General features: G+C 36.0%; 4 protein-coding genes across 8 annotated transcripts; 2 read left to right on the top strand and 2 right to left on the bottom strand.

Annotated features, from left to right (window-relative positions):
• Positions 1–9,303: 9,303 nt before the first annotated feature.
• LOC109063778 (prokineticin-1-like) lies at positions 9,304–11,994 on the top strand. Its single transcript, XM_019080799.2, has 3 exons — positions 9,304–9,532; positions 10,591–10,716; positions 11,553–11,994. Exons 1-3 carry the CDS (start codon positions 9,461–9,463, stop codon positions 11,670–11,672), a joined length of 318 nt encoding a protein of 105 aa, XP_018936344.1. The 5' UTR covers positions 9,304–9,460; the 3' UTR covers positions 11,673–11,994.
• A 5,696-nt stretch (positions 11,995–17,690) lies between these two features.
• Positions 17,691–37,470, bottom strand: LOC109063831 (zinc finger protein 335-like). 5 transcript variants are annotated; one of them, XM_042762242.1, is made up of 28 exons: positions 37,208–37,470; positions 29,942–30,140; positions 29,585–29,855; positions 29,358–29,435; positions 27,707–28,624; positions 27,342–27,485; positions 27,101–27,259; positions 26,701–26,959; positions 26,385–26,562; positions 26,094–26,206; positions 25,913–25,931; positions 25,634–25,771; positions 25,373–25,449; positions 25,124–25,284; positions 24,819–25,036; positions 24,548–24,647; positions 24,341–24,414; positions 23,492–23,775; positions 23,266–23,404; positions 22,968–23,174; positions 22,718–22,860; positions 22,419–22,558; positions 22,193–22,293; positions 21,918–22,004; positions 21,070–21,153; positions 20,915–20,980; positions 18,482–18,587; positions 17,691–18,348 (listed from the first exon to the last, which is right to left on the bottom strand). In XM_042762242.1, the coding sequence occupies exons 2-28, from the start codon at positions 30,131–30,133 to the stop codon at positions 18,227–18,229; spliced, it is 4,578 nt and encodes a 1,525-aa protein (XP_042618176.1). In that variant the 5' UTR covers positions 30,134–30,140; positions 37,208–37,470; the 3' UTR covers positions 17,691–18,226. The 5 variants fall into 5 exon arrangements, with proteins under 5 accessions (XP_042618176.1, XP_042618174.1, XP_042618172.1 ...); XM_042762240.1 differs by having other exon boundaries at positions 23,266–23,407; positions 29,942–30,154; positions 37,208–37,469; XM_042762238.1 differs by having other exon boundaries at positions 23,266–23,407; positions 37,208–37,469.
• A 913-nt stretch (positions 37,471–38,383) lies between these two features.
• On the bottom strand, positions 38,384–42,927 carry LOC109103880 (matrix metalloproteinase-9-like). Its single transcript, XM_019117227.2, has 13 exons — positions 42,668–42,927; positions 42,291–42,529; positions 42,040–42,188; positions 41,827–41,955; positions 41,112–41,285; positions 40,807–40,980; positions 40,534–40,707; positions 40,300–40,455; positions 39,944–40,148; positions 39,698–39,831; positions 39,437–39,587; positions 39,223–39,326; positions 38,384–39,123 (listed from the first exon to the last, which is right to left on the bottom strand). The coding sequence occupies exons 1-13, from the start codon at positions 42,800–42,802 to the stop codon at positions 39,023–39,025; spliced, it is 2,025 nt and encodes a 674-aa protein (XP_018972772.1). The 5' UTR covers positions 42,803–42,927; the 3' UTR covers positions 38,384–39,022.
• An 11,656-nt stretch (positions 42,928–54,583) lies between these two features.
• On the top strand, positions 54,584–57,465 carry LOC109104492 (arrestin domain-containing protein 3-like). Its single transcript, XM_019117789.2, has 6 exons — positions 54,584–55,054; positions 55,756–55,816; positions 56,064–56,211; positions 56,458–56,554; positions 56,685–56,941; positions 57,250–57,465. Exons 1-6 carry the CDS (start codon positions 54,799–54,801, stop codon positions 57,382–57,384), a joined length of 954 nt encoding a protein of 317 aa, XP_018973334.1. The 5' UTR covers positions 54,584–54,798; the 3' UTR covers positions 57,385–57,465.
• Positions 57,466–63,539: the final 6,074 nt, after the last annotated feature.

Genomic DNA, 63,539 nt, shown 5'->3' with positions numbered 1-63,539 from the left:
TTAATTCACATTTTTTAAAGTTTAGAGTCAGGCCTGATGCCTTTGAGAAAACAGAAATTTTTTCAATAACTAATGGAAGTACCTCTTTATTTTTAAGAAATAAAAGAGTGTCATCTGCAAATTGGCTTATAGTAAAGGTTCTACCAAGAATGTCTATGCCTATATTATCTTCAAAGTTTTTAATGAATAAAGACATAAGTTCAACTGCAAGATTAAAAAGTAATGGTGAGACAGGGCATCCCTGACGAATTCCTCGTTTAATTTGGATTTTGGGTGATGAACCAACATTAAGAGAAACACTACTAAAAATATCATTATAAAACATGGAAATTACTTTACAAAACATAGGGCCAAAACCAAAGTTTCTAAGGATCTAAACAAAAAGGAGTGTTCAAGGGTATCAAATGCCTTGAATAAATCTAGAAATAGAAGTAAAGCTTGTCTGGGGAATTAAAAAATTATAATCAAGCATATCAAGAACTAGTCTAATATGACTGTGAATACTTCTCCCTTTAATAATAAAAGCCGATTGTGTTTCACTGATAATTTCACCAATACCCTTTTTTAGTCTATTGCAAAAACATGAGAGAGCAGTTTGAAATCATTACATAAAAGAGTTATTGGTCTCCAATTGTCTAAAAATAATTTATCTTTGTTCGACTTTGGAGCTAGAATAATTAAACCGTGCTTCATTGATGGAGATAATTCAGCTTTATCTATACATTCCTTTAATGCTTCAAAAACTAAAATTCTTATTTCGTGCCAAAAATGTTTATATAGTTCTACCTGTGATGCCATCAATACCTGGCGACTTTCCATTAGACATTTGCTTTATAGCAGTGTCTAATTCTGAAATCTCAATGTCAGCATCCAATCATATTTCTAAAATCAGAGTCTATAATAGGAACTCTATCTTTTAAAAAGGAAAAGAAGAGATCACAATCGCTTTCCTGAAAATTTAGATTTATATAAATCGTTATAGAAGGAATATATGTAGTCATCAATTTGTGTTTTTTCTTGGCTTATACAATTATCAATGCTAAGTCTATTAATAGTTTTCAAAGCTTGTTTTTGTTTTTCTAGATTAAAGAAATATGAAGAATTTTTTTCCCCTTCCTCAATCCACCTGGCTCTAGATCGTATGAATGCTCCTTTAGCCTTTTCTGTATAAAAATCATCTAACTCTGATTGAAGAGTATAAAGTTCTTTTTTCCTCACTCTTACTAAGTATGTCTTTATTACTGAAAAAATTTAGTCTTGATAAAATTGTTGTCTGCCGAAATTTTCTAGCATTTGCAATTTGTTTGCCTTCTTTTAATCGCTATTTTTTTAACATTAAATTTGACCCATTCCCATTTGCCAATTGAGGTTAATTCAGACATTGTTTTAACATTATTAATCATTAACAAAATAGAATTACAAAAAGATTCACATTTTAGTAAATTATTATTAAACTTCCAGTGAGTTCTGGTAGACGCAGAGCTGTCATTACTCCTAAGAGAAAGTGATATGGCACTATGATCAGTTAAAACTGAATCCTCTAATCCAGCAAACAGCAGCTGCACCCTGAATCTAATCCCCCCTCACCAAAAAATCCATCCTGGAACGCTGAATGCGCCCTGAAAAGGAACCCCATGTAAATTGTTTCTTATGTGGGTTCTGTACACGCCAAACATCAATTAAATCAAGAAATTGAGATATATTATAAATCAGGGGGTTATAGGAAAAAGTGGTTAAAGGGGTGGGGTATCTATCCTGCCATTCATCTGGAACAGCGTTAAAATCCCCTCCAATAATAATTTTATCTGTAAAATATGTGTTCTTCCAGACATCAATTTTTGTAGCCATATTCTGAAAAAACAACTTATTAGCGGCCTTGTTAGTGTAACCATAAACATTTATCAAAATTAAATTACATTCATTTGATTCAAGAACAACCATAATCCAGTGACCCTCATTATCGCTTGAACTTGCAACAATTTTGCTGTCCATCCGTTTAAACAAAAAAGCGACCCCTGCTGAGTGAGAAGTTCCATGAGAGAATAAAGCCTCTCCACCCCATTGTGATTTCCAAAATCTCACATCTACATCAGTTGAATGAGTCTCTTGAAGAAAGAAACAATTTACTTTTACTTGCCCCTTGCAAAAAAGAAAAAGTGCCTTACGTTTAACATTACACCTAATACCTCGAACATTTAGAGATAACAGAGAAAAAGACATAAACTTGAATTAAGAAGAAAAAAACTAATTACAGATTTTTCAGATGATCAAATATCGTTCCTCTTACACAGGCATATAATAACACATTTAAGGCCGATAAAACCGAACTCAAAATAATCCTTAAGGAATGACGTTCAAGTAATATATTCGATATTATCTTTGAATAGAATTCTAAATGAAATACCTAGATCCCTACAATCGCATGATCTTGAATACGACATAACTGTGCCTTAATAGTCAATTGAACCTATTCTCCTCACAGATTTAAAGTAACTCAGAAGCTAGCACATCACTTCATTTACCACTAACTAAGCTGTCACTCTCTGACCGTTAATCACTGCATATCCGTCGCGAAGGTATGCTTTCAAGTTTTTTCTTTCTTGCCTCCTCAACTTTAGGCCATAGACGAGCATGAGCCTCCCGGTCGTCCTTGCAGAAATCCTCTCTAAAACGAATTTTTTTTCTCCATGCAGACCGGGGCATTCTTTGACATTCTCCAAACCATGTCACGTACAAATCTCATGCCAAACTGAATGATGATTTGCCGCGGTCTTGCACCCTTCACTTTTTTGCCAAGGCGATGAACTGTGTCCACAGTATTCTGCAGTTGTTCTGGAGAGTGAAGGACAATCTGAGACAAGATATCAATCACGACACTTCTGACATCCTCATCTTCTCTTTCTGGAACTCCATTTAGCCTCAAACACCACCTGCGTTTGTATCGGTCATGCTCCACACATTTCTGTTTCAACACTTCGTTTTCCTTCTGTAAGTGAGTTACCTGTGATTTCAAATTAACCACATCCTCCTTAACACCTTTCAACGCCGTCGTATTGGCATCCAGAGACTCGGAAATTTTTGACAATTGCATCAGTGTTCACTTTCAGTTGGAATTCAAAGGCACGAATGTATTCCGAATTTTCATCGAACTTACGACTGAGGCTTTGGATGGCGGCGTACAGAACGCTAGTGGAAATATCATCATTTTCCTTTTCCTGTACTGCTTTCACTCTTTTGGGTCCGGGACTTTTGAGAGGGGTGTGAGGCATTGTCTTCTGTCTAACATCTTTAGCAGACGACACTTCAATCTCCATCGTATCGATAGATTCATCTCCTTCTTCCCCTGAAGCTATTCTAGCATAGACATGTTCTCCAGTTTTCCCCGCCATAACGCTTCAGCGAGTGCAGCACAAAAAGGCAAGCGAATAGACTCGTATAAACAAAAAATCTCACGAATGTAGTAACAGAAAACAGAGTAAATAAAAATAATCTTAAATAAAGAAAAACCGTAGACTAAGAATAGACGGCCTTTTACACAATTACATCAGAGCCTGTAAAAAGTTCGACTTATCTCTCCGCCATCTTGACACGCCCCCCTTCTTAAAATACATATAGAAAAGGTGGAATCAAAATGTAAAAAAGTTATAAACTTAATGAGAGCATTAGCTGGGAAAGACTGGGGAGCAGATAAACAATCACTGATGTACATTTATAGGGCTTTAATGAGGTCAACGATAGATTACGGATGCTTTGTGTACGGAGCAGCAGCTAAAACACATTTAATGAAAATGGATAGAGTTATTAATAAAGCTTTGAGGATTTGTTCTGGTGCCATGAGATCAACACAAACTAAAGCAATTCAAGTAGAATTAGGAGAAGTGCCCTTAGAACTGAGAAGAGATAAACTCATGCTTACATACTGGTGTCGATTACGTGGATGTGGAAATGAAAATCCTACCAATAGTGATATTCAGGAATGTTGGGAGAATAACTCTTTTAAATGTAATGGCTTTGGATGGGTAACAAAGACTAAATCAGAGGAATATAGATTAAACAATATCTTTTTTTAACACTCCTACACCTATTAGTAATATTCGGCTGTTTCCAAAAACTGAGGTAGATTTGAATATAATGGTACTAAATGGGAAGAGAGTGAGAAAGGACATATGGCAAGTCAATACATAAAAAGCAAATTTTACAGTTATTTAGATATTTATACAGATGGATCCAAAGATGAAGAAAACAGGGTAGGCATAGGAATATACATACCAATACTGAATGTAAGTATTGGGAAAATATTACCTGACCAGTTGTCAGTTTATACGGCAGAGATGATGGCAATTATTGTAGGGTTACAGTGGGTGGAAGAAGTAAAACCAGATAGAGTGGTATGTTGTGTTGACTCTGTAGTACAGTATTCAGAATATGAGATCTAGTAGAGAAGATTTAATGCTAGAAATCCACCAAAGTTTATTTAGATTGTGGAGGCTTCAGATAGATGTGAGATTCTGCTGGGTACCTGCTGATATAAATATAAAAGGGAATGAGAAAGCAGACAAAATAGCAAAGAAATCAACCAGGATAAATGATACTATAAATATTCCATTTGGCAAAGGAGAAGCTAAAGCAATAATTAAAAAAGAAATAATGAAGAAATGGCAGGACATATGGGACATGGATAATAGTGGAAGAAAATATTATAGTATACAGAAATGTATTAATGCACAGGGTATTAATGGAAGGAAAGAAGGGAGGAGTCTGTTTTAACCAGACTGAGGTTTGACCATACAGGGTTAAATAAAACATTGTTTTTGTTAGGTAAATGTAAATCAGATGAATGTATAGAATGTAAAATCACAGAAAATGCAGAACATATACTGTTACATTGTAGGAAATATAGGGAAGAGAGGAATAGATTAAAGCAAAAGATAATTCAGATTGGAAGGAAATGGAACCTTGAAGGTGTTTTGGGAACAACAGGAGAAGGGGTTAAAAAACGCAGGATGCTGTTGCGGAATATTTGAAGGATACAGGGGTGTATTATAGGATTTAGATAGAATTATTATTATTATTTTTTTTAATGTAAAGTAGATTCATATCCATGCTGCATACTCCGATACAGTAGGTGGCGGTATGCACCTGATAAGCCATGGTTGCAATCCGCCATAAAACTAAGAAGAAGAAGAAGAAGAAGTCTAGTCTTGTCAGTAAATAAGAAAATACTGTAAGCAGCTTAACCCTCTACGTGTAGCCAGAAATGGGCATAAAGAGCCTACAAACATTAATTAAAAAAAAATGTTTAAAAGGGTTATATGATGCAATTTCAAATTTTCCATTCTCTTTGGAGTGTTACAAGCTCTTGGTGTATAAAGAAGATCTGTACAGTTGCAAAGACTAAAGTCTCAAATCCAAAGAGATATTCTTTATAAAAGTTAAGAGTCAACTATACACCCCTAAAATGGCTAGTTCTAACATGCCCCCACATGTTATGTCACAATGTGGGAAGATTTGCATAACGCAGCCCAAATGTTCACACAAAGAAAGAAGGCATAACTTTTATTCTCGCTGTTGCTGCCGGCGCCATGTTGTGGAGAAGCTGTGTGTTACCTTGTGAAATCGAAACTTCTTTGTTTGGCCTTCCAAAAGAGGACACAACTAGAAATCAGTGGTTAACTTGTATCTACAACATTGTTCCAATACAGTTCTACCCAAATATTCAGATGCATGCAGCGCATTTTGCGGACGACAAGGACTGTTTCCTGTGAGAGTAGTCATTATAATCAGTAATTATGTCCCCACTGGATGCAACAAATGCCTCATTTGTAATGAGTTTTATTGGTTTTGTCTCATTGCGCCAGGGCACATGGCAACACAGTGTTAAGGGGCTTAACATTTCTGTCACACACTTGAGGTATTCAGCCAATCACAACACACTGGATAGCATACTGGCCAATCAGCATACACCTCGCTTTTCAGAACGATAAGCATTGTAAAAATTGAAGCGTTTCAGAAAGCCGGGGTATAGAGGAGAAACAATAATGTACATTATGTGGAAAATAATGTGTTTTTTGAACCTTAAACCGCATAAACATATTGCATTACACCAAATACACAACATAATGTTCTTTTTAGCAACCCCTTTAACAGACATATGACAGGAGAACTAACGAGCTTAGAAATGAACATCTCTGAACCAAAAACAACATCTAAAACAACAAACAAACCACAACAAAGCCACTAAAGCACAAAGAAAAAATTAAGATGGATGTTCCTGCAGGGCTATGGAGTACTTCAGCCATGACGTCAAAACCCAGAAATATAAATGGACATCCAAATATTGTCAATTTATATTTACCACAAACCTTGTTTTACACATAAATTGAAAAAACCCATAATAAAAATCCACATGGAACCCATGGCGAATTAGTCTGAGTTTTGACGTAACGGCTGCAGCAATGTATTGTTATTTAGTGGATGATCACATATGATTCAGTGGGTAGATCAATTTTTCTTTTTCTTCCTCTACTTCATTTTTTATAAATAATACATTCCTAAAGAATTCTTTAAAAAAATCTTTAAAGGGCGAAAGCATCCTGTTAACATTTAGCTGTCATTGTCAATGAGAACTCCCAGGGGAATGTTCACTGTTGATATCTCGCTAGACGACCCCATGCTCTGACCAAAAGCAGAATAAAAGACCAGTCCTGCTCCTCACCATCAATTGTTTTTGAGCAGAAGTTCTTTATCAGAAACCAATGCAGCCTTCTCCATTTTGAACTCATGATAGTGAGGCACTCTCTTTCTGTGTTTTGTGAGCCTGTTTTAAGAATCAGTTCTCACAAAACTATTTTTATCTCATATATATTTTATGCTTGTATAACTGTAGCATATATGTAGACTAGCCTATATACTATATACTGTGTACAGCCTACCACTATACAATTTATGCAAGGTTTAATGTATAAAATCAGTTTTTTTGACTCAATATATGCATGCAAATAGAATAAGACAGAGCAACATCGGCCATTTCTGTCTTTCTAGAGCCCATCTGAACAGGTTAATGTTTCCAGAGTGTATGCAACCTTTAATTTATGGATATCACATTTTTGATATGAGGTCCATTTGATATAGATACTACTGCTATTGCTAAAGACAGACATGTGTTAAAGGCTTATTTTGGTTAATGGGCTTATTGTGCCAAAATTACACTTTATTAATATTAATGTGTGCTGGATAATTTAAATAATTAAAAAATAATTAATTCATGTTAAATTAATAATATGAAGTGAATATAAAAAAATTATATATAATTTATTTATTTATTAATAATTTAGTTTAATTTAAAATGAAATTTAATTTAAGCAATTCTTTTCTCTCTATTTTTCGCTCAGTTTTCAAACTGCATTTGTTATGAAGTTATGATTAACAGCTTTAAGGTTCTTTTAGCTAACTTGGATTCTCCCCTGCCAGCAACACTTGATGATTTCTGCCCACCCTTGTATAGTTACAGGCAAGTTGGTCTGCTGACGGGGCAAAAAGTTGCAATGTAATTACGTGGCCCGGGCGTCAGTGACATCCATCACTTTCACTGCAGTCAAGTAATGCACTGCTGACTAACCAATGGCATTTTCATGCTCTCACTAAACGTTAATCAAATCCCAACAGATAGGACTGACATTTTCCAGCCTGCTATCCTTCACTCCAATTGCCTTCAAGTTGGATATTTTATTTAGCTATAATTTCAAGAAAGCTCATTGATTCTGTATAGCTGCGTTTCATCACGTATCTCAAGGGCTTTGATAATCAGCAGATCATACAGGCTATATCCACATTTTCATTTGTTTCTGACACTGATAAAAAGAGCGTGTCAGACTTTATAAGGTGCAAGGCCATGGATAACTGTATTTCTTTAAAGTATTGTTTGCTGAAAGCACAGTTAAAATACTTATAAACAGACATGCAAGTAGCTTTTATGAATGGCAGGTGTTCCAATTCTGCATAAATCTGCAGAGCTTTGTGTGTAGTTCTGTGGGCATGATGCTGTCTAGGCCTTCCGATGACCTTACTTTGGCAAAAGCAGAAGGATGAGACCAGATTGAATTTGAAACAAGAAATTGAAGAGTACTTATTTTTAAAGATTCCCTTCATGAGAAATGTACTGTTTATAGTGAGTAGGGCATATGTGTCCATGATGAGATGTAATTACTCTTGCTACTGCTGGGTCAAAGAAGTTTTCAGGCTTGAGAGGACATGATGTCGAATGTGTTTAACCATCCGTGCCTGACTGGCACATTTAAAACTTGTAAATAGGAAATTGTCAGTGAATGACAATGCATGTTATGTCATGGAGTGACTGTAGGCTTAAACGTCTCAAATGAATTGACAGGTGCTTAATTTGTTGTGATTTACCTGCGAGCTTCATCATACTGTCAGGAAGCAAAAATAAACATTTATTTTGTCAACCCTTTGTGCTGATGACTCATTTCCTGTGAACTTACTTGACTTGTATTGGTACTCTGTAATTTGGCTGCAAGTCTGACATACTTTGGCACTCTAAAGTGTTATTAATCCTGTTCAAATGAGAAGGTGATAATTATGGCTCGTGGACTTCTGTAAAATGAACAAGTGTGTAGTGGAAAAGTGAATGAGGGAATGGGAAAAAAACTTAAATGACTTTAACAAGCTGAGCATGAAACCAGATGCATAGAGGATATTGATAATGGAGTAAACCGTTTTGAAAATATATTTTCAAATGATTGTTGGAGAATTTCAGACTCCTCACAGCTCTTACATTATTACAAATCCTCATATTTCAAAATATAAAAATAAACCTCAAATATTATTTTAAAAGTTGCATAGTTTAATAAATTAGGGGATCATACTACATACTAAAAAAAAGAAAAAAAAAAAAAAATCAAATATATATTTTCACTATAAGATGAATCAACAATATGAACACATTTCAGGATTCAATGAAGGAGTACTTGAGCCTTATTGATGGGGCTTTGGAGGCATGTAAGACAAAAAAACGTTGGCAAATGATGCTGTTCTAAATTTAACTCAGCTGATTAACAACCACACAAATCCAGTGAAAAACTGTAACTGGTGTCATTAGGAAAGATTTGCTTGAAGTGAAATGTCCATCATCTGGTCCAGCGTCATACAGATAGAGATGAAGAAGTCCCTATAGAGATGTGGGTGGGGGGAAGAGATGGACGAGGGGAGATAAAGAGAAATAGTGGTGGAGAAAGTAAGAGAGAGACAGAGACAGACCTAAGTTACCAAAGACTCCACACTCTGAGAAAGGACGAACAGCAGAGAAGTGAAATCACCTCAGGGCCATACAAAGTCCTCTGGGAGCTCCACAGGATAGAACAGAGATTAACAGGGAGAATTAGAAAGATACAAAAAAGAACGATCAAGCTCTTACTGTTTATTGAATTTGTGTCCCGTCGCTGCTATGAGCAGGGTGTTGATTCTGTCCGTGCTTCTGCTGTCCCTGAGCTGGTGCAGATGTGCCGTCATCACAGGGGTAAGTCTGACAAATCATCTCGTAGGATTTACTTTTATTAATTTTTATTTCATTTAATTGTATTATTTAAATATGTTTTAATTCAATTGACCATTTATGTAATTATGCATAATAATAAATCATATTTAGTTGGGCTTGATAGTTGATTTTAATAAGTAATGGTCAAAAATGTAAGTGGGAGGTTTCCTTATCTCCAAAATGATTCAGTTCATTTATGATTTGCCTTCATTTTGCTTGTTTAGGCTAATTGATTAAAAAGCATGTTTGCTTGTAATATGTTGTCAAATTAAATGTAATTTTATTACAATTTTTTGTCATAATCAGATTTTTCCACATTTTCCTACATAAAGCCCAATCATTTTTGCATTTCTACCACATATTTTTCCGATATTTCATCCACTAAATAACAATTTTTTTCCCCAAACTTTTTTTTTTTTTTTTTTTTTTTGCTCTCACAACCCCGTCATTAACATCCACAATTAACATCCTCCATTTAACTCATATTTAACTGGATATCATTTATCATTTTCATTGTATGTAGAATATCAAATAGTATTATAACTATATGTATATATATATATATATATATATATATATATATATATATATATATATATATATATATCTATATATATATATATATATATATATATATATATACAGTTTTTTTTTTTTTTTTTTTTTTTTTTTTTACATGGGTTAGCGACTAACTAACAAAGTAGATTATCTGAGCTTGTTTGACTGTCACCGGTTTTGATAGTTCTGGGGTAAATTATATATAAAAAAAAAAACAGAGAGCATAATTTAAATTTATTTATAAATCAAATCCAGATAGGGTGTTTAATAAAAGTCATTTTCACTCTTGTCATGGGATAATGATAATGTGGATACATTAATTTAGCAAATACTATACCATTTGTACAAATTAACCTCTCTCTTTGTACAAATTAACTTACTAATTAACAAAGACTTTTAACAAAGCCAGAGTAAGATATATATGGACTGGGAATGAATGGCATCCAGTATGCGACTGATGTTGTGTTGTGTTTGTGTATCAGGCATGTGACAGAGATGTGCAGTGTGGTGTGGGTCTGTGCTGTGCTGTGAGTCTGTGGCTCAGAGGCCTGCGTATGTGCACACCACAGGGACTGGAAGGAGACGAATGCCACCCTTACAGCCACAAGGTATATACAGTAGATACACACAAACACTCACACACAGCCATGAGAAACCCCTCTTGAAAATGAAATCAGTGATTTGATTGCATGAACTAAGAAAACACATAAACAAACTAAAAATCCAAACGAAAAAAAACAAAGAAAACAAACAACATTAATATACACAAAAATATTAAAAATACCAAAATAGAATGGCAAGGGGAACCAACAACTGTTTGGTTCCCCACATTCTTCAAAATATCTTCATTGATGTTTTTTTTTAAAAATGCTCTTATGAGTAAATTTTCATTTTTGGGTGAACAATCACTTTAAGTAAAAAGAAACACATTTGGAAACAATCTCTTTTTAAACAGCTGATCGGATCGTGGAGTAAACACAGGTGATTGCCAGAGAGGACTTAGAAAGGCTTTAAAAGGATCTGCTGATATGTGTAAATGATATCGATCGAATGTCTCACAGATCAGGGCTGTTTATCACTCTGTCAGACAGTCTCAGACTGATTCAGAGATACAGAAGCTTTGCCATTCAGCTGAGGTTACGAGGTGAAGAGAAACGGATTTGGAGGGTTTTTGTGACTCACTGATGACTAATAACACTGACAATATCCTTAAACAGAAACTGAAGCCTATAGAGTTTTGTAGTGTATCTTGATCAGCTAACCTAACACTGAAAAGATTTAATTAAAATGATACCATTACAGCAGTCAGACTTAAAAAATATACACAAAATGTTGTCTTTGAATGTAGCAATTTATGTTTTTTATAATCAATGCAGTGCTGATAAAAAAATGGTAATTATATGAAATAATAATATCATGAAGTTGTCTGTTGGACTTGCTGCAGGTTCCTTTCCCTGGCAAGAGACAACATCACACTTGCCCCTGCCTGCCACATCTGGTGTGCACCAGGTACAGTGACAACAGATATCGCTGTACCAGCGACTTCAAAAACATAGACTTTTAACACTGGGAAGAGTGGGAGAAAAAGAAGAGTGAAGCTGGGAAATACTTGAAAAGGAAAGTAGGACAGCACAACTAGATTAATAACAAGTGCCACAGCACCATTCTGGTCATTTTCGTTTTTTAACTCTCATGCACTTTGCACTACAAAAATGCTGTTATTCAGCTTCCCCAGAAATGCAGACATACATTATCCACCGTGGCACAAGGTCTACCTCAGAATCACTGGTTTACCTTGGCATCCTTGATAGTAAAAACAAAATAAATGTCATCACCTTTCTGTGAGTATGCATGCAACAGATATTTAGAAAGGAATGTGCTTAGGAGGGAATCATTTCTGGATGAATTCATTTTCAATATGTTATGAATTTGATGAAGGCTTGGTTATGGTAAATAAATTATTATCAGTCTTAATGGGAATCAGTGCTTTCTCACACAGTGTGAGGAGGTGCTGTCTGGCTCAGTGGTAGCATTGTTGTTCAAAAGGATGTAGGTTTGATCCCAGGGAACACATGGTAAAAAAACCTGAATTAATGCTTCTGTAAAAACAAGTATGTGTGTGAGCAGTACATTTAAAGACTTACACATAAAAACATATGCAAAAAAAAACATCGTTAAACATATTTTTGTCTAATTTTTACATAATGACATGAAACAGTTTTAAAAAATGTCAAAGCGGGACCCTGACTCTCTTTGAAATTCACATCTAATGAAGGTAGACTGAGATCAAAAGGGATCATATAATTTAGATTATAAGCAAACTATATAAGTGTTAATTAGATGAATATCTGTGCTTAATACAAAAAAGGCATTTGTCTAAATTATTTACCAGTAAAGACAGCAAAATAATTGTAGAAATTGATAAAATGCCATAATAAGATTGTAATATTCCCAAATCTATTTGGAAAATTTCTATAAAAAACATCATATAATACAACAATAAAATAACAACTAAAATACATGATCATTGTTTACCATGCATTTGTCATACATGCCCCTAAAGACATCGTTAAACATATTTATAACTAAAAATTACATTCATTACAATATACAAAAATAAAACATCACACAAAAAACATAAAATATAAGTACAAAAATGCAAAAAAAAGAAGAAAACTCATGGTCAATATTAAATTAGCACACAACACTCATTTTCTGTTTAACGATGTATGACAAATCCCCCCTTTTTAAGTTTCACTTCTGTTTAATAGTCTATAACTGTTCTGTATGACCAGTTCAATCTTTTTTCAATCTAGTTTCAGTTCATAGAATTAAAAAAAAAATGACAAGAAAGATTGTTCCTCTGAAGTCTGTAGTAAATGCAATGGATTCTCTTCACCTCTGAGACCTGCTGGCAGATCAACATGGACAGGTCAACAATCTGCCTACCTAGGACCTGGATGAAGACAAAGTAAGGGTGCCATAAAATCTCATTGCTGAATTTATTTGATATGGTTAATGTAAACTGGTAGTCTTGATTCATTTGAGCGTCCTTGATTATCCCAGTATCCCTTAAATCCTATTCGATTCGAACATAATACAGTACATCACATACAGCATCTGTCACCACATATGTTTATGTTGCCTCGCTCAAAGAGAATTTGTAGATTCTGATGGGCCTACATTTTGCTGCCTAAAGAAGCACTGGATTGCAAAAACTGGTTTTCACCTATTTCGACATCTAAATAGAGATTCATGATTGAAAGTTTCTCTGTACATCCAAAATAAAATTATAATTATTGCATCACAAATTGTCATCCTGTGTATGTCTTTCTAAGTCAAACACCCACATGAGTCAAAATACATAAATTGTTTAAGAGTTAAAAGTAACTTATTTTTAGATAATACACATTTTACTATATAGAAATTTCCAGGCATTAATCATCATAATGACATTTTCAAGAATAAAATAATTACTACAGTATCAGTACAATGTTGCATTAAAAATATAGTTAAAAAAATCTTGTAAGAAACAAATCCCTCAAGCAAACAAAAGCAACAACAACAAAAACAAATCATAGCAATGAATACATTGAACACAAACATTGCAAATGTTTATGCTGATGCTCTCGTAATAGTGGAATATTCTGCGGTTTCCTTTACTGTGACTGTACAGCTTGAAGAAGCATTAGCATCTTTTGGGCTGTATAGCTGCAAATTGGCATAAAGTTCATATGGATCCTGGCAGGGCTTAAACTCCACCATAGAGTAGATAATGCCGTCCTGCTCCTGTGGAGAAATGTTGAGCAGACAGGGTTTGATGACATTTCAGAAACCATCCATCTATATCAAGCTATGTTCGCTATATCTAATTTCCCTTTTATGGATGATGAAGCTGATCACAGATCAGTATACTATGAACAAGCTGTAAACAAGCTGTTATTGAACTAATGATTCTCCAAATTATGATTTTACCCCAGAGTATTATTCATTAAGAATATAATTCATAAAGAGTCTACACTTAAATGTCTTATATCTGCTGTATGTTTATCTGTTTTGTAATGTCTTTGCTAAGATACTGAATTCATGTGGTTATGAGTCAGTGGAGAAGATACAGTTTGTACAAACTGCTTACCAGTGTGGTGTTAGGAGAACCACAGACTTCACTTTTATCTGTGGGCAAAAAAAAAAAAAAAAAGTGTTCAGCTAAAAAATTCCTTAGATGATTAAAAATAATCATTGTCCATCCACCTACCTGTGGATTTTTTCTTCCTGGTTTTTAGACAATACACGAGCAGTGTCATTGAGATGACAGCAAACACCAGAAGACTAAAAACAGCAGCTAGACTGAAGGATGTTCTCCAGCTGCCACTCTTAATGTATTGTGATACACAGATTAATAACTGTTAAAAGTTGGATTTGTTAGGGGTTCATATTTGTGACAAAATTTACCTGAGTGTCTCTGCATCATTCTCAGAAGCAATGGGTGCAGAGGGAGAAGAAGACGGCCTGACTGTTGGTATAATGACGGATTTTGGCAAGAGAAGACAAAATTTCAACCCAAAAATAACAAATAAAATAAAATATACATATATATATATATATTACAATTACTTTACATTTTTTATTAATTTGATGATTATTATTGTTCTTATTCTTATTATTAATTGGTTACTGTTACAAACTAATAATTACATAAATACAACCTCCAAATGGGTATGACCAACATATAGTTCATATAAGACTGATTATTTATGATTACAAAAATATTTCTTAATCCATAATTAATAAATAGTTCTATTAAACTGAACATTTAGTAACAGAAATCTTACCAGAAACGGTAACTTCCACATACTCATAGGTCTGAGGGAACCCACTGAAACCACATCCATACCTCCCAGCATCCATTACACTCAGATTTGTAATTATTACTTCAAATTCTCCATTGTTATTTGTGACGAATATTCTTCCTCGATACATGGAGGCAAATTGTCTTCTATTATTCACAAAGAGGAAGCAGCCTGACTGACTGAACTTACAGCAAGATTTTTCATGACTTTGAAGGGATGGGTTAAAGAAATATTTTAAAATAATTCTCTCTGATGAATAAAACACATCGAGTCCTTCTGTTGAATTCATTCCTGTAAAACATTTACCGAACATTAATGTTTTCTTAGTTTAAAGATGACTGAGATGATAGACAATCCCATCTTTTATCGCTGCTTAAAATATTGAGTTTAATTTGTAGTGTTATTATGATAATTATATAATTATCTTATTATCAAAATCATACAAATACATTTAAGTACCAATAAAATAATTAAGGTTAACCCACAAAATTTTTGCAATTCAGTTAAAATAGGTCAAATGTCTGCTATTAAATTTAAACAGAGAATTACATATAATCATGGATTCAGTCAAATGTCAGATTTAGCTCATAATCTTAAGAACAGAAAAAACATTCTCACCGCTTTTCAAGAGGACAAGAAGAAAGAAAATCAGCTTCATTTTCCTCTCTTGTTCAAATATTTTCTAAATATCTGGACTGACTTTGGTGAACTTTACGACCTTTTCCTGTCAAATTGAGGAACAACCTATCAAACATAAGACCATGACGCACAACCGAGAGAAAAAGGAAGTGTGCCCTTTTGGAAAAAATATTCTGACTGCTCTCTCATTAGTATATAAAAAAACTGCAACACTTAAACATGATGCGTTATCTTACCACATCTGTGCAAAGTTATATGCAATATTTACATTCCCAAATGCTACCCTTAAATTGCCTGTTGGGCTTGAATAGAGCTTGAAGAGCTGTGAAAGATGTTTGCTCATCATAGTGAATCTCTAAAGTCCAATTGAAGTTCTCCATCGTACCCTCAGTCCAGTTACTCCACCAAACTACAAAGCATAAGGCTTGCATAATGCTTAATGGATAATTAGTTAATATATATTCAAAGAGTTAGAAACATGAGATAATGTGCTTGTTAATGTTTTCTAATAAATGTATTAAACATTACATAATGTTTAACAAAGTATTATTCCATGTAAGTTAAAATGCTTACAAATGCAACAGGTCAATATGTTTATATTATATTGTTTTTATAAATGAATAACTATTTTCTCTTGTTTTCCCCTCTTTATTCATGATTCAAGTAATATCCTGTTTAATGATGTACTGAAGAGTAGCCTAGTATACTAATGTGAGTGCTAATCTGAGATAACATCTGGCTGGATGTACATTATCCCGCTTATTACACGGTTAAAAAGGTTTGTTTTTAACATATATGTTGAAATTAATGATGAAGTCTTCCATTGTAACACGCTGTGGTTAAGTGTTTTCAGTCACAAGATGGAGCCAGACAGTAAATGATAGCGGAGTGACTCATTAAGCATATAAGTAGTACCCGTCAAGATAACTCCTAGTACCCGGATGAGCGGTGTGTTATTCAATTTTTGCGGTTGTTATCCGGGAATAATTTACCGCTGGATGGCACGATTGACCAATCAGAAGTATTCCACAGAGCCGTGTAATAATGATTTACAAATGAAAGTTATTATAAAGTGTTCCCAGAATTTATTTTGTTTTATTGATGAATCTGTAATTTACTACACACTATTATAAAGCTACACATGCTAACCTGAATGTGGTTTCCTTGAGATTCCATCACAAGTTGCTGTGGGATTAAATGGTGAACTGCATTCTGAGAGCTGACATACTGGACCTGGGCAATGAAAGACAGAAGAAAAGATGAAGACTGTCAAACTGTAATTTGACCATGAACCCATCTGACAAGAGTCTCAAACTTATTTATTTGATCCTGTTTATAGTGATTCTTGTAAAACTGTAGCACAAGTTGTACCTCAGTGATTTCATTGTGTCTGGTACTCCACCATCTGTCCATCTGCAGGGTTGTTCTGCAGAATATATGTCACTACAGGTGAAATAAAGTGAATCATATTCATAGGACACGAGATTTAAGATGTCAGCCATGTGTTCATGAGTCAGATGCACTAACTGCCTACAATAACGTTTTGAGAGAACAACATGATATTCAGAAAATTTCAGAATTTTGGGGTGAAATGTCTCTTTAAGAGTTAGAATTTTAAGGCCTTATATCAGCTATGTGACAAAATTCACCTGAATTTCTCTGCATTGGCTGTGGAGCGAGAAGAGGGCCAGACTGCTGGTTTGATGGAGGATTTCGGTAGTAGTAGAGTTGTGTTTATGCAACTGAGATTCAAGACTTATAGTGAATAATATAATAATTATTTTACAATTTATTATTTAATAATTATAAGAATATCATCTCCAAATAAGCATGACAAACATATAGCATATAAGACTGATGGTAACAATATTCGTACTTCTGACGCATCAGAAATATTTATCATGAGTTCATCTGAACTTCTTTTAACCTCACACGGCTTGGCATTCATTTGTAAGAGGTTGAAAAAGGCAGCAAGACGTCTTCTTAATATCTATATATTATCTATATATTGTATTATGTTCTGTTCCCTTGTGTTATGTGCAACAGCTTTGTAAAACCGGTAGTAAGACTAATATAAGAAAACCAACAATCAGTTCAGATAAAGAGGTTGTGATTTATTTGATATGCATTTTAAGTTCCTTTCTGTAGCCATCTGAAAGAAAAAAGCAAACCTCTAAACCTTAAGAAGCTAATGATGAAACGGCACATTTCATGTAAAACAAATAATCAACCCTCTTTTATATAAGCACTTTAGCTATGGCTAGGAACTGTTTCAGGACCTCATTCCTCCAGTCTACTGTTTACACACTGTCACTGAAGTAAGCATCCATTGTAGTACATCACAGCAACATGTAGAATTAAATACATGGATTCTCTATACAGGCTGCTCTTGGCTTTTGTGTTTCTTTTTCTTTACAAGGCAAAACACTGTAGGCACAAAAAGATAAACTGCTTTAAATATTTACAAAGGCATAAGTCATATAATTTTCAGAGAGGATCTAACTGTACATTCACCCTCTTACTGAACAAATTAAGTCTGTGAAACAGTTTTGTTACTTAGTATCCACTGCAGCCATCTGAAGCTGAGACGAGCCTCAGGTGAATCTGTCTGTGTGTTTGCATCTTGTTTCTACTCCTCAGTAAAAGTGATGACGTCATACTGGATGCCCTGCTGCTGCAGCTGCTCCAGTTGTTCAGGTGTGGCCTCTGTGTAAACCGTCTGAGCCTGAGCCATGGCTGCATCTGCAACAGCTACACACACAAACACACAGCACTTCCATCACCTCTGATTCTCTTAAACATTACCAGAAGGTTGTAGTATTAGAACTTTCTGTTTTTGGTGCTACGAGTGAATAAAACTAAGTGTGAAGGTGTAAGGTCATACCAGTGACAGCGGAATGGGCGGCTGCCTCCAGGTCCTCAGAGCCAACAATCTGCTGCTCGGCAGTGATGGGGACGTACTGGATCTGTCCATCCTGAGACAGGGCAATCTGACACACAACACAGAAGAGATTTACACTTGAACCAGATTAAGAAACTGATTATGCAGCTCATTCTTTTTCACTTTTATATTACTAAAAAAGTGACAGTTCAGACTATAACACTGTTAAACAAAGATTACTATTTCAATAAATTCCATTCTTTTCAACTTTCTATTCATCTAAGAATACTTAAAAAATTTGCATGTTTTCCACAAAAATATTAAGCACTCAATACTGATAATAAGACATGTTTCTTGAGCAGCAAAACAGCATATTAGATGGATTTCTGAAAGATCATGTGCCACTGAAGACTAGAGCAATTAGTGCTAAAATTCAGCTTTACCATTACAGGAATAAATTACATTTCAAAATATATTACAATAGAATATAACAGTTATTTTACATTTTAATAATATTTCATAATACTACCATTTTTCACTATTTTTGATTAAATAAACAGATCCAGAGCATAAAAAATGACAACTTCTTACTCATTTTGAACTTTTGATTGGTATTATGTTTCTCATTGATATCACTTCATTAAAATAGCATTTAGAGGTTTCATATGCTGTCATTAACAACAAAACTCCATATGGAGCTATTTAGCATTATGTTCAAATCACTTCTTTCTAGCATTAAGATGTGACTAGCTCTAAGTAGAATCTTTAAGCTATCGTGCTGTAATTACTGTACTTCAAACACAACTTGATTGCAGCATAATATAAGCTGTAATATACACTGCTCAAAAAAATTAAAGGAACACTTTGAAAACACATCAGATCTCAATGGGGAAAAATATCATGCAGGATATCTATACTGATATTGTTAGGAATGAAAAGATGCCACATTGTTTAATGGAAATGAAAATTATCAACCTACAGAGGGCTGAATTCAAGACACTCAAAATTAAAGTGAAAAAAGGATGCAGACGGCTAGTCCATTAAGCTGAAATTTCATTGCAGCAACTCAGAATGGTACTCAGTAGTTTGTATGGCCCCCACGTGCATGTATGCATGCCTGACAACATCAGGGCATGCTTCTTAAGAGACGAAGGATGGTGCCTTGTGGTATTCCCTCCCAGATCTGGACCAGGGCATCACTGAGCTCCTGGACAGTCTGAGGAGTAACCTGGCGACGTCAGATGGACCGAAACATAATGTCCCAGAGGTGTTCTATTGGATTTAGGTCAGGCGAGCGTGGGGGACATTCAATGATATCAATTCCTTCATCCTCCTGGAACTGACTGCATACTCTCGCCACACGAGGCCGGGCACTGTCGTGCACCAGGACGAACAAGGACCCATTGCATCAGCGTAGGGTCTGACAACGGGTCCAAGGATTCCATCCCGATACCTAATGGCAGTAAGTGTGCCATTGTCTAGCCTGTAGAGGTCTCTGTGTTCCTCCATGGATATGCCTTCCCTGACCATCACTGACCCACCACCAAACCGGTCATGCTGAACAATGTTACAGGCAGCATAACATCCTCCACTGCTTTTCCAGACCCTTTTACATCTGTCACATGTGCTCAGGGTGAACCTGCTCTCATCTGTGAAAAGCACAGAGCGCCAGAGGCGGACCTGCCAATTCTGGTGTTCAATGGCAAATGCCAATCAAGCTAAACGGTGCCAGGCAGTGAGCACAGAGCCCACTAGAGGATGTCAGGCCCTCAGGCCACCCTCATGAAGTCTGTTTCTGATTGTTTTCTCAGAGGCATTCACACCAGTGGCCTGCTGGAGGTCATTTTGTTGGGCTCTGGCAGTGCTCATCCTGTTCCTCCTTGCACACAAAGAAGCAGATACAGGTCCTGCTGATGGGTTAAGGACCTTCTACTGCCCTGTCCAGCTCTCCTAGAGTCTCCTGGAATCTCCTACATGCTCTTGAGACTGTGCTGGGAGACACAGCAAACCTTCTGGCAATGGCACATATTGATGCGCCATCCTGGAGGAGTTGGACTGCTTGTGGAACCTTTGTAGGGTCCAGGTATCGCCTCATGCTACCAGTAGTGACACTGACCCTAGCCAAATGCAAAACTAGTAAAAAAAACAATCAGAAAAGATGAGTAGGGAAAAAAATGTCAGTGGCCTCCACCTGTAAAACCATTCCTGTTTTGGGGGTTTTCTAATGGTTGCCCATCTAGTGCACCTGTTGTTAATTTTATTAGCACCAAAGCAGCTGAAATGAATTAAAAACCCCCTCTGCTACGTAACTGACCAGATCAATATCCCAGAAGTTTAATTTACTTGATGCTATACTCTGATTAAAAAGTGTTCCTTTAATTTTTTTGAGCAGTGTATATATAAAAAAACATGTCTGTATTCTGCTCTGGACTCAACCTGTTGCTCCTGCAGAAATGTTCCATCATGCTCGTACTGAATGTGAGCAATCCGCCCATCCTCCATCTGCAATTCACAATCAGATTTTTTTTTTTGTCATAGTTATGAACAATAACATCCTACATACCACAAATATGGAAAGAGCTTATACTAACCTGAATGTGGTTTCCTTCAGATACCACCACATACTCCCGTGGGAGCAGGTGCTGAACTCCATCCTGAGAGATGATATACTGGACCTGAGAAAGTACAGGGCAGAAGAGGGCATTCAACATGAGTACAAATGAAGGTCTTGAATGTGTTTTCTGATCACACACACACACACACACACACACAATACAGCTCAAAAGTTTTATGTAATTTATTTCTTTGATGGCAAAGCTGGATTGTCAGCAGTCATTACTCCAGTCCTCAGTGTCACATGATCCTTCAGAAATCATTCTAATATACTGATTTGGTGATCAAGAAACATTTCCTATTATTATCAATGTTAAAAACTACTGAGCCTCACACATGACATGCAAGAAAAAAAATAAAAATTGTGCGCACGATTTACTAATTTGTTCCCCTTGATGTACTAAAATGTGCACACAATTTATTAATTCGTTCTCTCGAGTTATAAATTGTGATTTAGCAAATCGAGGAAACAAATTAGGAAATCGTGCGCACAATTTATACATCGAGGGGACGAAAAAGTAAATTGTGCACACGACTTAGCCTACTATTTTTTTTCCTGCATGCCATGTGCGGGCTCCGTACAAAACAGTTACGATGTCTATTATTTTTGTGGATTTTGTTTTTCAGGATTCTTTTTTGAAAGTAAAGTTTAAAAGAACAGCATTTATTTGAAACAGAACATTTTTTTTACATTATAAAATATCTTTACTGTCACTTTTGATCAATTTAATGTCTTTACATTTTAAAAGCTTTTTTTTTAAAAACTTTTTACTTAAAAAAAAAACCGCCAAAAGTTTGACTGTAGTGTATTTATAATGAGTTGTACCTCAGTGACCTGATTGTCTCCAGTCATTAAGTGCTGCACCGTCTGTCCATCTACTGTCGTGATCTGTTGAATATATGTTGCTTCCTCCTGAGAAATGTAGAATTTAGTCAAAAACAAGCAAAATGTGAAAACCTGAATTTAGCTGCGGCCTGATACAATACCTTCTGCATTACACATACATTAAAATTTAATAAGCTGCTCTATGATTGGCCAAAAAGTGTCAATGACATAGAGGATGAAAATGAGACTGTGCGCATTGTGCAAACGTGCAATACCTGATCAGAAAGAGTCTGATCCTGAGCCACAATAATGTGTTCCTGACCCAAAGCCTGCTGCAGTCTCTCTGGACTGATGACTGCCTGACCGGCCTGCAGATCTGAACAACACAGGAAAAATAAACATTATAAAAGCACTAGTAAAAATGAACAATCAGAATAGGACTGTGTGAATCTATTATTTCTGAATCAACAAAATACAGTCTAACTATCAGTCAGTACTTACTCTGCAGTGTGGCTAAAGCTTCTTCATCGCTATTGACAATGATGGTCTGCTGAGAGGGGACAGAGCGGTTTTTACGGGGCGAGGGTTCCTGAGTGTGAAGCCTCTCCATGTGGAACTTCAGATGGCCGTTACGGTTAAACTTAAAGAGAGAAACTCAGAGCACTGAGAGTCTGCGTGTACGTGCCTTGCTTACATCAAGTAGCGGAAGTGTTGTATAGCCAGTAATGTAAAGAGTACAAATTCTCTAATAAATCAATCCCATTATCATTTTAATGATCATTTCTCAATTGTTCCCTTACCTTTGGCCACAGACCTGACAGGCGTAAGGCTTTTCATTGGTGTGTGTCATCATGTGGCGTCTCAGGTCTTTCTTGTTTTTAGAGGCAAAACTGCAGCTGTTGCATTTATGAGGCCTCAAATATGCGTGCATGCCCATGTGAGACTAGAATGATAAAAACAGACATACTATGAAAAGTATTTAACACAACAAAAATGGTTTTGTAGAAAAAATTCTCAATTCTCAAAACTCAAACCACATGACCAACACACCTTGACTTCTGGCCAAGAAGGTGCTGTAAAGTCACAGTCAGGGCATTTGAATGTTTTGGGGTCTATGTGCGCCCTCTTGTGGTTCTCCATGTCCGAGCGGCCGTGGAAAGCCTCCATGCAGATCCGGCAGGAGAAGCGTTTGGTGTTGAGCTGTTGAGAAGGGGGTGATGGACACAGGGAAGGGGAACCTGGAGCTTCACTGCTCAGCTGCAGGAGGAGAATTTTGTCAGTGAATCTTTCCATTGAGAAGCAGCACAATTAGTTATTCCACCTGTGAAGTAACAAAACTGAGTCTCACCTCTACCTGCTGTAGGACTCCATCTGTCAAGCCTGAGCTCAAATAAAACTTCTCTTTATTCTCTTTGAGAGGTGTAGAGATGGACAAGGGCTCGGTGCACACTTCCATGACCTGAGGCTCTGCTGAGAGTTCCTCTAAACTGCTGCCAAATGCACATGCATCATCTTAAAGGATTTATATGACATTAAAAGGCATTACAGTAGCTGTTTTTGACATTCGTTAGTACCTGTGTGCAGTTTCTTCAGAGGCCTGCTCCACCACACTGAAATCTGCTCCCTCATATGTACCAATGCCAATCTGTGTCACCTCCTGCGACACACCCGTTGTCTCCTCTTGCTCCACGGTCCCTGTAGCTGTCTCAAATGCCTCCTGCACCAGAGTGTCCCCATTCTCTGACACATGGAATGTGACGATCTTTTGAGGCTGCAAGGAAGAGCCCTCACTCCCAGAGCCAGCTCCGGTCCATGAACCCGTCTCCAGGGTCTTACCATCTGGGTTCAACACTGCCACCTGAGAAGAGTGATCGGTTTATCACAGAAAATTAAAATCTGGATGGATAGATAGATATATAATATAGTCATATAGTCACATAATTTCAGTTTAACATTGTGATGAGTTTTAGAGATATAGATGAACAAATATAACAAGCTATAATAATAAAAAGGCTGATAGCATTATTATGGCTTACTAATAATTACTAAGAATTTATCTGTTTTTAAATAATTTATATCTTGTAATACCCTATTACAAAATTTTTTTATTGCTTTCTATAACAAGTTTTATTGCATATTGTTATAGTACAAATATAACAACCTCATATAAGAATATTTACTACTTTTCTTTACTTCGCTTTTCTTATAATGTAGGCCCGTTATACATTCAACTAACAGAACCAATCCAGATATGTTTAATGGAAAGTACTTAATATATCATTTTTGTTATTATAGCTTTTTTGGCCTTTTGTAGGGTTGCATCTGAAATCTGTACTCTTTAATGGAAAGTATGTCAAACACATTATGTATTTATAACATTGTTTTATATTCCAGGAGATGATGCGAGTGTGTCAGTACAGTACCTGCAGTTCTCTGGCGTTCCTCATGTTTAGCAGCAGATCGAGAGCATTCTGGGCTGAGAGGTCTGAAGTCTGGGCTGTGAGAGAGGGTAAAGATTACATTTAACACTGTAGGCTTAATATTATTAAGGTGAATGATATTTATAATCACACCAACCATACATTTTAAGTGGGTCCAATCACTGATCCACTGATCACTTTTCTACTGACCTTGCTCGTAAATGATGGTAGTGTTCCCCAGTGCATCTTGAGATACTGATGTGTTCCCTAAAGACTCCATGGTTTGGAAAGTAATGGGGTCCACTGTTACCTTTAGGTGTAAAAACAAATATTATATATAAATATATATATATATATATATATATATATATATATATATATATATATATATATATATATATATATATATATATATATGTGGATGCTGGGATTTTCTTCCATTCAGATACAAGGTCATCAAAAGGCATATCCATGTACTTACAATGGTCTCTTGAAATCCCTGGGTTTCATGCTGTAATCTCAGCTCCTCAATCTGCTGCATACTGAAAACAGGCATCTGGCGCCGGCGAATTGGCTCCTCTGGGTGGGATTGGCTCCACTCATCGAAGGCCTCAGGATGGCGGCACTGCACATGCAGCCGCAGGTTCTTCCTGTGTCTGGTCATGAAGTGGCACATGTCGCATGAGAAGGGCTTTTCACCTGATCAGGGGGTGAAGATGGACAAGTATCATCAGAAAACCTTCCTACTGCCAAAAATGAAACCTTTCTAATGATTACATAACTCACCAGTGTGTTTAATGGCAATGTGGGACACCAGGAAATCCTCTTTACTCGTGGAGTATTTGCACTCTTCGCATTTGAACGGCTTGTCATTGGTGTGGGACAGCTGGTGATTAAGCAGGTGCTTTTTGTCATTGCAGGTGTACTCACAGAACTCACACTTAAACCTGACGCAGGAAAAGAGAAAAATAGCTACCTTTACTTTATGTTTACCAGTGGAGTTCAGTTTTTAAGAGGAACAGACATCTCACTTACATGCTGTTGCCACAGTTCTGTATGTGTGTGAGAAGATGCATTTTGAAAGTGTAGCGCTTCTTAAAGGATTTCCCACACTGCAAAGCAAACACATTTATACTAGTGTGAACATAGCAGATATACAGGGCTGCATTTCACAAAAACATTATAAGCCAATATAGATCATAGCGACTTTTTTATCTGCTAACGAAAATGTGCTAAGTCTTATTTACTGATTCATCAAAACTAGTTTAATTAACAAAATTTAAACAAGAACTTTACCTTGTCACACATGTGAGGTTTCTCTGTGCTGTGTGTCTTCATGTGCTGCGTCAGGCGTTTCTGCATGGGGTACACGCGACAGCAAATGGGGCATGGAAACTCGGACACTTTGGGAACCTGTGAAGGTTTGACGCAAGACTGCTGTTGCATAAAAAGCTATCCTCATCAAACAACTCAAAGCTAACTTTATCTGATACAGGTATATCATGTCAATAAGGACAGTTTCCTCTAAGCATGAATGTTTGTTTGTTCACATATGGTTCACATCTTTGACCTCACCATGTCTGTCTTCCGACTCCTAAAGGAGAAGAAACAAGAACATTAATTAATACTTTAATCAGGTTATGTCATGTGTGAATTTTAAATTAATTCAATATTTTTATATAGATGAACTCAAGAGTTTGACAAAATGAAAAAATTCATGACCATCGATTGGAAAGGAGGCGTGCTGAATTCTTACTTGCTTTTGTTGTGGACAGCTGAGTGCCGGATCACGTCTTTTTTATAAACACTGGAGTAATCACACACCTCACATTTGTATGGTTTTGTACCTTCATGATTGAACATGTGCTCCTATAGAACACATACATCAATTTTATAGTTATATACATTAGACATTAGCACATATTATACAAACATTTCAATTCAATAAAAAACAAACAAAAAACCCTTTAAAATACCTAATAATTGAACTAATAAAAGATTTTTTTATAAATTAGTATATTGTCAAACGAAGGAATCTAGTTCTTACCTTCAGTGAGGACCACCGTTTGCAGCGGTAGCTGCACTGCAGGCACTTAAAGCGTTCAGGGTCATTTCCCTCATGAGAATCCACATGGAATCTGAGATCCTCTTGCGACAGAAAGCGAGAACCACAGATCCAGCAGTTATGAGGCCTTAGCAGAGGCTTGAGGGATCTGTAGTACTTGCTAAAAATAAAAAATAAAAAAGTTAAATGAGTTTTTGACAGTCTAGAATGTTTAAAATGGATAAGGTTTTCTAAGATATGATTTCGTGTCAAACATACAAGACATGGATGATCAAAGAATATCACGGGTATTACTTACTTGCGATTCATGTACTTTTTGTACTTCTTTTGAAGGAATCGCTTAGAAGGCCGGCCTCGTTTTTTGGGTAAAAACTCCAGGTCATCAGGGCCTGTGTTTGATGAGGGATCTTTGTTTTCTGAATCTGACTGGCTGACAGCTGGTTCCACTGCTGTCCCATTGGATAGTGAGGAAGATCCATTCTCCAATCCAGAGGAACTTGCTTCTTCAGGAGCTTGAGGGTCCCCTGCATTGTTTGTTTGAGATGCCGCTAGAGACTCTGTTTCATACACAGGCGAAAATAAGAGTTATCTCAGATCTATGAAAGATGTGAAGTAGATTCATGACTTGAATGTGAATGTCTTTAAAATTTAATATTTAAATATTTTGTTTAACTTCTAAGACCTGAAAAGCTAAAGACCTGAGTCAGGAAGGAATTTGCGGGGTGGCCCCACTGTCCTTCGGGGCCGTTTCCGTGAGGAAGAGGAAGATGATGAAGAGCAGGAAGGAGGAGGAGTGCAGTGACTGGAAGCCAATCTGGTCCTGGCCTCTTCATCAGCTGGCTTATAATCACTGTCACCTGAATGCAAAATCCAGATAAATAAAAAAAAAAAAAAAAAAAGGAAATGAAATATAGAGTATGCAAACTGCTCTCCACTGACCTTGATCATCAAGAGCGCCTGCATCAATGATGTCATCTTCTTCCTCTTCTGGAGGCTCCTCCTTCTTGACCTCAGCGACTGTTCGTGCCCTGCTTTCGGATTTTCGAGGACGTCCCCGTCCACGTTTCTTTTGGCCCGGACCACCTACATGAGATAACACATTCTGAACAAGAGAACCTTAAGAGAACTGCATACATAAGTTAAGACCTGAATGATACTTAAGACGGCCCTATTTTTTTGCATTAAGTTATAATAATTGTGTTTGTTAATTGAGGCCAGAGGAGAACTGGCCCTACACGTGAGTCTGGAAAACAAAGAGTTGAATTTAACATTTGAAAAGACAAAATTAGCACCTCCTACTTTACCTGGTAGTTTAAAGTGTTTGTCTCTCATGTGGTTGATGAGCGTATCCTTGGAGACACTTTTATACGGGCACATCTTGCACTTAAATTGCTGTACGATCACCACCTCCATCATTTCCTCTAGCTCAGCCATGTCTGGGGTTCTGTGCCCAGACTCAACCACCACCCCAGACTCCACCACTTCAGGCTCTGGATGGGTGGAATATGTCCCACTGCTACTTATGTATGGACAGGGCAAGTTATCATTGCATTCCATTTGATCAGTGAGCTGGGATCCCACTGTGTCAGCCAGTGAGTGCCGAACTGCACCCTCGTCGGCATATAGCGAGCCCTGGGGCAAATAGGAGTGCTGGGGCTCATCTACCGCACTTCCTTCCTGCTCTGATGCTGAGACGTGCTCCCTGTCATCCATGCTGCTGTCGATATAACGTGAATGCTGCGGCTGCTCAGCACTGTACTCCAAGTAGCCATCACTGCACTCTACGACGTACCGGGAGGAGTGAAACGAGCGCCTCTGAGGGCTACCGTTCGTACCACTGCACTCTGCTGCGTAACGCCCTAGAGGTTCTTCTGAGTCTGCCACGTTGTAGTTGGTGACCCCTGAATGACGTGGGGTCTGGTCTGGTTCAGCTCCCGAGCACTCGATGTACCGAGCCTCTCTGGTCTGGTCTGGGTCTTCTCCTCCACTCCACTCTATGTACTGGGAATGCTGTGGCTGGTCTGGGCGACTGCAGCTGCTGCTGCCGTCATCGTGCTCATGGTATCCGGAGTGTCCAGGCTGGTCGGGTTCCACACTGCCCTGCGGGTTATCTGACAGGTCTGCCTGGTCCAAGCAAGTGGAGGTGGGTCCATCAGCAAGTGCTTCAACGGCAATGCGGCTCGACAGTGCAGAGGAAGACATCTGCGCCACCATAGGAGCTCCTATACACAGTGAACAAAGGAAATGGCTATTTGAATATCCAAAAACTACCACTCTTTCATCATTATTTACTTACCCTCATGTTGTTCTAAATCTGTATGCATTTCCTCTGTGCAATACAAAAGAAGATATTTTGAAGAACGTTGGTAACTAAACATTTTTAGTTCCCATTGATTCCACTGAATTTTTGTCCAGTCAATGGAAGTCAATGGGAACTGAAACTGTTCGGGTACCAACATTCCTCAAAATATGTTGTTTTTTCCATACAGGTTTGGAACGGAAGGAGGGGGAGTAATTTCATCAGTAATTTCAAGTCAATTTGAAAAGTTCTTTACGGCAATAAGTATGGTAGTACTACTAGCACATTTTGGTCAAACAATATACTAATTAACAACTTTGAAAATCTAGATTAGTCACACAGATTATGACAAGAACAAGATTAAACGGGAATTTTAATACAACATAAATAGACATCGCCATATATAGGGAATTTTTTTGCCAAAAATGTCAAATCTGTAATAATCTTTTGATGTTAATGCTGTTCAAAACTCATATGATTTGTATTTTTCTGTGGAACAGGATTTAGTCACTTAGCAAAGTGATTCTCGACCTTTTTGAGTCCAAGGCCCATATGGAACATACTGTTTTATTCACTTATTTAAAAAAAGCACCCGCTCATAGAGTATGCGATTTTGCATACAGCCCTTAACCTTAAACTCTAGGGATCTTTCTTACCATCATCAGGACCTTGGAGTATCAGATACTGTGTGGTCTCTGCACTACCATCCTCTGCACTCGTAACTGCAATACATCCTGTAAAATAGGCATAGAAACACAGTATTTATATTGAATACTACAAAAACATAAAGATGACAATGTCTACCATATTAAATTGGTAGACATTGTCCTTTTATCATACCTTGGGTGTGATAAAAAAAAGAAGAGGCAAGAGGTTTCTCTACCATTCATGATGTCGGGTCCAATGGTGGATTCAATGATCTTGTCAATAGCTGAGCCAAGATCTGAGGATGTGGAAGCAGTGGAATCAGAAACCATCATTCCTCCTTCAGAAACAGCACTGGAGTGGACCAGGACCTGGACAGACTCTGACACCAGGACTGACTGTGTCACAGTGGAGACGCTGGACACGCTGGTTGACTGGGCGACAGAAGAGGAGTCTGGGAGATGAACTCTTCGCACATCTGTACTGGAGCTTGTCTCTGGGATAAAAACCTAAAGTGCATCCCAAAAAATTAACCTTGATATGAAGTACACACTAACACGCAGAGATGTGTGAATGTGTGGGTTGTTTATCTTACCACAATTCCCTCAGAGCTCTGTCCTACGTGACAGTCTGATTCTGGGGCCGGGGCAGGAGGAGCCGCTGCATCGCTGCTGTCGGCAGACATGGCTTCTGAAGACTCCATGCCCATGCCGCTCTCTGATGGCTCCTCCATCCCAGAATGCCCCACATCGCTGCTGCTCTCCACCTCCATGTCCTCAGAGTCCATCTCTGCTCTGTGGGAAAGTGTCTGACTCTCAGTAATACAGCACTAAATTGGACATTGTATCAGAATGAAACATCAAAGGGCACGTCCAATGAGTGGACAAGTGTGTACAGTGTAATGAAGTATAATCATTTTATTGAAAAAAAAATTAAAACATGATTTTGTGGAAGTTCAGTATTTGAATATTTATATTAAAAATATTTTAAAGTTGCAAGTCAGCAAGTTCTATAAAGAAATTAAGACTTTCATTCAGCAAGGATATATTAAATTGATCAGTAAAGACTATTTTTAAAATAAATGCTGTTCTTCAGAACTTTGTATTTATCAAACAATTTCATGGATTCCACAAACATATTAAGCAGCCCAGCTGTTCATATTAACAAAAAAGTAATGTTTCTTGAGCAGCAAATCAATGAAAACTGGATTAATGCTTGCTGAAATTTCAAATTTGCCATAACAGAAAATATAAAAGTTATTTAAAACTGAAATAATATTTCACAATCTTACTGTTTTTACTGTATTTTTTATTAAATAAATGCAGTCTTGGTGAGCAAAATCTTTAAAAACCTTTAAAAAAAACAAACATAATTTTTATGGTAGTGTACAGTTAAAAGAATTCACACTAAATAAAAAAAAACTAGTCAGTAAAAAATGCAGTTAATAAAATCATATTATATTGCAGATTTATGTAATTGTTTTTTATATATAAGTGTTTTGCAGTAATCTGTGAGCTATTAAAACAAAAAGCTATGTAAAAAAATATATCAATATTTTAATTCAGTTTTAACTGGATATACTACGAAGCCCTAAAAGGGACATGGTGGTGAAAAAAATATGGGGTGGGAGGAAAAAAATATTTCTCTCGCAAAACCAGTTAAGTTCGGACAAACACTTCCTGTTTACTTTACAGCTTGCAGTGGTTGATACAGCTCCATTTGTTCAAAGTGGAGCAGCTTTTAAAGATTTATTTTAACCTTGGATTCAAGAGATACAGTCAGTGCTTAGTTCAAGGCACCTTTCTGGGACATTTTAAAATGCTTAATGTGGCTTAATGTACTAAAACAGTGACACTGGAGGACCAAATTCAGTACACGCCATATTAATGATTACCATTAATACTAATAACACTATAAATATTAATAATTTTACTATTAAAAAAATATTATTTACAGACAAGCAAAACAGTATGGAATGCCAAACCTGACAAAATTATAAATAAACAAAAATATTAAAACAAAAAGATTTATTTTCTTATGTATATTTTAAATTTTTCCCCACATTTATTAATTGTTCCTTTTATTTATTTATTTCCACTTTTATTTATTTGTTTTACCTTTTTATTTATATATTAATTTCTACATTTATTTATTCCTACATTTCGTTATTTTCACATGTATTTATTTCTACATTTAATGCTCTTCCCACCCCTATCCAGAAGGCGTAATCCCTGACAATTTTCAGCTGAAAACTCATCTCTTTCGAAGCTACTTGACTTCATCATAATTTTTTTTTTTTTTTTTTTAACGGTCCTTCTCTTTATTTATTCCTTCTCTTAATAGCTTGTACTTATTTAAACAATGTCTAAAACTTGGTATTACAAGCACTTCCTGTCTCAGTTTGCCTCTTTAAGAAGAATCGCTTTATGTATCCCCCAATTGTAAGTCGCTTTGTATAAAAGCATCTACAAAATGACTAAATGTAAATGTACATTTCTTTGTCTGTTGGGTAATGAGGAGGGCATGTTTTACCTCAGGAATAGTCAGAGTAGGCGAGGAGTAAGCTTTGAGTCCACAGTGGCACCTTGATATTGATATTAAATGTCTTAACTCGTGATATGAGATTTTGGCCATATTGGACATCTAGGTCAACAAGCATGTCATGTACAATTGTTGTATTTCATTTGGGCACCACAAGGTGTCACTCTGGCCTCAAAGCTTACAATTCGCCTACTCTGGCGTGATTGCTATTAAATAAATAAATAAATGTAGAAATAAGTAAAAGAAAAATAACTAAATGTGGAAAAAATAAAAATTATACATAAATATGTGTTTTCTTTGTCATTTATTTATTCAGGAAAAGGATACAATATTACATATCTGTGAGTGACAAAAGTACGTGAGTCCATCTGTTTTTCAGAGTTGTTTTCAATCAGTGAAATTACTATCAGGTGTCAGTGCGTGCCCTGTTTTATTTAAAGAAGAGGGATCTATCAAAGTCTGATCATGTTTCTGGAAGTGTATCATGGCATTAACAAAGGAGATCTCTGAGGCCCTTAGAAAAAGTGTTGCTGTTACTCATCAGGCCAGAAAAGGTTACAAAAGCATCTCTAAAGTTGTTCGACTCCACAAATCCACAAATGGAGGAAATTCAAGACCACTGTTACCCTCCCCAGGAGTGGTCCACCAACAAAGAACACTCTAAAAGCAAGATGTGTAATAGTCTGAAAGGTTGCAAATAGGGATGTCAACGATTAATCGACGATCGATTAATTGTCGATAAGAGTTGCAATCGATTAAGGCTGTCGATGGTCGGTTAACCGCTTTAATGTTGGGCTGCGTGCGGCTCATGCGCAGAACACGTGAGAGCGGCTGTGAGTGACGGTGAAGGTAGCAGTAAAAGCATCATCATTCATTCACAATGTACAAATTAAGCTTTTAACGTGATTTAAACTTTAAAGTAGCCTACATTAAAATAGAAACAACATAAAAGTTCTTCAACATAAAAAGCATATCATGCGCTTTGCAGGGCTGCGGAACACGCGACAGAAGGCTATCCTATTACTTGTTAATTCGTTCCTACGACTTATTAATTTGTGGCAATTGTCCATGTTTCATTAATTTTTGTTCCCTAAATAACCCATGATTTAACTAAATAAGGGAACAAACTAATAAATCGAACAAATTCCTAATTCATGAAATCTTTAATTTCCCTTCCCATGTTTACCACAGTAAGAGATGCGAAAACAGTGATTAAAAGTGAAAGATAATAAAATAAACCTTCCAAAATTAGAGGACTGTGAAGATTTAGGAAAAGAAACAATGCCTATATGTTATTGAATTTGTGGAAATTCGTGACTAACCGGCAAACCAGAACAAAGCCGCGTAAATGAAGGCTATGGGCTCGAGCGCATCCATAACATGGTCACGATCTAACATTTTCCTATTATTCCTCTAATAAACAAAGCTTTTATACCACACTTGTCATAATCAGAGCGTATAATTTGTAAATAAATAATTGCTGGATTCAAAACAGAGATTAATAGGCGCTGTGACCGACACTGACAATACGTTTTCCCGGAACATTCAGTGATGTCACTAAAGTTTCTGCATGGACCTCACTAGTGCACAGGTTCTCATGCCCTGGGACAAAATATGATGCTTTAAGGCAAATGTATAGCCTATATAAGTAATAGGCCCAACATAAAAATACCTTCTTTTTTTTTTTTAAATATGCGAAATAAATCCGACTTAAATAATTAAGATAACGGATTTAAAACAGAAGTTTGGCGGCGCTCCATAAGTTCACGGGAAAAAAAGGATGGACAACGCATTCTGTTTGTTTGCTTTATTTTACAAGAGCACAAATCTTCTGTTTTTAGTGTGTGTGCGCACAAATGAAAGTAAACACTTTTGCGGAAAAGTGTTTTTTTTTTTTTATTAATGTCTCAGCTGTTTCGATCGCGCCGGAGCCTATATTCTAGCGATTCAAACTTACATCGCAGTCTGTTCATTATCAAAATAAAATAGTCAACTAAATATTTAAAAGGTTACACTGGTCAGTTTAAATAGACCTTATACCGGTTCACTCTGCTGTTATGCCAAGGACGTTTTTTCCTCATATGAAGAGGATGATCTTTTCCGTCTATATGCGAATGCGTACAAGCCTAGTTAACATTATAAATAATAGTTTAATATTCAAATACATTGCAAATATGGAAACATTTGGATTTGTGCCGAATGAGACATGAGCAATAACCTCCAAATAAATCTAGCCAAAGCCGCGCTCGCTCGTCCTCGTCTGCACACATGCACTGTCACTATCTAATGCACTATGTGCCGGATTTTTAAAAACAAATAGGCCTACCGGAATGCAAAAATTAAAAATCTGACATTTTCTAGGACAGAATCCAGCAGGATCAAATTAATGTGAGCAGCAGTGTTTTGGTGCAGCAGCACCGATGTAGTTCACTTAATGCGCAGCGCAGCCACACGCGCGCCACAGTTCCGTTTGGGATCATTTTATTTTAAATACCATAATGTCAGTTGAAAACATTGGAATTGTGTTTTAAAATACAACAACGAGCACCACAAAATCATTTAAAGAGGCGCATTCAGCGGTCTCCGTGCGGGATAGAAAACAGTCAACAAACTAAAATTACCTCAAAAGTATGGCGCGCTCTCTTCATTTTATCAAATGATCTTTATCACATCTATTCATTTTATAATCCTGCTACTAGCATTTTATTCAGACTAAAACCCCTTTAATTCAAGTGAGAAAGCGCTGTGTGTGTGGGGCTTTGGCACATCCTGTCATGCCGGTGACTGCGTGCATGCAATAGAGCATTTTGCAGCATTATGGTTAACGATTAATCGATTAATTGATCGTTAATTTAAACGACGATCGATCATGGAAATAATCGAAATTTGACATCCCTAGTTGCAAACCAACCCAGAGTAACTTCCAAGCAACTAAAGGCCTTTCTCACATTGGCTAATGTTAATGTTTATGAATCCACCATCAGAAGAACACTGAACGACCACAGTGTGCATGGTGCATCCAAAAAGAACATTGCTGCCAGTCTGCAGTTTGCTAAAGATCATGCGGACAAGCCAGAGGGCTACTGGAGAAATGTTTTGTGGACAGATGAGACCAAAATAGAACTTTTTGGATTAAGTGAGAAGCATCATGTTTGGAGAAAGGAACACACTGCATTCCAGCATAAGGACCAGGACAGCTTGCCATCATTGATGGAACAATGAATTACAAATAAGTCAGGACATCTGTCAGTGAACTAATTCTCAAGAGAAAGTGGGTCATGCTGCAAGAAAACGACCCCAAGCACACAAGTTGTTCTACCAAAGAATGGTTAAAAAAGTAACAAAGCGAATGTTTCGTAATGGTCAAGTCAAAGTCCGGACCGTAATCCAATTCAAATTTTGTGGAAGTAGCTGAAGCAAGTGGTTCATAGGAGGAAACCCACCAACATCACAGAGCTGAAGCGGTTCTGTGCTGAGGAATGGTCTAAAACTCCTTCAAGATGTTGTGCAGAACTTATCAACAGTTACAAGAAACATCACCTGCGGTTATTGTTGCAAAAGTGGTCAGACCAGATACTGAAAGCAAAGATTCACATACTTTTGCCACTCACAGATATGTAACACTGAATCATTTTTCTCAATAAATAAATGGCAAAGAAAATATTCTTGTCTCATTTGTTTGTTTGGGTTCTCTTTGTCTACTTTCAAGACTTGTGTAAAATTTTGATTATGTTTTGAGTCATATCTATGCAGAAATATAGAATATTCTAAAGGGTTCACAAACTTTTAAGCAGCACTATATATATATATATATATATATATATATATATATATATATATATATATATATATGGTTTTCTGTAGGGGAGAAAATGCTTAACATTCCCAGTGTGTTCATATTCTGGGCTCGTTTGCTTGCATGTACACAGTAGCCTATTTTTTTTATAATTTTTATAGCAGATTTGGTCTTTTTTTTTATCACTGTCTTCATTAAACCACGTTAAGCGTTTTACTTATAATGGCATTTTAGAGCTTTCCGTTCATATTGTGGGCTTATCTGCTTTCCTGTATGTAGTATATTTTATCAATAAACTGTGTACTGAATTTGGCCTTTTTATATCACGTAAAGCGTTTTTTTCTATGGGGGAGAGAACACTTAATGAGCAATTTAGTCCGTTATGTTCATATTTGGGGCTATTCTGTTTGTCTGTAAACAGTATGCTTTATTAATAAGGTGTGTACTGAATTTGGCCCTCCAGTGTCACTGTTTTAGCACATTAACCCACATTAAGCATTTCAGAATGTCCCACAACGATGCCTTGAACGAAGCACTGACTGTATTTCTTCATACTTAAGTCCAAGTTCAAAAGAACACCCTATGAACTGCTCCACTGTGAATGTATGGATCTGTATGAACCACTGCAAGCTGTAAAGTTTGCACAAATTGCACAAAAGTGTATTTTTCATTCATTCACAGAAGATCTTATTTATAGAAGCATATTTTCTACCGAATTTGCACAAGAGCCTTGTTGCAATCAAGTTGTACAGCCCGATTTCTAAATAAACGAGAATTTTCTAAATTATTTATTGCATCACATTTATTGCATTTCTTCTTTATATTCTGTGTTGTATTGTAGTTATTGTTTTTTCATACTCTGTGACGTATGTCTACTGCTGTAGTGTCAAACTCCCCCAGGGGATGAATACAGATACTGTCTTGTGATGACACCTTTCTAGGTCACTCAAGCACATTATACGCTTACCAGCAAAATCACAAGTGTGATCCCCGCATTAAATCCACTCAAATAACAGAAAACATCATCTAAAACGTTGATCTCAACCGATATCAGTCCCTCCAGAACATAATACCAGAACACCCGTCCAGCTGTGCTTGGGACATTAACTCTTTCTCTTGACTCAAACTTATCAATGACAAAAGGGTTCTGGTCTTTGCTCAACATGACACGTTCTGATGCTGAGCACACCAACAGTTTAATGAAGAAAATGTCACTATATCAGATGCTAATAACACTCGAGTCGTCTCACGGACTGTGACTCTTGGCTCGTTTCAATCTCTATACACTAGCGTGTGTATGTGCTGCCCTTCGTCCTGCCTGCTCGCGCAGCGCCATTTTCCCCTCCCGCCGCTCCGAGTTTATTTTTTCCGCTCAGGCGATATGAAGAACCGCTCGGGGACCTCGAGGGCCTGCGCGAGCAGGGAGAGCCAGTTCGCCCGAATGTTTTTCTCTTGCCCATCATGGAAGAAACTGTATTTGTTCACAATTTTACACCATTATTTTGAGCTAGGATTTTTTCTTACCTTGAATGGACGATTGTTTTGCTCTTTACGCACGCGAATGAGACGAAATAAAATAGATCTTTGAAAGCGAATAGTTGGTCTAGTTTCTAGTCGGGCGCCATCAGCGTCTCCTCGCTTCCTGTACTCAAAGCTGGCCGGAACTCATTTATCCGCCAGGGGGAGAGACAAGAGGGAGAAACCCTTAATCTGTTTTATAATGTATCTCGATTTATTTTAGAAGTGGTGTTATATTTACAGAATATGAATATCGACCATCTCGCTTCATCTTTTAAGTGTTTTGTTAAATAATGGTGCGAACTGGAGGACTATTGCTCTCAGAGGATGAAACCACCGAGTGTCTCGCGGATTAATATGACGCCAGTTGTTTATCCTAAGATTCTCATTTCTAATTTTTTGATAACGCTAAAATAAATTAAAAAAAAAAAAAAAATCTTCACAGATTAAATGTGAGAGGGTCATATATTATAAAGGGGTCAAATTAACATTCTGTTAAATCTGTGCCGCGGATATAAATGAGACGTGTTCCGGTCATTCTGCGAAAACTACTACTAATATTTTGACCTGTAAAAAAAAAATAATAAAAAAAAGGACAGATTTGATGTGTACAGTTAATTCTGCGCTTTAAGTTTTAGCATTTTCCCATTCGCCGAATTTATGAAAATCAGGCGAGTTTTGGTAAATCATTTAGCAGCGTTAAAATGTAAGTGCGATTGCTCTTTGTGTCAGCATTCCTATGTCATTTATGTATCAAATATTATATGACACAAAATTGTCAAAAATTGCCAAACAAAACATAAGCAGTCTTGACATTTTAATTAATTGTAATTTCTTCTGCTTTATTTTATGAATGATTGTATTTCAATTGTATTTATATCAAAATTATAACTGTTATAATAAAATGTGTGTGTGGTTGTGTCACTGTGTACATTAATGCCTACTGCACACATACAAATATGACACTTGAAATCTTTCAATAGTAACTAGCTGATAGATGTCAAATATTTGTGTGGCAACAGTTTAAAATAATCTGCAGTGATTCGATTTCAAATATTTAATAGCATTTCAAACCGATTTGTATTTTTGTGAAAACTTGTTATATAGAACAAATAAGTATTTTGCTGTATTTTCAAATATGATTCTTTGCCTAGATATAATGATAGAGCAGTTGCACAAGGATTGAATGGTCTTGTTTACAAATTTATTGAGTAATCATAAACAATGCAACAAACAAATAAAAATATAAATAAGTGGAATGTGGAACATTAAATTAATAATATTATATCATTTACACCAGGCAAATGATTTCACAATACACCAAAATCTGGACTTAATAACAACTCAATATTAGCTCTAAGGCTAAAAATAAACCTTTGCTTTGAAAACCATATGAGTGGGGTCAATACAGAGAATGGGTGCTTTGTTAAATGCATTTACGCTAATTTTTCCCTGAGGTGACTCCACTCATACACTTACAGAAACAAACTTAATTCCTAGAATTAGACTGGCAGTGCCTCATTGTAGTTTTATAGAACAAGCTGTGTTTCTCTTAATGTGCTGTTAAGAAACTCATCATGAACAAAGCAGTTATAGAGTAAGCGGAAAATAAATTATAAGACCATGTTAAAGCTGACAGACAAATATGCTTAACATCCTGTACCTATGATAATTTCAGTGTTAAATCAGTTCTTTCCCTATAACATTAAAAGTCTTCCTCACTACATTTTACACTGAAGAGAAATGGTTTCCCTATTAAAAAGGGCTCTGTCATCAGATTAGGATGTTGGACGTTTTCACTGTGCACGGTGACTGCACAGTTTAGCATTTCAGGAGGTCGTACTTCACATATCCGACTCGGTCAACCTGCCTTCTGGCATTCATTCTCCAGTAGAAACCCTCTCGGCAGAAGTAAAAGGATCCTAGAAAACATTTTTAAAAATTGCAGAAACAAATGTCATTTGCTTGATCAGATAAATCAGAGAAGTTAATCCGACTCATTTTAACATAATCTCACTTACCCTTGTAGAGGAACACATCATGTGAATCAATGGGAACTCCACCAAAAACTGAGTCAGTTAATCGAGGGTATCCTTTGTCTATTATCTGACCCTTTAAATCGAGTCTATGACAATAAATAAGAGATAAGAATACTGTGGAAAAACTGCAATTACAGAGCTCTACACTTTCTAATCAGCTTTTGCACATTACAGTCCTGCAGCAAAGTTCACTCACCTCCAGAAGTTCTCTCCATTAAACAGGAGCACCTTGCTGTTCCCTCTCTGCATAGCTCCCTCCACTCTGTCCAAGCTGCTTGGCAGGCCGAGCTTCTCGATTTTACTTGGTCCAGACACCTCATTTCCAGTAAAAACCCAGAACTGTTTTTCTGTGTGCATGAGATACAGTTGAAAAAACAGTTATATATATCTGTTATACATCTAAATTGGAACATGTTTGGCAATAATATCAGAACATCTCAACCTGGTAAATAAGTACCTGCAAAGAAGTAGATCTTCTGCGTGAGCTGGTCCTCAAAGACAGTGTTAATGACGGCTGGCAGGGCAGGCCACTTCTCAGATATCAAGAAAGGACCTTCGCGTTCTCCTTTTTTTGAGATCTTCCAGTAGTGCCTTTAAGAGAGAATTTAGAAACATGCAAGTGAGAATTAGGCATAATAAAGTTTGTTTTCTGAGTTATGTTTGTTAGTTCATATCCCTAATTATATAGAATTATAGCTCATACCTATTCTTGAAGAAATGAAGCTCTTTCTGGATTTCAGTAATGCTATCAAATTCATTGATTTCGCAGGCATCCTGTGAAGGGTCTACATGAGTTGTGGTAGAAACAGTGGTTGTTTTCTCACTCGGGGTGGATTTAGTTGGCAAAATCGGAGAGGAAGTGGTGAACTGTGGTTCTGGAGAAGTGGGATCAGGGCCAGTTTTAGGTCCTGAAAAGAAACAATTAAATAATATAGCTATAAGACCAGAACTGTACAAGACTTTTGGGGTTTCAACGTCAAAAATCTTGAATTTTGAATAAGAAAATGCATAGTAATCCTAACAATCAGTAAGTGATGGATGGTTTAATTGGATAAATACCATAAAGATACTGAATGCCATTGATATCATCACGATTCAGAGAGAACTTCTCAATGTATTTGTACATGGGATACATCAGAGCATCTTTGATGTTGGAGTGGTCCAAACCAAGTGCATGTCCAAACTCATGAGCAGCCACCAGAAACAGACTGTATCCTGTGAGAGAAAAGACATGTTAGCCAATGTCTTACTTTCATATTTTTATAGCGTCTGAAGGAGATGATTCTCACTTACCCTTATCAGGGCAAAATCCCCATTTTTTATCTGTGTCATAATTGCTGGTAGTTGCACACCAGAGTTTTCCATCACTACGGCCTTCACTGGTGCAAGAAGTGTATTTGTTTCCAAGGAAGGTGAAAGGAAACTGGCATGGATCACCTTCTGAATTTCCACCAATCACGGCCGTATCTGTAAGGGGAAATATTATATTATAAAATTTTAATATATGTATAGACCTTACTTCATTAAAGTTTCAGGGTTCAGTCTTAAGGTACGAGAGCTGCTTACCTCTATTAGGGCAGAATCCAAACTTCTTATCAGTGTCAAAGCTGGATGTAGTGGCACACCAGCGATAGCCATCAGTTCGTCCATCTTTGGTGCATGCGTCATATTTCACCCCCAGAAACTCGAAGGGGAAAACACATGGTGCGTCATTGCTGTTCCCGCCAAATGTGAAGAGAACTGGGGGAAAACAGACAGAATGTTAGCCGTGCGCATAATAATAAATAATTAATAAATAATTCTACATATTAAGGCCAAAGGAGTCCTATTTTGGAATTAAAGCCCCATAAAATCATGACTGGAACACTTACGCTCACTGGGGCAGAAGCCAAATTTCTTGTCCTTGTCGTAGTCTGCGGTGGTTGCGCACCAGGGGAGACCATCTGTGCGTCCCTCCGTGGTGCAGCTGGTGTAAGATTTTCCCTCAAACAGGAAGGGGAAGTGACACGTTTCACCTTCTGCATTACCGTAGTAGGTTTTAATCGCTGAAGGAGACACATCAATGTCATTGTCTTCTCCACAAATTTTAAGACAGGGTATACAGGGGTAAACATGTTGACCTGACCTGAGCTATATATTTTATATATATATATATATATATATATATATATATATATATATATATATATATATATATATATATATATATATATAAGAACTCATTGCATTATTTATGAAAAATATGAAGTATATACATTATAAAGACAAAATGTTTCCAAATTGAATTAATTGGCTTTTTTATTGTCATCGGATGGAACACAAAGAAAATAATATTTAAAATATTACCACAGGACCCCAGTTTAAAAACAGAGCTATACATTTATTATGTAAGGACTCATTTATACTGCATATGAATGAATAATACTATACACTCAAAACTGTAGAGGGAGCTACTGTTACACTATGGATCCTATGCAACTGTTAGATAGTATGATTCTGCATGCTGTTTAAACTACTTATTGTATATATTAAATAAATACAGTGAAAATGGGGTGAACTGAAATATGAATGAAGAATCACTCTCACCTGGCCCAGAGCCAAGGGTCCAGTATTCATCATCATCAAAATGGGCATCCCCCTGTATTCCCTCACCCGGAGGATAGGCGTGAGCCAGCAGCCCATCTTTCCCATCAAAAGGATAGGGATCGCCGTGATCTGAAACAAAAACAACAGCTCAATCCAACTCATTCAAACATTGGTAAATCTTGAATCTTTAATCTATTACAAAAACCAACTCACCTGCTTTCCCAAAGGAGATCATGATGTCAGCAGTGCCTTCAAAGAGGCGTGTGAACGTAAGAGGGGTAACATTACTCCAGACTTTGAAAGCTCTGGCAAAGGCGTCATCAATCAAAGAGGCATCCATGTCGGGTGAATAGTTCAAAATCCTGCATATCAAAAGAACACAATGGATTATAGCGTGTTTATTACAAACTTATGAGATGTGTCGATCAATAGTTAAGGTGTCGGTGGTGTAGATAATATCCAACCTGTATGTAACATTTTTGTGATTCCACTTCAGGTCTCCTGTGAAAGTTTGATAGTTGCGGATGTCTGGGACCCCACAGCGAGGCTGCTTCATGGCATCAACCGTGGACTGGTCAAGCGAGCCTGTCTCCTCCAGACCGAGCTGCCTCTGGAGCTTCTTCAGTACTTCAGGATTGGTCACGACGTCCTGCAGTTTACTCTTCTGGAGAACATCTGCGTAGCCATAACGCTTCAGGTACTCCTGGAGTCAAATATTTAGATAGGAGAGGAATTCATATAGAATAATAAAATCAACTGCAATGTACTATTTCAAAAGTAGATGCCTGAAAGGAGATATCAAAAACAAACAAACAAATGAACTAAAACTTGTTATACTCACATCTGCCAGCTGTATGTCTGTCATGTTCTTGATCACTTCTCCAGGGAACGTCACATACACAGATTTGAGTGGCGCACACCAGGCTCTTAAAGAACAGGTTCCAAGAACCAGAAATGCCAGGACTCCAAGTCTCATGATTAGTCACAGATCAAAGTCAAATTTGATAAGAAAACAGACTCTGAACTTAAAAAATGGGGAGATGAAGTACAAGAAATGTGCTTCTTCTCCTGATCTTCCTGTCTTCTCTGGTGCCCTGAAGGCAGTATTTATGTGGTCCCCTGGGCTTAGTCACTGAGCAGCCACCCACCTCCAGTAGGTCATTTTAACACTCCCACTTACTAGTGCTTGCCCACTGAAAAGGAGTGATTTATTTTTTCATCCATTCAAAAAAGAAGGGGCTTTCCAACAACCTGACATTAAGCATTTTAAGACATAAAAACATGAACATAAGTATTAATTAAAGCATATTTGATTATAAATATAATACATTTAAAAAACATAAATATATAGTATATATCATTTTAAAACAATTGGCCATATGAATATGACTGTATTTGTGTAGAAGAAAACAGTACATAAATAAATAGTACATATTTTTAGCAATTGGATTTTTTTAGCATTTGGTTGTGTGAGTATAAAAGTACTTAAGAACAATAATTATAAATAAATAAACAGTATATATTTATAAGCAATTATCTATATAAGTATAAATGTATTTATGGAAAAGGAGAATAAATAAATAAATAAGTACTATATAATTTTTGCAATTTGCTTTATGAGAAAAAATTTATTTATGGAAAACAAACAAACAAATAAACAAAAAAAATATATATTATGTATATTTAGTAGTTGGCTATATGAGTGTACATGTAAAAAAATTATATATATATATATATAGATCGATAGATAGTTTTTTTTTTTTTTTTGGAGGAAGGTAATGCAGGTAATGATCACCAGAGAAAGTTGTTTTTGGATCATTTCCTCTCAAGAACAATGGATGGGCATGAAATCATTCTGTATTAGAAAACTTCGGGAAACCCATGAACTGAAAAGGTGCCAGGTAAGCAGCTTTGTTGCACAATCTCCTTATTTTTCACCAGCATTGATTAAGCTGAGAGACGAAAACATACAAGTGTCTTGCCAACCCAGCTCTATTAACTTAAAACATTGTGCAAGTGTGTTCATCTGTGCTGTGTTGACATGCAGGTTCTGAGCAGCTTTGTGTCCAGAGGCAAAGGAAATCCTTTGGCCATAAACTACCCTAGTTTCTACAAAAAAAAAAAAAAAAAAAAAAAAAAAAACACCTTAAAAATTCAGAAGCCATCAGCTGTTAAGTTAAAAAAAAAAGTTGGCTAATCATGCTTTGCAAATCAGGATGTAAGAGTTTTGTTAAGTGATGCAAAACAAAATCTAATTTCCTAATTTTGGTCACTGATGTGTGTTTGTGTTCGTTTTTGAGAAATTCGGTTACACACACCTCACATAATGTTAAACACTGACAATATATTTGATGCCACTGTCTTTTCTAGGTATAGACATCAACAAATCCATCAGTACATTAATAAACTCTGACACAAGCTAAAACAGGAAAGACTTGTCACCTGGCATATTTCTCTTATGTCTCTATTTTGGACATTAAAATTCATTTCCTCTCTCAATGTACGCTTGATAATGAATCAGCAACTATAGTGAGGGTGGTGACTGCCTGTACATTTGCTCTTTTAAAGACATGAATTAAATTAGTAGTTTGTTTTTATTAACTTTATATTATGTTACTCTAAGAATAGAATACAGAATAAGGTAGGGAAAAGTGTTTTATAGTTTTTAAACCAAACAAACTCAGTTTATTGGTACACTAAGGCTGTGAAGAACCATAGTGGGACTAATCTGAACATTTAGCAATTGCTTCTGACACAGATTGTATTAAGACATTCTTGTGTCTAAAACACAAATGCAATATCCTTTTTAATTATTTCATCAGGAGCGCAACACAAAAGTTAATCACAAACAGGCAATAATCACTTTCAACATCATAACAACACATGCTTAATTGCACATAATTAGACAACATGAGAAACCAGGAAATAGCAGCATTTCAAAATTCAATCTGCCATCCGTTCACACATAAGTGTCAGTGTTTTCACATGCATAAATGAGCCCCAGTCTGCTTCTGAGGATTCATATGTTGTTTACTGAAATTGGTCAAATCTTTGGTCATTTTCAGATTTAGTGGATGCCAATGGCAAGGGACACATGCTTGAGTTGTTTGTGTCAAGACAAAAAAAAAAAAAAAAAAAAAAAAAAAAAAAAAAACCTTTCAGAACAAGTGGATTCAAGCTAATGTTGCTGTGTTTGACCCACAGAATTTTTTTCATAAACATGGTTTGGAACTATAATCTGTATCTACATGTAGGCCCACTATTTTTCTGTTTTACCTGAATTTAGAGTGAACTGATATAGAAAGCATGACTTACATCAAACAAATTGAGACCATTTGATCAGAAATAGTTTTACATACTTTTATGGTCCACTGTAATGTCTGTATCCTTTGGGTGGAGTTGTATTGGAAAATTATTTTGATAATTTAAAAGGATAATAAAAATTACAATATAATGAGGTCACTTTTTAACCAGTGTGTGTGTGTGTGTGTGTGTATGTCTGGGCACTGATGTGTGAGTTTAAATTTGGGGTGTGTCACTAACATAATGGTGAGTAATTAATTATTAGGAGATGTGTTCAAAATTCGCAATTCCTGAAACAATTTTGTAAGTTCTTGTCATGCATTCTCACATATCTATTCATAGTGCTGTATGAGATCTTCATTAGGTCATTTAAATTCAAATAGAAGCTTAGTCCTGCATATTTACATAGTACTAGCTATATATCTGTATCTCTATATATACTGTATATACATAATCCAAATAGACATAAAACAACAATATTTCCTAAAACATTTTTGATCATGTTAAGGTAGTGTTAGTCCTCAAGAAGACTTGTTTGATGCATAAATTGTGCACAATTTTCTCATTAGACAGCAAGGGAGTGACTCTTTAAATTTAAAGACAAAACAAGGGGAAATATATTGGCGTTTATGTTTTTGAGACATACGGCTGGCATTTGATGTGGAGAGCTCTGTTGTTCATTTAAAATTTGGTCATGAAAACCCTTCAGAGGATGAACATTTTACTAGGATGAGGAGGGATGTCAAACGTAGAACAACACAAGAAAATAATTTCAATATGAATTAGCACAACAACAACAACACACACAAATACAGGCAGGACACATTTAGAAAAGCAACCAAAATCCACAAAGCATAGCAAAACTTGCTGATGCAGTCGCATTTGGTTTTTGCACAGAATGATTTCTCATGTCATACAGTATTTTCATATTCTGACTTGCTGACATTCATGGTAATCCTGATCCTGATAGCTATTTATAAGCTGGGTTAATTTACTGGACATGTATTTACAATCATACAGGCGCTACTATTTCCATCTGTCACATTTCCAGATTTCACAAAACCTATCCAGATTGCTTATGTGGAAACATCTGTGCCTGTTTAAGTATGGCATCAAGTGAGTAATGAAATGCCACAATGTTTTTGCTATTTTACAAAAAAGGCCTAGCACACCCCCAGCATCTTCTGCTGGGAACAAAATATATCAACCTGCCTTGTTTAGCAACAGTAAATTGAGAAAACATTTCTCACACATATATGTTTCAAGAGGAAACCACAGCAGACAGACACAGGTTATTGCATTACAAGGATGAGGATGAGGTGTGTCGTCAGTGTGAATATGACTACGCAATAACACAGTGTGGTCTGAAATGATCCTGTGTGAAAACAGCACCGGCCTGAGTGTGAGCTCCTCTATGCAGTTGTTGTTCACCCGTTGAGTAGATGTAAGGAACGTCAGCGACAAGTCTGCCTCTTCTTAAACTCTCAGGGTGAAGCATGCAAATAATTATGTTTTAAATGTCACAGGCAGAGATTGCTAGCAATAAAACAACCACAGCTACATAGTCTGCCCTGCCCTGGTCTTCCAGCCAAAGCCTACACAGACACTGAACCCTCACACTTGGCTTTGTCCTGCATGCTCCAGCAGGCTGCTTTTTAGGAAAACAATGTTCTAATAACATTTTATGATATGTTTGGCCCATGGTATTTCTGTTACAAAATGGCTGAACAACCGAATAAATTGTTCATAAATCATTGAGAGTAATTTTGTATTGTGTTTATCACCAGTGACCGCTAGTAAAATGGAGGGCTGCACCCCAGCCATGTATTCTATAAAAAGATGCTTATATAATTCAGCTAATTGAATGGGAATACATCGTCCAGCAGACCAAATCGCATACTGTAATATATGATACAGGAGTTCTATTACTTAATTCTCGAGAAATGGTCTAAAATGTCATATGATTGTACTCCCACAGGAGTAAATTGGAACCCCAGAAAAATGATGTTTCCTGTGAATATCAGTCCTGGGTCAAAATAGAGACTACAAGCATATTTTCTCACAATGCAGTGTTGTATTTTTGTTGCCCCAAAAACAATGAAGTTTGTGACTGGCCAGTGATGACAACGTCTACAAAATTGAAAGGTCTTATCACAGCTCACACGATATGACAACGTCTACAAAATTGAAAGGTCTTATCACAGCTCACACGATAAGAATCCAATAGCACAAGCTTATTAGTCACATCTTAAATGAACAGCAGCTTTTATTCCCAAGGAGAGAACATAGCATTTGAGGCCCAAATGCAATTGTCACTCTCTCAAATAACCAAGCTGTGTAAACGTAACTGTATACAGCAATACAGTATTGACAACTGTACAGTGTTGCTGTGTGAACATAGCCTCTGTGAATCGACTGAATCATTTTAGACACAACATCAGCTGCAGTGTTGACATACTTTTCCAGTTGCAGGGGGAAAAAAGCAGTGCTAGATCAAGTTACTCTGGTGGTAATAACAAGCAAAAAGTAGCATTTTAGGCTCTTAACATCAAAGGCATTTGCTTTTTGCTTTGTTACTAGCGCAGCAGATGCGGACTAGGTGTTTGCATAAGACATTGAATCATTTCCTGTGGATACATAGAGTATATGATGACATTATAGGAGGTAATTGGGGATTTTTTTTTTGGGGGGGGGGGGGGGGGGGTTACAAAACAGAGGGTGTAGGATATGAGCCACCCACCAGTCAGATACCAGCACTGGCACTTCATAGGAAGCTTAGGTCAACAATTACCATGGCTAATTTCGGAACAACATGATTCCTAAAATCTACTCCCTCAATTTGAGAATGATGTATCCCGAGTCCAAGATTTCTCAACTCAACTCCACTCTTAGGAAACTGTAACAGTCACCATCCGTCAAAGTACCATTTCAGAATGTGATGGATTGACACTGACTCTCACCTGTCAACAACAATCCTTCCTTGAGAGAGTCGTCATCCTGACAAATCAGCCTACTTTCACTTCCATCCCTACCTACAATGGTTATACCCTGCAGCAGGTCCTTTGGCACCATATGTAATATTGTGCTGCTTCCACGCACTCTCTCCAGCACAGATCTCCAATAATATATATTTGCATGTAATATATATATATATATGTATATTATATATATATATATATATATATATATATATATATATATATATATATATATATTTGGATCAAATAATTGCAGCCATGGTATTAAGATTCTTAAATATTCCAAACTTCTGACTGCTTCACAAGTATATAAAAAAGGCTTAAACCAGTCTAAGGTGGTTGGCTGGTCTTAGCTGGTTTAAATTGGAAGTAGCTGGTTTTAGCTGATCTCCCAGCCTGGCCAAGCTGGTTTTAGCTGGTTGTTCCAGCCAGTCTCCCAGCCTGACCAGCTAAAGAAGTGGCCAAATCCCCGCTAAAACCAACCTGCTGACCAGCTATGACCAGGCTGGATGACCAGCTAAAACCAGCCATCCGGCTAAGGCTGGTTTTATTTATTTTTTTATTTTTTCAGCAGGAATAATGCATTCAGATCAGTATCTAACAGGGGTGTGATACACAGAAGTCACATTTCGGTACATACCTCGGTTTTAGGGTCACAGTTCAATATGAGTACGGTAGAACAGGGAATGTATTTTTTAATTTAATTTGAACAGACAGTAGTGCTATATATGTGTAGCATGAGCAGCTCTTTTTGATTTGAATTAGCAAGAAAAGAATGGTCTGACTTTAGCTGGAACAACAAACTATGACAATGATAATCTCAGGTACTGATTATGACCGACTGTATTCGTCATCTGACTGCATGAACCGAAACGTGACAGTTCGGCTCCTATATCTATACCAATAAAATACACACTAACCAAACAAACAATATACACAGTAGCACACAGAATCATGATATTATGATATCATGATATTATTTATAAGATCATGATGAAGTTCAACTGAAGAAGGTCAAAACTAAATGTAGCCATGGCACAAAAAAGCTTACAATCAAATGTAAAGCATTATTATTTAGAGCCTAAGGTGTCATGTCAAACTAGGATGAAAAGAAAAAACAACATCAAAAAATTAAAGTCTGTGATCCGAGGGATCAGTGAGTCAAAGGGCTGGTGTTGATAAATCCCGAATGACTCTTCCGTCTGGCTGGAGAGAAGTTCTGCAAATCTTTTCATAGAACAGGACTCGCTGCAATGATTCATTTAAAGCCCTAAAAAATTAGGTGTTCACTTCTCAGACTGATATTGTTTCCTGAATGAGCTGTGTGTGAAAGAGATAAGTATTAATTATATCCGTCTAAACAGCATATCCTTCGTTTGTTGTAAATAATAAAAACATTTTAGTGTCTGAAATTTTTACAACAGCAAAATCATTAGATAAAAGAACAGTAACATAATTGAGGCCAAAGTTCACAAGAACACATCTGAAGGTAAAATAAGGTGGTGTGCAAATAACAAGAGACAACAGATGTTTTTTTTTTTTCTCAGCATTAACCAATAAACTTTGTAAACTTTGCACAATATCAAGAATTTACTGTCACTCCAGAGCAACCACAAGCTGAAATCAGCAAGACCTGTAGCAAGCGGTGGTTTTATAAAACCACACTCAAAGATTTGCAAAGTGTCAACAGGCTTCAGAAAATCAGTTTAAAGGGCAAATACTGTAGGTCACATTCAAATGAGAATGAAAGAAACAACAAAAACAAAGTGAGATGGGGGCTAAATCTAAAAAAAGATGGATTATTCCAATGGGAGTCAGTGTGGAGCAAGAGAAGTGTGGTTTGAGCGGAAAGGATTCTTTAAGTTGGCAAAGGAAAGCAGTTGTAAAGCTGTGGTTGATCACTCACTGCTGCAGTGAGAGGGATGGACCACAAAGCTTGATTAACCCACATATAATTAGAGCTTATTTAACATGTTGGGATACACAGGACTACGCCTTTATAACAGTTTAAATGTGTTTATTTTTTTTCTCTGTAAGCAATGTCTGAGACGCACAACAGTCGGAGATGTCTTCTGGGAGAGAATATCAAGTATTTATAACTTTAAAAAATTGATTTTGTGAGGTTTCAGAAAACAAAACACCCACAACATTCACAATCTTTTTGACCTATTGGGTATCAACAAAATCCCCCCAGTGTCCACCACCACCACCAAGATTCAACTTTAAAACAACAGTTCCTCTCAGGGCAGCAGGTTGGGGAATTTCCTCCTCCACTTGAGTCATGAGCAGCTGCTAGCACAGCCAAACACATACAGGCCTTGACAAGACGAAGTGAGGTGGATTTTTGCTTGTGTTTGTGTGAGGTTGGATAAGTGGTCACCCAAAGGTGAGCATTTATTTGAACATTTAATTTGAAACTCAATCATTCAACACACAAATTCTCCATGAACCAACAAGAAAACAAACAAAAAACACATCTGTGTGCTGACACAACAGAAGCACAACTAAATGTGGCAGGAGAGAAGCAGGAAGAGGTTGTGAAGAAGAAATAAATAACTATAAATAACTATAGGTACAGTTATAAGCCAAAACAGGTTGATTTTAGTTTGATTTATAGCTTTTCCATTTACAAAGATAATTGCATTGTGCATTTCAAATGCAAATGGAGAGATTCGTATAAAATGAACCAACATACTGTATAAACATATTTTATAATAAATAAATAATGTTGATAATCATTTAATAATTACAATAATTTATTAAAATAATCATTTTAGTTATTTTAATAAATAATGATAACTATTCATTTTAGAGTAGGGTAAGGTTGACTAAACAAATAAATAAATAAATACATCTATTTTCTTTTTTGCCAGAAAAAAAAAAAATAATAATAATAATAATAAATCAATTTTCAGGCCCAAACGTCTGATGTCATCTTTTTTTTAGGATTTGACAGCTGTCATGTGTTGAGTGACAGCAGGATAACAGTCATAACAATCCAGGTAAATTCCTGGTTTTCCTCGTGCAACACATTATAATGAACCTCCCACATCCTGACAGGCACATACGCAGGAGTCTCCCAGTCTTTTCCTGTAAGTGATAATCAAACAAACAAAATTAAAAAATTTAAAAAAAATAAAAAAAAAAATAAAAAAATCCAGGAACATACAATCTAATGAGGGCAACATTAATTTATGCATTTAGCAGACGCTTTAACATTAACATTGTCAAAAACTGAATAGTCATTGTCAGGCCCTAATTTCATGAAAACATCTGAACATTCTGATCAAATGAGTTTCAACATAAAACTTTAAAAACAAATAAAAAGTTTTATTTGAAAACTAAAATACACTTTACACACCTCTTGTGTCACAATACAAAGGTGGTTACAACAAAAAAAAAAACACATTCTAAAAAAATCTGTTTGCATTAATTGGCCTATTAAAACTTATTTATTTATTTATTTAATGCATGAATATACCTGTAGAGGGCACTGTGTATCTCTAAATAACTTTGAGAACAAATCCTTAACACGCAAACTGCTGTATATGAACAAGCCAAGAATATTGGCATTTATTGTAACAATTTCTTTTTCAGCTATCAAAAATGTACAACTTTTGTTTGTTTTCAAAAAGCAGATTTATACAGTGTACCAAGTACCAATTGTTCAATCTGAGAGTCTCTGCCATTTGTTTCCAGAAATTCAGGCTGACACACACTAAAACGGCACATCTTTTCGATGTCAAATCACTCACATCCCACACAACTGACATGAGACACACAGTCAGTCAGAATGGTTTTGAAATGCATAACACATGAATCTTCTAAATACTTAAGTATTCATTCATTAACATACAGGTTTGTGTATGTGTGTGTTTTTGTATACTTAAGCATGCTGAGGTGCTGAAATTCCCAGAAGTGCTTCATTAAACCAACAGCTGCAACCTCACTGCCCTCTATGTGTGCTACACTGATAGCTGAAACTGTGCTTATTTAGTACTTATCATCCATTTGTGTCAAATCAATGCAAATTATGCACTATATTGTTTAAAAAAGGCTTGCCAAATGAAAACATCTACAACAAGCATGTTTTTTTTGACGATATGTTATAAAAATATTAAAATAAAAACTACAAATAAACAAACTAAACCAAAAAATTCTGAAATCCAGGTATGAACAGGAGGATTTCTCTTTCTTTATGATTCTAAAAACACACAAAAAAAAGCTCCCTTCAACAACATTAATTTTTCAAAAACAATTAAATTCCTAAAAAGTAGAGAGGTTTATTCAAGCTTAAGCCTGAATAAATTATTGCAGCTTCAAGAAACACCTTTACCTCATTCATGCCTGCTGACCCAACTGAAATAGATAAGAGTGGGGGAAAAAAAATCTTCACTGGCACTCTTGTTTGTCAGTGCTGTTTCTCTTATGCCCTACTGGAGGCCATTTCAGATTAGACTGCAGTCCTTAATTACAAAACACATGGAAGATAGTCTGAAAACCGTCTGTCTGTTCTGGTGATGAGAACAGTAAGCACCGCATCAGTCATGGATGTATTGGTAAATAAAGACTTAAAGAAATGTTATAGGTTATAAGCAATGCTGAAGCAGTGCTTACATAACTGTTTTATATTAAAGCAATTTATAAAATCCTGCCTGATAGCTATGTTGACATTACGACAATTCATGAATTTTCTCTCATTAACTCGTTACAATGTCTAGAGGCTATAAATAACCAATCATTTTTCTTCAAACCTTACATATTTTGACAAGTCATCCTGCTTCAGTGACTCACATTTAATATTATAACAAATAAATATGAAAAACATTTCATTGAGGATCAGGTCAGTTGTTCATTCTAATCTGTATTTAATGAAGAGCGGAATGTGAAACATATTAGTCATGACTAATGGCCCTGCCCTTGAAAACCCATGACAATATCTGCTTAGAATCATGTTACAGAGGTAAGTGAGTGTGTTTGGCTATTTTCAAAAAAATTTATAGACTCAAATATCGCCTTTCTTGCATATAGCTTCAGAGGTATAACACCGATATTATCTGTGTGGAACATAAGACGACTTCCTTTCCATACATTACACTCATGTCATGGATCTTGACACTGATTCCTACACATTTGTAAGGTTAATCCACTATTAAACACATTATGAAAGCAATCGACCTTGTTGACTTTTCCCTTTTAAGTATGTCCAATGGAGGTATTGGAAATGTGCAAATATATATATATATATATATATATATATATATATATATATAATATATATATATATATATATCTATATCTATATATCTCTATAGATATAAAATTTAGATTTGATGGTGTCTAAAAAAAACAAAAACTACTTCTGTATCCAAAATGTTTCAAATTACTCACAGTAATATATATTAGTACGTCAATGGTATCAAAAAAATAAATTAATAAACAAAAACATACAAATAAATAAATAAATTTGTATGTATCACTCACTTCTATGCAACAAGCACATTTAAGCAATTCATCAACACATACAAATATCTCAATGTCCAGAGGCAATGAAATTATTCAACATTTTGAGTTTGATGTCATAATAGTATAAACTAACTGTTTAAATATGGAATCTTATAGAAAAACTACATTTTATCCAAATTCTAAAAAGGCAGATTCTTCAATAATGGATAATATAAAACAATATACAGTATATGTGAACTGCAATATTCTCCACAGATCCATATTCACTCCACTGACTTATATGCAACTAAAACCATAAAATAAAATATAAATGTTTTAAAATCAAGTGTACTTACTAACAGATGGGAGTCATATTTTTCTGATGGGCAAAAAAAAAAAGATTAAGAATACAATTTTTAAAACTATTATAAAGCAGCAGGATTTAGTTAAAAGAATAGCTTTTAACTGGCTTTTAACTTATTCAACTTATTAAGTCCTCCTTTCATTATTAACAATTTCATTGCCATCATATATGTATTATGTAATTGCAAAAAGTAGAAAATGACTCATATCAAAAAGAATCTGCCACTTAGAAATCCTGTTGAAATTTCATCCCACATATTTCCATTCAACACTTCAACAACATTCACTCACTGTCATCTTAACAATACCTTATTGCTGAAATTCATAGAAATTTGTTAACACAGAGTATGTTCGAATAAATAAGGGCAATTATATAACACAATAGACAGTGATTGTGGTTAAAATTCTCTTAAACAACAACAACAACAAAAAAAAACATATCCATGATGAACTAGGCTAATTAAAGCTCAGGTTTGGAGAGCAGGTGCACCGAGAGCAGAGGGATCTTTGTTTTTCTTATGAACCATGTTCACAGCTCTTTGTGTTTCCTGTCTCTCAAGGCCGCTGTTTATGCTGCCATGCTCTAAAACAGATTTTCCCAATAGACTCTTTGGTCTCTGACACCATAGAAATACATCCAGCACTTTCATTTCACTGTGTGGTTCACTTTCAGTTCACATGTTAGACCTGGTGACAAGAGGTGTGCCTTTACAAGGAGAAACCTGCTGAGCCAGTTTGGTGAGCTCTCTGTCAGAGAGATGCTAACAGGTGCATTTTTAAAAGACGGATATAGAAAACAGAAGGGATAATTACAACTCCAGGCATCGTACAAGTACACTTACAGCAGGAATACAAATTAAGACTTAACCTGCTCTCCCAGGAAATGACAATCCGGAACTTCGCCATTGAGTATGATGCCTTAAATGATCGCAACACCTTCAGCAATGGGGATACTTTGGCGGGCAGAGTTATCATGGAGGTGTCAAAGGAAACCAAAATCAAAGCTCTGACTGTCAAGGTGAAAGGCAAGGCTGATGTGTCATGGACTGAGTCGCATGGCGATCAAAGTGTGACGTACTGGGATAAAGAAAAGTATTTCTCACAAACTCAATCTGTCTTACCGGAGGATAACAGAAATGGTAATATCTGATGTGACAGATGATGTTATAAACATTCATCTGTTCAAAACAACATTTAAATTTAAAGTAATGTAGTGTAGTGCATTACAAAGACTATATGTAGTTATAAATAGGAAAAACATAAAATACTGAACAACATTATGATTATGTAATATGGTCTGTGTATGTTATTTGTAGGTAAACTCTTTCAAAGTTTTTGGTCAGTAAGATTTTTTTATTTTTTTATTTTTTAAGTTTATTGTTTTAAAATACTTTTATTCAGCAAGGGCACATTAAATTGATCAAATGTGAGAGTAAAGACACTTATAATATTAAAAAAGGATTTCAAAAATATTTCTATTTCATTTAGATGTTGTTCTTTAAAACTTTCTTTTTATCAAAAAATTCAGAAAAAAAAATTATCATGGTTTCCACAAAAAAATGTTAAACAGCACAACTATTTTCAACATTGATAATAGTAGTGGCTATAGAGTAGTGGCTGTGAAAAATTAAGCTTTGCCAACATAATATATTAATAAATTACATTTTAAAACATATTAAAATAAAAAAAAATATTGTAATATTTCACAGTATTACTGTTTTTGCTGTATTTTTTGTCCAGTGAATGCAACCTTGGTCAATATAAGAGACTTTTTTTAAAAAACATTTAAAAAATCTTACCAAACACAAACTTATGGCATGTGTCTGTATCTTTTTGCTAGGCTCTGTAACTCTTGTGGCTGGTAGACATGTCTTCCCTTTTGCTTTTCAGCTTCCTTACCAGTAAGTCATCACATTCTTGTCCTGCAGGCTTTCAGTCTGGCTGTTAGATGTGACTTATAGACAGACAGTATATACTTATTGTTTCCTGAGAGAAGATCAATCTTTAAAATAGTCTGTTACTTTTTGCAATGTAGCCAATATTTCAATGCACTATATCTTGTATGTTGTAATATCAATCTATCATATTATGCAAGTTTTTCTCTCTGAAGACTGTTAGTCGTTCACACAAAATCTCTCTCTCTCTCAGGGGCCCACCTTCATCTTTTAAAGGTGCTCATGGTAAAATCCATTACCGACTTTTGGCCAATTTGAGCAGGTCTATGCATGCAGCGAGCAAAGCTGAAGCAAAGTTCACCTTTGTAGCCAGAGCTGATTATGATCAGTCAACACTGATGGTATGATCACAATTATTATTAGTTAGACCAGTGAAAATATTTAAAGCCTCATTGTAATTCATGAAACACAATACAGATATATGTGGCCCAATAGTAATAATAATAAAACTATTTTAACGGTAAAAGGGCCTAAAACACAGAAAATGGTTACTCTGTAAAGGTGAGATTAACATGAAACGATTAACAGATGTAACTGAATCTTTATCAATGTTAAGTAAGTTACATTAAAACATTCATCCTCTGCAGGCACCTCAACATGGCAGTAAAGACAAAAATGTCATATTTTTTGCCTCTGGAAATATTTCAATGAATATTTTCTTGCCAAAGACAGGCTACCAGCAAGGTAACCCAAGCAAAATGCCCAACATTTTAGTAAATTAATGGATCTATCAATTTAAAATAGCATCATACAACATAGATAACCACTTTGATTCATTTGACAAGCTGTAATACAATGTTTATATCTCAAACAGGTGAAAGGCTAGTCGTCAGCGGTGAGATTGTAAACAGCTCAACTCGAACAATTGTGCCAAAGTACATTATCTACCAGAAGCAAAGCTTCTTTGCTGGAGGCCATAGAGCTGTTCACACCACACAGATACTGAAGGAGAAGGGAGAGCCTTTAGTGTCCTCCACCAGAGAGAATCTGTCGAAAGTACTAGCCCTTCCTACAGAAATCAGCACCACCATCCAGAACTGCCGAATCCTCAAAGTAGAGTACAGACTGAAGGTAGATACCCGAAAACAAGACAGGCTTCTAGCATTTTTCCATTTTAGTTTAATTTTCTTTTAGCAGCAAAAATTGTTTGATGTACTTTTCATTTAGGAATGTTGCTGTTTTTTATAGTCTGCTTTTGTGTTTTCATGAAACAAAGGAATGGGAAAAAAAAGACGCTGTCACTCAAACCTTTGTCTGAGTACACGTTACTTTAAATAAGAAATGTCCATGAATAAATTATGCTTTTTTTCACTGTTCAATTTCTGTGCAAGTTGCTGTCTTGAAATCATCTACAGTATAGTTTGTTCTTTCTGTTGCAGGTTATTTTGGATGTATCATTCACTAAAAACCCTGTGATTAAACTCCCGTTGATTGTACTGCCTCTAAATGATGGGACCTCATCCAAAGAGTTTGAGGCAGGACTGCACCGAGATCTGGCCAAAATGAATATCTGAAAATAATACAAGCAATGAGCACTAGTTTTGTTTACACTTTTGTTTTACACGTATTGTGTATACAATAAACAATACAATAAACAATGATTTATTTTCAAAAATATGAAAGCATGAATAAAATAAGTAAAATTGCTATATACTTTACACGCACGCACAAACACACACACAAAAAAAAAAAAAAAAAAACACAACACACACACACACACACACATACATACATATATATATATATATATATATAGTCATTGTTTACTCACCCCTATGTTGTTCCACACCTGTATGACTTTCTTTCTTCTGTGAAAAAAAAAACACAACAAAAAAGTTTTTTAAATGAAATAACCATTTATTTAGGTAGACTATCTCTTAAAAATTCTAAGAGTTTTAGTTCTTTTTAAATAATTGCATTTAATATAAAAAAAAAAAAAATCATTTATCTTAAAACTCTCCTGGCACTAATAAACACTCCTGTATTCATTCATAATACATAAAATGCATGTATACTTTTTGCACAAATATGCCAAATACTTCTTACCATACAAAAAGTGCACAATACTGCAAAATTAAATAAATAAAACATAATTGCACGTATCCCTGAGAGTGTAATGGTCTCTACTGTTGGCTGTATTCTCTCTGTAACCTCATTTGTTATTAGATCAGCTCAGTTAATTCAACTAAAGGGTAGAGTATGTCATATTCCTTTTACAAAGCGAGCATGTGAAGAGAAATGAAACATCAGAATGGCATTTACCGTGACACTTAAGCCCCCCCGCTGACATAAATACAGAGGAAGACTCTGCCTGTCAACCTGGAGGCCACTGAGCTCCGATGGATATCTTCAACACAGCAACCTTTCTGCACTAGTATCCCACTGCTCTTTGCTGTGTGCACTAACTCACTGCTTCTCAATTCAGTGTTCAGCAGACACTTTAGTGTAGTATGAAGGATGTGGAATCAATAATACAGCTAATCTGTGACCTCTGATCCCCCAGCAAAAGATGAAATACAGAATATGTCTGAGCTTTGTAAATGGAGGACACTGAATTTATCTGTTACATCGGAAGAGCCCTTTGATATATTTGAGCAAAGTTTATTAAAAAAAAAAACACTATTCTTTAGAAATAATAAAACAAATTACTTATTTTAATCAAACATTCTTGTGACATTTTTGTAAAGGTTTTTCTCATGTGGAGAAAAACCTTTAATCACAGTTTACAACACCGACATTTAAAGATTGATTTCACTTGGTTTCTACAGCATTAATTGGAAAGCGTTTACTGTGAATGATCAGCTGACATCTTTAGATGACAGTGATTGGATGAGTTTAGTATTTCGCCTCCCCCTGCTGGACAACAAACGCTGTTACTTCTCACTTATTTGACTTGACAGTTTAATAGTATCTGTTCTCTGGTGCTCGCCATGTAATTTCAGTAATTCACTTATCGAGTAGAAATCTTTAACTGCTGTGTGTGTAGGCTTGTATCGTCAGTAAATAATGTCACAACATTAGACAAAGCTCACGGGAGGCTGAACATAGACAGTTTATTGAAAACCATTGCTTCAATCTAATTACAGGAGACGCAAGGCTGTTTTCTGTTCTATGAGAACATACACAAATAGGTTAACTGAGGTACAGTAGCATAATTGAATCATTGCATTTGTTTAGCTAAACCAGATGACCTTTAATGAATCTTTAACATTAAGGCAATGGTGGTGACATTTACTGTACAATCTCCTTTATGAAACCATCTCAAATTAATATGAGTTACTGAATGGCTAATTCTAAATTGCAGTTTCCTAGGGAATACCTTTATGTTACTGACCCAAATTAACAGATACACTGCTAACTAAATAACAACTGATCAGCTGGAATATCTAATATACTGATTGAGCGTACCATGATGAACGTTTCTCAGAAGACAGCATGGTGATTCCATAGTTGGCCTACGGCATGCTGCTTATTTTAATGTCAAAGAGACATGGGCTGTTTCTCAGTTCTAAGAAGGCAAAGAAAAGACTCGTGAGGATGCAGAAATGTTTACGAACCGTCACGTATTTGTGAGCTTAAAGCATTACATCCTCAATATCAAGAACACATCCATACTTTTATGAATCCTCTGCACTTGCGTTCTTGAGTATTAGAATTAAACTTCGGCAGTGAATGATGATGTAGAACGATAACACAAGGACACATAAGAACACATACTGAGAAATGGCCATATGTTATTTTCGGGCCAGTGCTATACTGAAACATACTGTGGTTGGTTGCTTTACATGCCTGTCAGATGGTCGCATCCTGTCTAAGTGAGTGGCTCTTGGTTAGAATAAGTTGCAGTGTGGAACAGATTTATGCCATTCAGTCAACGGACTGGCTATGTGAGATAAGTGTAATAACATAAAGAGAATTGTGACATCTTGGCAATAGATGTGAAGGCTATCAGTTTGCTACAGGATTGGTGAATTGTACACCACATGCTGTATGCCAGACTTTCTCCAGGCCTGATTCTATTACCATTGAGATTCAGATTAGGCATATTCTTTATGGATCACAAACTGGAGGAAGAGAAAGAGAGAGGTCTGTCGGTGTGACTGAGCTAGAGCGGTCAGAGCACCTCATTAGGTCCAGCATTTAACTTGTGTTTGAGCAAATCTGTGAGCAGACAGCTGTCACAGTTTGTACTTACTAATGAGAAGTAGTAATGAGCAGCTGATTTAAAGTCAGTGAACATACACAGACTGAAGGGAACTGGTATAGATTCAGACACTCAATTGTCTGTAGCCTATTTGTCCTAAAATATAGGCCATGAAATTAATAAGGTTTTACAACAACAACAATTATTATTACTTACTATTATATAATAATATCCAAACTATGATCTTTGGTATTCAGGTAATAGATATTTTCAATAATCTAATCTGATTTGACATGTGATATGATATTATATGTTATGATGATTTTTTCTTACATTTATTTAATAAAAACTGGGGGGAAAAAATCGATAAAAAATACTAATTTAAAAAAAATTACGCGTTGCAGAGAATGTTGTACATAAAAAAAAGAGCAATAAAGGAAGATTTGCTTTTTCTCAGATTGGTATGATGAACAGGGAATTGTACGATGAACTCCAGATGTTTGGGTATTACTATATAAGGCAATCAATTAAACTCATTTAAATGTGAGATTTGTACAAGCCGCTATTGAAACAGATGAATGAGAAAATCAGCGTGAAGAAAATCTAAACTATGGATGGATGGCAGTGTGAATTGGGAAAACATAGCACAGCAATTGAACACCTCATTTATCTTCTAAATTAAAAAGGAGATTTGATAACAAACAGTAACCACTAGAGATGCTAGACAGTCCCTATTTATTTCTCATGAAGATGGCAGGCCCATTTCACTTCAACTATAATTAATAGCATGTGGAAGTTCGGTGTCACACATAAGACACGCTGGGAATAAAATGTTCCCTATAGGAAGGACGCTTCAGTATTTGCTTTGCTACAAGGATTAGGATTGCTATTTTACAGCTTTACATTCAAATATGGGTGCTTTGCATTCTAAGGATTTTTACACATTCTGTAACACGGTTCGGTCATTATCTAAAGTATGGAATGACTACATGCTCTCATAAGCAGAAGAATTCAGCACATATAGTAATTCAGGAAGTCAAGCATGAACAGCTGTTTGTCTGGTTGGAGGGGGAAAGGAATTTGAAGAAAAAGTGAGAAAGTGAGGACCATCTGTTGTCTTTTTTGCAGACAGAATAAATTTTCAGCTGTTCCCAATAAATGACTTCAATTTGTTTGGTGCAATGATGCAAATCACAAGTCCTTGAGTATTTTTAGTATTTTTAAACAAGTTACAGTCTTTGCTAACTAAAAATGTTCTTGCATTCAATCATGATAAACTAAATCTTAAATGGAACAAAATCAGAATATGCATGTAAGGGTCAGAGCAGAAAAGTTTTATGAAATGGAGAAAATTCTACAAGCATTAGACATAATAATAATAATTGTGGACCATTATGTTATTATTTTATTAGTTATATTATGAAAAAAATAACTTTTCTCTGTTTGCCTTGGGACCTTAAATTGGGACAGATATTCCCATGTGGCACTGGGCAAGTTTACGCAGGTCATATGGCTTGAATTCTCTCGATCTTTGCTTGTGGGGATTGTTCCAGCATCAGGCAGCCTGGACTCAGCTTTCTGAGGAAAATCCTTGAGAAATATGTGATGTGTGAGTAATGCTGATGGCAGGTTTACAGGCTGAGTGGTGTCCAATTCTTTCACTTTCTGTTCCAGTATTTTCTCAGTTGATATTTGATGTTTGGAATGTTTTGCAGTGGTCCACATATGTGCTGTTGTCACTCCAAGTTCTGTATCTGGCTGAGACAGCTGAAGGTCAGATATTTATAATGGAATGTCTCATAAAAAAAACACATTAAAAGGGTACATTTTAATTTAAAATATAAACAATATGTTTCAATTAATAATAAATTAATTCATTTGAAATTTAAATAAATAAAAACATATTTTTTTGTGCTATTGACAACAACATTATAATAACAGCTATTCCTTTATTGCTGTTTCCTTGAATATTGGTGACAAAACAGCATGGGTAATTGTGTCACTCTCAGCATTATGAGAAGAAACTGCACATGAGACGCATATTTGTTTCTTATCCATATTTTTATCATATTTTCAGCAATGCTGCTTTTACTGTCTCACTTTTGCTCATTCGATAAACTGATGAAAGGGGTTGAATTAAAATTACAGTTAAGAGAAATATGACACATCCCACTCAGGAGCAAAAGACTACAGATATCTCTTTTGTTAACCACCCTCATACAGACTAGGTGTGATATATGTTTTGAGCTGCATGCATCAACCAACAGCATGCCCACCTACACCCATGTTAAAACAATGCTGTTTGGTTCCCCTTTAACCTCCAAGTCCTTGTTCGGCTTGCGGTTGCATACAGTTTGACTTCAGTGCTCAGCACTAGCTTAATCAGGAAACAATGAGAAGCTTCCCTCACCAGTGATGACAGAGGCTATTTAAACCAATGCTTTTTCAAGAGAAATGCACTCAATAAAAATAAAATAAAAACCTGGACATTTTGCATGCATTTGCGATAAATGAAACACTGTGAACTCAAAGAAAGAAAAATAGGAATCATAGGATTTAAAAAAACAAAACAAAGGATTTTATATCTCACAATTGTGACACACACACACACACGTTTGTTTTTGTGAAAAGAGAAGACATCACATACCATAGGACTACTTTTTTATATACTGTACAAACTGTATATTCTATCGCCCTACACCAACCCTACACCTAACCCTACCCCTTACAGGAAACTTTGAGCATTTTTACTTTCTCAAAAAAAAAAACCTCATTCTGTATGGTTTATAAGCGTTTTGAAAAATGGGGACATGGGTTATGTCCTCATAAGTCACCCTACACTTCAAAAAACTGTGTCATACCAATGTCATTATACAAAGTTGTGTCCTGATATTTCACAAAAACACGCACACAAACACACACACACACACACACACACACACACACACAGACATATATCAATGGGGACCATTTATATATATATATATATATATATATATATATATATATATATATATGTGTGTGTGTGTGTGTGTGTGTGTGTGTGTGTGTGTGTGTGTGTGTGTGTGTGTGTGTGTGTGTGTGTGTGTGTGTGTGTGTGAAAAAAACAAAAATAAAGGATTTTATATCTCGCAATTGTGACACACACACACACACACACACACACACACATATATATATATATATAAATGGTCCCCATTGACTTCCGCAGTATGGGGGAAAAAATACTATGGAAGTCAATGGGGACATTCAACTGTTCCCCACATTCTTCAAAATATCTTCTTTAGTGATCAGCAGAAGAAATACATTCATAAAAGTTTGAAACAACTTGAGGGTGAATAAATGATGACCCTTTTTCATATTTGGGTAAACTAAAACTACAAACTCACTTTAATTTCAACATTTTCTCTCCTCATTCAGTCCCCTGCAAAGCATGCTGGGAACTGGAAATCCCCTGCCCAGTTTTAGCAATGCAACGGAAATTACTAATGGATTAAGTAAAATTCTATTTCAAATTGAATGCAA

The sequence above is a fragment of the Cyprinus carpio genome, chromosome A8 (assembly GCF_018340385.1).
Source record: "Cyprinus carpio isolate SPL01 chromosome A8, ASM1834038v1, whole genome shotgun sequence".
Taxonomy (NCBI): domain Eukaryota; kingdom Metazoa; phylum Chordata; class Actinopteri; order Cypriniformes; family Cyprinidae; genus Cyprinus; species Cyprinus carpio.
The sequence above is the reverse complement of the archived record's forward strand: the minus strand, read 5'-3'. Positions and strand labels throughout refer to the sequence as shown.

What these genes read in the sequence shown, in the direction of transcription:
- LOC109063831 (XM_042762240.1), bottom strand. Translation starts at nt 30,133, where the DNA reads ATGGACTCTGAGGACATGGAGGTGGAGAGCAGCAGCGATGTGGGGCAT. An exon ending in TCTGAAGAAACTGCACACAG is followed by an intron (nt 23,408 to 23,491) that starts GTACTAACGAAT and finishes TGCATTTGGCAG; the next exon opens with CAGTTTAGAGGAACTCTCAG. An exon ending in CATTTCTGCAGGAGCAACAG is followed by an intron (nt 18,588 to 20,914) that starts GTTGAGTCCAGA and finishes GTTGTGTGTCAG; the next exon opens with ATTGCCCTGTCTCAGGATGG.
- LOC109104492 (XM_019117789.2), top strand. Translation starts at nt 54,799, where the DNA reads ATGACAATCCGGAACTTCGCCATTGAGTATGATGCCTTAAATGATCGC. An exon ending in GCTTTTCAGCTTCCTTACCA is followed by an intron (nt 55,817 to 56,063) that starts GTAAGTCATCAC and finishes TCTCTCTCTCAG; the next exon opens with GGGCCCACCTTCATCTTTTA. An exon ending in AAAGACAGGCTACCAGCAAG is followed by an intron (nt 56,555 to 56,684) that starts GTAACCCAAGCA and finishes TATCTCAAACAG; the next exon opens with GTGAAAGGCTAGTCGTCAGC.
- LOC109103880 (XM_019117227.2), bottom strand. Translation starts at nt 42,802, where the DNA reads ATGAGACTTGGAGTCCTGGCATTTCTGGTTCTTGGAACCTGTTCTTTA. An exon ending in TGGCTTCTGCCCCAGTGAGC is followed by an intron (nt 40,981 to 41,111) that starts GTAAGTGTTCCA and finishes GTTTTCCCCCAG; the next exon opens with TTCTCTTCACATTTGGCGGG. An exon ending in TGGCATTCAGTATCTTTATG is followed by an intron (nt 40,149 to 40,299) that starts GTATTTATCCAA and finishes GTTTCTTTTCAG; the next exon opens with GACCTAAAACTGGCCCTGAT.
- LOC109063778 (XM_019080799.2), top strand. Translation starts at nt 9,461, where the DNA reads ATGAGCAGGGTGTTGATTCTGTCCGTGCTTCTGCTGTCCCTGAGCTGG. An exon ending in GATGTGCCGTCATCACAGGG is followed by an intron (nt 9,533 to 10,590) that starts GTAAGTCTGACA and finishes TTTGTGTATCAG; the next exon opens with GCATGTGACAGAGATGTGCA. An exon ending in GCCACCCTTACAGCCACAAG is followed by an intron (nt 10,717 to 11,552) that starts GTATATACAGTA and finishes GACTTGCTGCAG; the next exon opens with GTTCCTTTCCCTGGCAAGAG.